Here is a 56,038-nt window from a genome sequence, read left to right on the forward strand (position 1 = left end):
CCGCCTTGAGAGGCCATGGTATTGCTCCTAGTCTTCTTTCTTGGAGGCATTAGCGAAAAAATGGCAGCTTGGTCCCCAGTGAAGTCGCCAATTTATGTTGGGGCCTTTTGTTCCAGCAGCCTGACGAATGGGCTTGGGCTGCCGTAAGAAGAGAAGTGAGCAAAATTCCCCAAGTGCCTGGGTTCGATACCAAGCGCCTGGAAGAGTGTTTTTCGCAAAGTCTGATGAAACTGTTACGAAAACACTCTCAGGCTTCCTTCACTAATAGCCCAAACAAACTTAACCAATTTTACAGAAGAGCTTGGCTTGGAGAGCATGTGGCATGGGAGCTAGGCTTTCACAGGTTTAGCAATTTTGAGAGAGAGAGAGAGATGAATTTTCCTATGGAGGATGGAGGTTTAGAGCAAGCAAAGGAAGATTTGGCTGGTTTCCTTCCTAATGGAGGAAGAAAACGAATGGAGGAGGAGATGGGGTGGCTTGAGTAGATTTTCCAGCTGCTTGACAATGCTTGGTCGAGCTCTGGAAAAAATGGGTTGGTTCTTCTGGGTAGCAGAAGTCCTCCTTTTATAGCCACTAAGGGTTCTAATTCCGTCATACTTCCCTCCCTCTTTCCATTGTTTTCCCCCACTTTGTCCTCTTTGATGAATTCCGTCCGCCCAAGACATATGGGTAAGGAACCCATTTGTGGTTTCAAGGTTTCGGTCTTGCTGGCCTCTTCTCAAAGAGGTGAAGAGCCGCCTGCTTTTCTCTCGACGTTTCCTATGCAAGCTGCCAGGACAATGGAAGGGAAAGGAGCTGTGCTTTACTCGACGGGTAAACCCCTTACTCATGTGGATTTCCTCTGGTTTTTTGAGAGGGTCGCCGTTGACTCTCCTGGATAGGGACAAACACGCTTGGCCAGATATTTTACAGGGAGTTTGGGCTGGGCTTTTCTCTCCTAAGCTTTGAATTGGTAATATGTCACTCTGGGTAAATCTGCTGGGCTTTTCGTCAAGCTGCCGGAAGCAGCCTGCCAATTGTGCCTTAACAGCATGTTTAGTCCTTCTAAATGTCCCAGCTTTTCCTAACAGGCTCTACACTTTTTTCTAAGGTATTGGGTCATGCTCTCTCTTCTCTCATGCTAACCCATGTGTTTCGGGCCGAGGAAATAGGCTTGAGTTTTGGGTCCCCCAAGTGATCCGAAACTACCATCCCCTTGGCTCGTCAATGGGTCCTGTGAAAGCCCGTTGCCATCCATACCACAACCCGTTCAAGCAAGCCCCGGGTAATTTTGGTGGCTGGGGTCCACCTAAGCTTGTAACACATCTTGGTGTTGGCATGGCGGTTCTGACACCTACGCTTGTGCTTGGATTTTTTATCCTATCATCACAGGCCATAGCCGAATTCGATAGAAGTGAGCATGTTTTTTGTAAAGTTAGCATGTTTTGGGTCTCCCCGCACGTGCTTGTTTGACGTAGCATGCGGCTCGTAGCTCGTATTAATTTGTTCCCTAAATTTCCTTGTGTTCACTTGTCCCTATTGGGCCAATAATCACCTTGGGCCTAGCCCCTTGGATTTTTGGGCCTCAACACACTTGTATTAATTCTTTTTATTGGTATTTTTTAAGGCTTAAATATCAAAATAGTCCATGTGTCAAAATAGTCCCTGTGTTTTAACCATTTGGCCAATTTAATCCCTGTATTTTTAATTTGGCCGATTTAGTCTTTGTGTTTTTCTCCGTTAGCTAATATTGTCCATTCCATTAAATTATTATTAAAAAAAGTTCATTAAAGTTCTAAAAATTAATAAAAACTGTAATTGTTTTAAATAAATAAAAAAAATTACAAGTTCACTTTAATGATTAACAAAATAAAAGCCTGCAAGCCTCAAATTCTCCGATTGATCACCACCGATTCAACCCTCTAATAAAAAGTTCTCCGATTTGCATCAACACCGCCAATCTCTTCTACATGCCCATAATACAATCCATGGGGTGGATAAAAACATTAGCAAGAGTAAAAGGGCCTCGACAGCCATGAAAAGAAGGATGAACAAGAACAAATGGATTGTTGGCTCCAGCAATCATGCTTATCCTTTATCTTATTAAGCTTACCTGCTAGCCTACTGTTGCACTGCCTTGTGCTTATTTTTGTTTCTCTTAACAAAATAAAAAAAATTTGGAAACCCAACCTCTAAACCCTCTTCTTCTCTCCCGTAGCCAAAACCAAACCACCATGAGCGATCCCACCCAGCCACTTCCCCCCTGGAATGTGGTGGCTGCTCTTTTATTTTTAAATTTTAATTTAATTTTGTATTAAATAATTAGAGATTTTTAATTAGTTTAAATAACATTTATGAATTTTTTAAACAATAATTTAACGGAATGGACAACATTGACTAACGGAGTAAAACACAATAACTAAATTGGCCAAATAAATAAAACACAAGGATCATTTTAACATTTAAGCCTTTTTTTTAATTGAATATCATCATTTAATATTACATTTCATCTTGTTCGTATCAGTTAGTTGATATAAAAAAAAAAAACTAAATGGGGATTGTAAATGACCCACTACTATAGTGGTTTGGAGTAATTACTCCCTCAGTCAAGATCCTGAATTTGAATCCTAGAATTCGTGTAGTGTGTATGAGTTTAGCATCCTATCACTCATCTCACTAAAAAAGGCCCTCAAAAGAATAAAAAGAATATTTTAAAAAAACTAAATAGAGATTTACACATGCATTTAGGTTTGTATGCAATTACCACCTAAAAAAAAAGTTTACAATTAGCCACCTTGACTTTGCTCCATGTAGCAATGTGGCTTATGTTACCTGATGATGTAAATAATGTGGGTCATGCATTTTTGTGGACGTGGAAGCCATGTAAGCAACGTGTGGACAAAACGTAGTTTTTTGTTTAAAAATGTTTAATAGTAGCAAGTGACTTGTAGCTGAAGCTGAAGGAATTAAGAGCATCTACCGCAAACACACATGCATAACTTGAAGAATAATCCCATCTGCCTTGGACTTTATAGTTTTACTTTATTTTACCATCTCTAGCATAAGCATATATCGAGTATCCTGACCCATTTCTCCGGATGGGATTATTAAAGTGCTCCTAGGATTAAGAATATATGGGTCCAGATTTTAGTTACTCTTTCTTTAACATTTTGTTTTTAATCAATGATCCAAATAGAAAATACTTGACTTGCAAACTATCTTTTCTTATAGCTTGGCAACCCTATTTTCAAAAACTCAAACTCAAGAACAACCAAAAAAACACCCCAATTATTAAAAACAAAAAATATCTATTTTTTCAGTTTTTTTTCTAACAACCCACAAGTTCTCAAAATTTTAAGATTTAAAAACAGTTTTGAAGTTGCATACCAAACAAGTTTTTGAATCTTAAGAATAGATTTAAAAACTCCTTGTTTTTAAGGAAAAAAAAAACAAAATTTTTGCGTTCCCCATTTAAATAGGATACCAAACGCCCCCTTAGTTACTTAAGCTAATCCACAAATTACAATAACAGGATTAGGCCTTCTACATGATAAAGGAGTAGTAGAACAGGGTTAGGTACCCATCAGATTTAAGAAACTCTTGGAAACGTGCTGGAAAGATTAGGAAAACTTGTCATAAAATTAAATAAAGAAATACGGGGATTATAAATAATAATAAATAAATAAAGGGGCAATTCGCTGACACAAATTGGAAATTCTGTAATTACGGCGTGTCATATACTCAAACTCAATCAGATCAGACAAACGAAGACAACATAAAATTCTAAAATCTTACTGAGGTGATAGATCATAGGTCTAATGGAAATTTATTAGAATTTAATAACAAAATAAATTTGTAATTTCATAACAATGGAATTCCATGAATGTGGAAGAGGACATGATTGACATCTCAGGTCAGCCCCATGAAATCCAGACATCTGCCATACAGCCCAAAATTGTACTACGCATCTTCTATATCAATTAGAAGTTGTTCTACTTGAAATGCAGTAAATACAAAAATAAAAACGGAGAAAAGGAACAGCAAATGACCAGATAGACCTATGTAATCGATGTGTATTCATCAGCTAAATCTACTCCATAAATCCTATATCTACCAATCCTAAAAGATGAAGAGCATATCGCTGAACAGATATAATTTCTTCCCTGTGAACTTTTGCCCAAAGTCCAACGGTAGCATTACCCCGAACACCATTCACAACAAGAATAGCTACTGATAGAATAGAATCAGCCTTTGCATTTGGAATCTTCAAATAGGAGAAAATGGAAAGTATAACCATATCTCCATCTTTTCGATGTATCGATACTGCTTACCTGTCAGACTTCAGTACTAAGTTGTATCTCAGCTTCCTCCTAAGAAATAGCGAAGATTATGCCCTTGTTCAGAGAGAACATTATGGGCCATAGAAACCTCTTTTGTATCAAAATTTCCTGATGGCACAATCTGATAAGGCACATGAGGAAATTAATAAAAAATGAGAACCCTAACAATCAAGACTGAATAATAATCACAGGATCTTATGTGGGATAAGTAAAGCAAGATCAATATGCAGAATTTATTCCAAATGTTGTTTTTTTTTCTTTCCGTTTTTGTGTTTATTGTAGACATTACTTGATCATTGCTGGAAGCATCAGCTGCTACTCTTTTAAGCCTTTTTGGTTTGGATGCATTGCTTAGCTTCCCTCCATGGTCTTCATCCACAAAGTTCTGACCAGATACTTCTGTGAGAAGACAATGATCAAAACCCCAAAAAGAAAAATGAAGCACATGAATTATTAAAGCATATGATTGAATTCTCAATACGCAGTGGCCAGTTCACACACATTAAAGTTAAACAATGATGCTATGTAATGTCAACAGAGCTCACAATCACCATCTAGCGAAAGGGTGGGTAAAGTTCAGAAAATATATTTTACATGTTCGTATTTGTGACGTGTGGACGTGTGCTGCAAATGTAAAAGTAGCTACTAATTTACTCAAGAAAAAAACCAAAATTTCAGAAAAATTTGTATATTTATAATGCAAGTATGTGTAGGCATAAATGTATATGTAAGCGCAACATCACCAGAAGCCATATACCATGAGGCTTATTAATCTGGGGAACATGGACAGATCAATTAATTTTAGTCAAACTACTACCAGTGCACAGATATAGCAATTAATTTTAGTATCCTGGAGAACAAAACACATTTATTTGCACGATTCTGTATCTTGTATTAACGTGCATTCACATTGTGTGGCCGTGCATATGGGGGGGGCGTGACAGGGAAGGAAATTTGGAAGGGAAAAAAATCTGAAAGAGCATATCAATTATTAGGAGATGAAAGGAAAGAATTTCCTAAATAAGCAAAGTGAGTCAGAGTACCTGTAATACTGCCAACCAAATCCTGATGACATACAAGGTTCTGCTCTGAACTTCTTGCTGATGCATGTAACTTTTTTAAAGTCAGCGTCTTAGAAGATGAAACGGTGCAGCTTTTGCCTGCAAGAGTAGAATGACATCTGCATGGACTTCTCACAGTAACATGAGAATTAGCTGTGCTTTCCATCAAACTTTCATTCTTTCGAAGGTTGATCTTCTGCAAGCAGCCATCTTGAACAACCATGAACTGCGAATAACCCAAGAAAATAATGAACGAGATGACCAAAATGGGCCATTACCAACATCCTCACACACAACCAAAAGAGATATAGCAGATTTGACTCTGACCTGGTCAGAAGAATTCTGAGTCTTGAATGAGACCTCTTGCAATGAATGTGTCCCTCGAGCATTCTTTTGTTGATGCCAGTCACGCAAACGCATGGAATGGTACAATTCATTAACAAATGATGTTTCCAAAGAATCAAGATACAAATTGTGCTTTTCATTTGTCCACTCTGTGGATGCACCCTGCAATGGAACATCATCGATGTCAAAGTCTAAACATATATAAAAAAAGACAGGTCTCTTAGAAGGTATAAGACTAAAACCTGCATTCGGGAATTATATATTCCAGATTATTGAGAGAAAAAGAATATTAGATATAATGGTCTCAGTAAAAAGCTACAGATTTATTGTTGTTACACTTCAACATGAAACCAAATTCCTAAACTAGAACGTGCATAAATGAGGAACTAAGATAGGGAGAATCATTACAACCCTCAAGTCCAGGGGACCAGGGACCTCTACAAAACCCTAATACGAAAGGAATTTGACTGCCAATGCTTTATAAATCAAGGAAATAGTCTACTTCCTAAACATAAAACACTCAAAGATCTCAGCCCTTAATTTGATGAGAGTAAAATCCATGACAAAATCAACTCAATCAAGTTGTGGATATAGATTATCATGAGCATGTCATCTCTCACACTAAAAATAAACTGATCATTGATTGTTCGTCTTCTAAAAAACCTTCTGCCATATACCCCTTAATTCAAATCTTTTTATCCTCTTGGAAAAATATATTAACTTACATGTAACAAAAATTAATTACTGCACTGACCTTCACCATATTCTGAGAGGTCATCTTCTTGTAATGGTCAACATCATTCTTCCGTTGAGAATGTCTAATATATATCACAATTTACTTTTCAATAGTTTTACATTGATCTCTAAAGGATTTAGACACCAGTATAAAATGTATTATGCTATCTGGTGCACAGATATCTACTAGTTAATTGGGAATCTTGTTGAGATAAAGTGGATTTCATTCTTCAGGATGCTTCAATCATCTCAGAAGGATCATCTATTCTACAGGATTATCTAAGCAGCCTTTCAGAACATCAAAAATCATAATTAAATGTCTCTGTTTCTTGATAAAGCAATAACAAGAAAATAGCACGTTCCCAATATTTATTGGCGTTCTCTAAACTATTCTCGAAAAATATTATTTGAGAACATAACCAAAGAAACAGGCACTAAAGACCTAATTGAATGGATTGAAAAATAAAATTCTCAACCTTTTGTTTCTTGTTCTCTAGACTGTTCTTCAAATACGTCACCTTTCCCTAAAGATCTAATTGAATCGATAAGGAGTATAGTTCTCAAACCTTTTGTTTTTTACAATTCATGTACCACCCAAAAAATCAAAGTTAGCCACCTCCTTATCCATTTAACCGTATTTCCCGAAACTGCACAGAGGGAGGGGTCGTGATGTTCTCTTAGGCATTATGCTGCCCTAGAAGCCGCTGCCTGGTCCCAGATTCTTGATTTCAGCTGGTCACCTTTTGCATGAATCACAATTCTTTCCAACTAGTCACATTCTGCGTTAATCTAAAGGAAAACTTTATTTTGAATACTATAAGAAGTTGTCTCCAACACCTCTGACCACCATGAAAAGAAGCACCTGTAACACATGCCATTTCATTTCTAGAAAAAGATAGGTTGAGTCCTATTATACATGACAGTGGCTTTTTATAACAAAGATTTCATAATAAGTTTGTAAAACACAAAACTCCACTGCGTCAAACCAAAAGCAAAAGTTGAAAAAGGAAAAATGACCGGAAATAACATCCATATAAATTACCTATCAAGGAAAACAGAAAGCAAAAAAATGCTTCCATATCTCCAACTCCAACAAATTTAATTTCTTTTTTATTCTGGTCCTAAATAGGCAGCTGACTGTCACAGTTAAAGGAAGCATTCAAAATGTGACATCCAATCTTGATTCAATTCTCAACTCAAATTTCCTTGTATAAAATAGAAGCCTTAACGAAAGAGTTCAGAAAATTATCTTCATCACTATGAATCTAACTGCAGCTCAAAATAACTTGACACCAGCACCATAAAGGTCAAAGACATCAAAACAAAGAATTTAAAACAAGAGGTATCACCAAAATTTCAGAAATAAAAATAAAAATGAGACCCTACATTTCTCAAATTTAATCACACAATATTGTGTCTATAGGAGAGATCTCATTCTTCTGTATATTTCATCTAAAACGCTTCTTGACAGTAAATAGACCGAAGATAAATACTTGAAAAAATACAAATTTATTCTAAAAAATGACATGCAAAACACAAAATGACAGTTCTAAATCAGAAAACAGCTCGCAAATCTCACAATCTGAATATCTACCTGAAAAAATTCATTAAAAAAAAAAACTCAACCAATCAAACTTCAATAAATACACTATATCTTCTCACCACATAGCAAAAGCAGCAATTATAACAAATAATCATACATAAATATTAACGCAAAAACAAAAAAGAAACAAATACAGGTAGTCAATCAGAAGAAATAATAGCAAGAAAGTGGAAGGAAACTGAAGAAAATGGAATCTACCAGTGTTGCATGCGAGCAACAAAGCGGGAGCTCCTCGGAAGCGTCAAGAGTAGTGAAGGAGAACGAAGAAGACGACGAGGAGTTGGAGATGGTCCGAGTCAACTCGGGCCGGCGCTCGGGATCCGAATTCGGAAGCGGAATATTCTCCCGGATATTCTCTCCCATCACTGCTCTTCACCTCTCTGGTCGGACGGAATGCGAAACGGCCTCGTTTCTGAAAGCTCTCGGAAGAGAAAAGAGAGAGCAAAAGAAAAATGTGCTCCTAAAATTTAGCAGAAAAAGAAAAACCCTCTCGCTCTCACTCCGGGGAGGTCGTGAACAATGTGAATAGAGAGAGAGAGAGAGAGAGAAGGGCTTTTTGTTGTGGTTGGGGCCTATAAAGGCTCCAGATGGCGTGCTCTTTACACGTGTTCTCTGTATTAGCAGGTGCCACGTCAGCCGGGAGATAATATCTTCAGCGAGATATTTGTTATTTTTTTGGTCAGAACAGCAACAGATATTTTTCTTTGCTCAAGAGCGTGTCCTCGTGTCGTACTCGGTACGTTCGGAACTTTGGGGCATATTCGGTTGCAAGGGACTGTAGCTCTCACGTGCGGTGATTGAGAGATTATGTGCGGATTTTTTTTTCACGGTCGCATTCGCGGCGGAACAAGGTTAAAAATGCATTGGCGGAGAAGAATTTTAGTAGGGATTTTCATTGTCGCATGACATTGACGGGATAAAGTGATAAGCATACGTCGTAAAATTTGAATTATGGATAAACATTTGTGATGTAAATAGTATGTGCCCATTTTTTGTAGTCGGAGTTGTAGCAGCAAATGGGATCATTGGATCAATATTTGAAGAAATTATAGAATGGTATAGCTTGTATACATATTTTCTCTTTTTAAGGAATATTATCAATAAATATCTACTTATATTATAAATGTGAACAAATTATACGACATAGCTATACTACACTATAATTGCTTCAAAATTTGGATAGAAACTTTCATATCATATAACTGGTATTATTTAGTTATGGTACATAACATGTTAAAAGTTAAGGTTAATAATATCATAGCCTTTGGAGTTCCATCTATTTGAGATGTAAAACAGGTCCATTTTAATGAAGTTGAGTGATTGGGTTTGATTTGTCGCATATATTGAGTGATTAAGGCTTGATTAGGGCTCAACTCACTTACTAAGGCTGCGATTTGATTCACTTCTTCAAGACCCTTGTGACATCTCAACTTCCCACAATGATAATTTTTGTTGCGACGAAGAATGACTAAAATGTTACGTGTCACAAAGTGTGAGAACTATAAAATTCAATAATTGTATTCATGGATCAAAACGCCAACTTGGGAAAAAGTTGAAGTCATGAAGTCATGTAACATGTTTTTTATTGACAATGTGACATCCTACATTACTATAATAAATTATGAAGAGAAGATTCAAATTTAATTGTAAGGGAGTGAACACGCTGCTTTGGTGAACTGACACGACCGATACATGATAACTATGAAGTAAAATGGAAATCCCAAAATATATCCAATCCAGGCAGGACATATATGAGTGCTTTCTAAAAGTTTCCTTTATGTGAATGTGTTATGATATTTTTTTGCAATTGTCGTAGGAGACAATGATAAAGTCGCCAAACTTCCAAAGGCATATGGTTAGATTCAAATCTTATAACCACAGGTAGCAACATACCCGACTTTTCCAAATTCAACAAATGGAGTGATTGACATAGAAAATAAAATAAATATGAATTAAATTTATAATTTACAATTGAGAAAATATTTTTGAGATTTAGATAGAAGAAGATGATTGCCGAACCGCGCAACCGACCAACTGGGCCCACTGCCTCAACCTCATCTTCAACATCTCCGCATCACCAACTTCTGAAACAAAATATAAAGAAAAATCAACAATTATCATCCGTCGGATCAAAAAAGTCCACGGTGAAATCAATCAATCCGACGGTGTATATCAACCAACCTGTTAACAAGCTCTTACTGCACTGCGTATTTACAGCGTGGTAAAACTCCAAGGCGGGTAAAGTATCGGACAGTTTCGGGTCGATAACGGGCGAATCGAACCCGAACCCGAGCTCAATGCACGCTTTGAGCTCCTCCAAATCGTCTTCCGAGACGCTTTTGCTGCGATTGAGGCGGCGCGCGCTGCAGCTGCTCTTCCGGCGCTGCCACGTCTCGTCGCGGAGCGTGTCGGGCGACCACGAGTTCTGCTTGTACAGAGGTCGAGGCGGTGGCGCTTGGGTATTCTCCATGGGCTCGCCGCTGGAATGTCTTATGCGTCGTCGTTTCGGTGGCTGCCGGGGCGGACGAGGGTTTGGGATTTCGTGTAGGTTAAATTGTAATATTATCCATGTGAGTTCGCCGGTTGGGCGGCGGCGGGGAAGGTTTTTATAGATAGGGTTTGATTGGTTGCCACTTCAGAGTTGAATTAAGAATGAGGTAGTGGTGGGCCATGGTTGAGGGGTCTACATAGATGACAGTAAGGTCGTAGTGGGTCATGGTTGGTGGGCCTTAATTTTTAACTTTAATATTTTTATTTTCAAAGTTTGAATTTCCAATCCTATTTTAATTATATAAAAAATATACATATATTTTTCAAATTACATCATCTATGTATCTATATCTATATCCATCTATATATATAAAACAAAAGAAAGAGAATGGTGAAACATTCAAAATACCATAAAATGCAATTGGTTAATGCAAACATTAAAAATTGAAATTATTAATTAAATGAGAATAATATGATAAATTCACACTTTTTCATATTTAAAAAATTAAAATTAAAAGAAAATTAGATAATGAATTATATTTTTATGAAACACAACTACCCATTATCTTTTTTAATTCTAAAATAAATTTAAAATTTAAAAAAAAAACCTCTCGTATCCCCGAAAGGGTGTGAGGAGAGGCTAGTATATAAAGCAAAAGACTGAGAATGATGAAACATTCAAAATACTAGAAAATGCCCTTGATAAATTCAAACATTAAAAATTAAAATTATTAATTAAATAAGAATAATAAGGTAAATTCACAATTTTTTTCATATTAAAAAAATTAAAATTAAAAACAAATCAAATATAAGTTTTATGGAACATAACTATCCAAATTATCTTTTTTTAATATTAAAAATAAAATAAAATGTGCCAAGGGGCTAGTAATTAATTTAATGTTGTTATAAGCTTATAACAATTTTGGACGGAGCATGAATATGACTGACTTCCTCTTCTTTCCAACCTTCCAACTACTAATTTGGTTCAATCCACACGTGTGGTATTTACCCTTCCAACTTCTCCTTTTTTCAAAGTTTTTAATATAAGTGATAGTTTAAATTACAAAGGGAGGAGGTTTCTCACACTACCAATGTTATGGAGGTTTGAATATGAGACCAATAGTCAAGAAACTCCCAAAGCAGGCGTTTAAAATTAAACATTGAAAAATACCCCAAAAATAGATATTTGTTTTCTAAGGAAAGAACCCATATATGCCTCTACGCCTAGGCTACATGTTAGCCCTCCCAAGAATTTTTATTTATTTTCTTTCTAGTCCATGGTGTCAAAGTGAAGCAAGGTGACTGGACCCAGGCTGGCAAATGGAATGAGTCGTAACTGATGTGGGATCAACAAATCAACAGGTTGTATTCTTTCCTGCCAAAATGATGGCTTCATATGCAAGCATCAATTAGGCAGTTGGTGCCTCTTGTACATTTGACCATGGCTTTTCTAGTTCAACTGGCACCAAGTTGGAAAAATCATTAGCAATGTTTTTGGATGAGGCACTTTGAAGTGACGGGACATTAAAGTCCAGAACAGGTGAAACAATAATACATTAATCTTCACCAATGAAACAATAGTTATAAAAAAATAAAAATAAAAATAATCAGGATCCTGACTTCTTAATCATTTTGATCAGAAAATGTCCATCCAAGCTAGCACTCAGCTGCAATCTTGCACCTAGACTGAGAAAGCAAATCATGTACAAAAATTAACTAATATGAATCATGTTCAAAAATTCAATTGAAATCATAAGCTCTAAAATTTTACAAGAACCCAGCCAATTCATTCTTTTTTCAGGTTTTGTTAGATAGGTCTCAAACAACAGAAACTGCGTCACCATTTCAAGCAAGTAAGCAACACATAAATGTATCCAATAGTTGAAATTGAACTTAAAAGACCAGAACCAAGAATCCCCCTTTGAATAAAAGGAAATACATTGCTTGAGAGCAAAACAGAACGAAAGCAATAGAGGAAAACTCCTCCTGGGAAGAATAAACAGTTGCATGATAATCAAAAAACTCTCGGCTCACAAAATAACACAAGAAGGTAATTTAAATATGTGTTCCCTTCGTAGCAAATTATGATTTGGATTATAAGTTGCATCAACTAAACCAAAGTCCAACTACTTATGAGTTACATAGCCCTCCTGGTGGTTTTCCAGAACCACACGCTCAATTGAATCACAAACTGTCAATATAAAAACAAAAAAAATCCAAAACAATTATCTCAATCATTCAGAACCATCAAGCACGCCAACCATATAGATCTCCTAATCTTACATCATTCAGAACCATCGCTCACCTTAACCAATCTTTGCTTTAAAGGGAGAAAGAAAAAGAAGAAGAAAGTACAACTCTCACTGGTCAAAGGTTTCATAAAATGCAAAGCTAAAAGGCAAGGTGAAGGAAGGAGGCCATGAGAGCAACTCTTGTAGTTAACAGTGAGAGTTGCTCTCGTGGGCAACATTGTATTCAAAGAGCCTATTGCTTCACAATTGTATTCAAAGAGCCTATTGCTTTACCATTGTATTCAAATCAGCATTTTTTTAATATCTAAAGAACATATTTATCTGCAAATTTGTATATTTAAAGAGCGTACTGCTCTGCCTTTGAAATTTGTTATGACACTTTTCAGAACAGGTCATGCACTCATCAACTCAACCTAACCAAACAAATAGAACCACATATAACCAGATTAGCAAAGCAGCATAAACATAGAAATTAACAGGACACTTTCTATAACTTAAGAGGCTACATATCACACTTCCTGTTTTACCAAATGTCTATTTGCTCATAAATTAATAATTGCGCCCCACACACCACCACCCCCCCCCCCCCCCCCCTCTCTCTCTTCTTTTTTATTTATTTTAAAAGTGTGCAAATATAACCATTTGCAATTTAAACTTAGCTGCAGCCCCTATTTCAACTCCACTTATGACATGCTTAATGTCTTTGGTCTGTACTCCGTAGTAGGTTGAAAATCAATTTTGGTCTCATAGTCACACCTAAAGGAGGGGGGGGGGCGCCTTCCCAATCACTATAAGTATGTCCAATTTCAATATAGAATCTGATTTCGTTTTTTCTTTTTGGGATGTTTCTCCTCCTTTTTTTTCCTCTCATATTGGGAATTTCACATCTTATGCTCCACTCCATTTGTTTAGATAGAAACCGTCCACTCATTTAGCAAAAGACAGTTATTGCTGTTACTGAAGTAGAAATCATGGATAAAGAGATGAAGAACAAGAATTAATACTACCCCAACTCAATTATATACCAATTTTGTTATTTTTTGTGAATATTTTGTATCTGAACCTTGCACTTCTCCACTTGCAGTCAACACTACCCAACTCTCCAAATCTGAACACACACAAAAGGCAAAGTGGATACCCTAAACCTTCATCTGAGAAACTCTAACCCAGTCAAAATTGAACCCCAAATCCATCACAAATTGAACCAAAATCAGAGAAAAGAAGTTGGAATCAAACATTGAATCCAATAATCACAGAGAGAAAAGGAAAGGGATAAGAATTTGTACCATCGTTCGTGATTCGTCGGTGTTGGTCGTGGTTCGTCAGCATTGGTTGTGGTTTGTCCCATTTGTGGTCGTTCATCTCATGAAGTTCTCTTCTTTGGGCTTCACAAATAGGGTAATTGGGCACATGGAAGCCCAAATCCCTTGTTCAAGTCCCCCATCCAAACAGACCCTAGAAGAATTAAAAAATGTACCTTCCAATCTTACATGATTGATATTTGGTTGTCACCAATAATCCCCACAAGAGCAAGCTCCATCCTTGAAATGATGAAAACGGTTAGAATCCCTTACAATGATCTCCCTCTCTGTTATTACTGATATGAACTTGGTTGCATTGTGGCAATCCCCGCATACCCGCAAGTTCTTGAAGATCCGGATGGGAGTTTTCGGAGGAGTGCTGATGAGTCCGAATGCAATTGCCAGTCTCTCGCTGTGGCTATTGAGGATGTGCTCCTTCTCATCATCCTCAACATCCTGCAACACAAAGCTGAAGTCGGGAACGTAACCAAGGCTCTTCATTTTCGCAGTCAGATCGCTCAACTTCTGGTATATCTCCTGGCATTTCGGATGAGATTGGTTTGCAGTATAAAAGACATCGACATTGTTGTTAACTTCTATTGAGCTCCACCCAGGAGTTTTTGACAGTCCCCGGTTTCTGGCCAGGGATCTCACTTTCTCCACACCTTCCCACTTCCCGGAATTTGCGTAAATATTTGACAACAAAACATAGTAGCCCACGTTCTCTGAATCAACTTCAAACAAGCGTTCTGAGGCAATCCTGCCCAAGTCAACATTTCCATGTATTCTACAAGCACCAAGTAGAGCACCCCACACAGAAGCATCAGGCCGTACAGGCATGTTATCTATAAAACTATATGCCTTGTTTAAATGCCCAGCTCTACCAAGCAAATCTACCATGCAGCCATAGTGCTTTAAATTAGGCTTGATTCTGTAGTGCTCCTGCATCATATGAAAGTACGATTGACCTTCATCGACCAAACCTGAATGGCTACAAGCTGACAGTAACGATACAAAGGTTACATGATCTGGCTTAACCTCCTCATCTAGCATATCTTTGAATAGCTTCAGAGCTTTCTCACCGTGCCCATGAACTCCATGACTAGAAATTACGGCATTCCAGGGGATTGCACTCTTCCTGGGAACTTGGGAGAATAACAACAATGCATCATCTAATCTCCCGCATTTTGCATACATGTCAATCAAGCAGGTTCCCACAAATACATCCAAGTCAAGGCAATTCTTAATCACCCGTCCATGAATTTTCATCCCTTGTTGCAAGGCTCCTACAGAGGTATATGCTGGTAGAATGCTAACCCAAGTTCCATGGTTTGGAATTATTTCTTTGTACTCTTGCATCATTCGGTACACTTCAATTGCTTCACTTGCAAGACCATTTTGAGCATAACCTGTGATCAAAGTATTCCATGATATCACATCCTTGATAGGAAGTCCTTCAAAAACGGTACGTGCAGAGTATATAGCACCCAACTTTGCATACATATCCACAACTGCATTTCCAATGACAACATCTTGCACAAAAAAATCTCTCCTCAAGATGAATCCATGAACAGACCTACTCTTTGCAGCATCACTTAACTGAGCTAAAATTGAGGCCAAACTAACTAGTGTTAAAAAATCGGGTTGAATTCCAAGTAGTTGCATCGAATAAAATAATCCAAGTGCAGTCATTGGATCATCATTCTGCTCATGTGCGGCAATTATTGAGTTCCATGAAACCAAATCTCTTATGTCCATTTGATCAAAAATCCTCCGTGCATGCCCCAAGCTACCAAATTTGGAATACATGTTAATCAAAGCATTGCAAATTAACAGATCAAAGTCTAGTCCATGCTTTATGACATACAAATGAATCAACATCCCACTTAAGATATCACCTGATTGTGCACAAGCAGTTAGTAGACTTGTGGCAGTTACACGATCCATCTTTACCCCGTCTGATCTCATTTCAATTAAGACATCCAATGCGTCTGCTGCATTCCCATTTTGACAAAATCCAGAAATCATTGCATTCCAAGAACCCACATCTCGAATTGGCATCTCATCAAACAATCTACGAGCAATGCCAACAAAACCAAACCGGGAATACAAATGGACCAAGGAAGCAGCCACAAAGACATCCCATTCAAACCCGAGCTTTAGAATCTGACAGTGTATCTTCTTCCCGTCAACTAGATTCTGACAAGCTTTCAAGACAGGAGGAAATGTGTAGAAATCAGGTCGAAGACCGGAGGTCAACAAAAACTGAGAGAAACAATCTATAGCTTCACGGAAATGCCCACTGCGAACATAAGCAGATACCATGGAATTCCAGGTATAGACATCTTTCCTCGGTATCAAATCAAAGGTGATGCGAGAGAATGACACATCACCAAGGTAGGCATAACGATTGACAAGCCTGGCGGAAAGAAAGATATTTTGAACTTTTCCTGATACCACAAGAAAAGCATGGAGTTGCTTAGCATGGTGAACGTTAGTGCAGGATTGGAATAGAAGGTCGATATCATCATTTTTGTTCTCATTTGCAAAGCCATCTGATGAAAATTGCAAAGTATTTGTAGCTGCCGAGAACAATTGGCAACAAAGTCCAAGCGAGGGCAAAAATTTGGAAACATGCCTACCTTTGCAGGTGGGCACCAAACTGGAAACAGATATAAAAAAACATCAGCAGGGCAGTGAATAAGCTTGAGTAAACAAAATGAACTGTGCCAATTGCATATTCCCTTCCTCAACACACAAATGAAACATGATCACTAAAACAGTGAAAACAATAAATATGAAAAAATATATAATATAATCCTGTATGAAAAATTGATGTTTCATTCAGTAATAATATACAAGGATGCTTATCTCTCGGGATTCCATGGTTGTTCCTTAAGTAAAGAAGCTCATCTTTAAATAGATAGACACATACTGATTGTAATTAGAAATGTTGTGAAATGATCACTCAGCTCTTCCAATCATCCAATCTCTCTCACTCATATACTACTCTAAAGTATAGATTATGAAGAAAGAAAGAAAAAAGTTATTTGCTTAATGTGACTTGAAAATTACACCAAAACATGAAATTTCTTGAAGTTAGAAGATTTAGTTCCATCTGTTTTTCAAGAATTTCTCAGCAAGAAAACAAACTGTAGGGTAAAGAACAACAGAGGGAATGGTAATGGAGGTTCCTACCTGAACATACATGAAGGTTTCAGAGAAATTCCGAACGTTTCAATGGACTTGCTTAACAGAGGATGCCTCCCACCAGTGAGGGTTTAGGGTTTTAGATTAGAGATGAAGCTCAGAGAGATGATGAGCTCGTCTCTAATGAGGGGTGGGCTTATATGCGGTGCTATTGTAGCCGTTGGATATATCTGATCTGATCAGAACCGTGGAATTTTAAAGAGGAGTTTCACGTAGAAACGGGTAAAATAAAACCCGTATTTCCAATGAAGACCCGACCCGACTAACAACACCTGAACAAAACGAAGCGATGGCTTCGCGATGGAACAGTTCGATTCGGTGTAAATGGTACACACATTCAGATGGATCAGCAATCACATCCTCTGAAAATCCCTCAATCGCAGGCCTGAAATCGTCCTTCAGTGTGTGTTCGAATATTTTAAAAGTATAGCCGTGCGGCTATACTTTTTAAATATAATTAAATATTTTAATTATATAGTCGCGCGGCTATGCTGGTTAAATATATTAGGATATTTAAATAGTATAGCCGTACGGCTATATATTTACATATTTTTAAATATTTAAACAGTATAGTCGCGCGAATATACTATACTATTACGAGTTCAACACAAATTTTTATTTACACCAAAGAAAACTTAAAAAAATCTCACAATGTACTCATGCTCCCAAGTCCCAAGTCCAACTGAGGCAGTGCCCTCAAAGTTTGGCCAACTGATCTGATCAGAGATTCCTGAACATGCTTAAGCAGGACGTACTCCTCCTGGCCGCCACCAAACTCTGTTTTCTTCTTTTTTCCTTTTTTATTTTTTTTATTTGGGCCGTAATCGCATGACGCCACCACATTCAGTCGCATCTGAAGCGGCTTTCTAGTGCGGGCCCACCATTACTCCTCCCCCATTTTTTAGTACGAAAAGGAATCACAGCGCTACACGTGGCGCCTGTCCTCCCACTAACAGTGCCACAAATTTAGTACCCATTTTATCAGATTGATGTAATTTTATTGTTGGGGAAAGGCGTGGCATCTTTTCACCGTCTTTTATTTGGATCTGAGCTCTTGATAAGGGATGGCCCACTATATTCACATGCGCGATTCCTTCACTATTCTTCAATCCCTGTATTTTTATAAATTTGATTTTGTTGGATTTTATTCTACACACTTCACACCAACCACATGAGCAAATTAAACCTCACTTTGGGACATAATGTTCTTATATTAGAAGAATAATAAGTATTTTGTCGTTAAATTCATGGTAAAACATCAGGTTATAAAGAAATGATGCACAATAGCCAGGTTGTAAAGAAATGATGCACAAAAGTTTGTATGCCTGCAATCTCAAGTTTTAATATTTGTGTTTATAAGAGGTACATAAGCAATGGCGAAATTAGAAATATTTACAAGAGTGGAGTGGGCTAACTAGCTTTCTCTTGGGACATGATGAGATGGTGGGGTGGGCAAAATATGGACTGCTGAAGAAACTCAAGGCATGACATCTACTTCTGGGGCTGGAGAAGGAAGTGCTCCTGGGGGTAATTTGCAGAGATAGTTGACAGTTGATGAGGTTTGGAAAGACTTGATTGGAGAGACAAGTGATACTAAATATAATAGTGTTGCCACGGGTTCAAATTTGCCACAGAGACAAGAAACTTGGGGAGAGATGACTTTGGAGGAGTTTTTGGTGAGATTCGCGGTTGTGAACTTGTGAGAGAAGATGTCCAACCAATTGTAGGCCTAACAATAGTGGATTCTACTGTGAATTAATGGGCAAGGACGAAACTAGAAATTTTCTCAAAAAAGGCGGTGGTGGAGTGGACAAATTTGTACTAGGTTACAGTCCACCCTAATCTAAGGGTGGTTTTGTCCTCGATTAATGAGAAAGTTATACCAATGAAATCAACCATTTTTGACTTCACACGTCCAACTCATGTGAATAAAGTTCTTACAAAACATTCTTTGACTTCTCTATTTTGAGTACGCAAGCATCAAAGGAATAGAAAACCAAAAAATTGAATTACGTTGAGGTAATGCCTGATAATGATTTATAGTGTGATACCATAGCTTACGAAACTATCGAAAAGACCGAACTATCTTACCCAAACGTTAAAACTAAAAAGAAAGATAAGACCTTTTTCTTTTGTTTGCAAGATCATCTCCCTAAGTACAACACTGAAAGCAAGGGCATGACCAAATGCATCCAAGTAGGTTTTCAACATACAAAAAGGCATTGAACCTTCCATGTATTGACTTCTGCCACTTTGAGCTCAATGCTACCATAATTGATGAACTCATCCATACTTTATCCAATCAAAACATCACCATGTTCTGCAACTAAGAGTCAAAGTTTTGTTCCTAAGCAAGTCATAAACACACACCTTCCTCATCTGTTTATCTTTAGTTGATAAGTGTGACTCTTTTTCCCAAAAGGGCTTGGGATTTTGACTTACAAAATCATCAACAAACAAACAAGAAAACGAAAGAAGGAAAAAAAAAAAAAAAAAACTAAAGAAATAAAATAAAAAGAAAAAGAAAAATCCTCATACTGCCACTGTTCTCGACCAATAAAACCAACCAAAAGATCTCTCAGTCCAATCAACCTGTCGGAGACCCCCCTTCAACGGCTCAGATCGTCCCACGTCGCCACCCCACATTGGGCAGACATCAAATCACGATCTCAGGCCCTGATTGGACCACGTTGCGAGATATGGATGGCTACCCAACCACTTTTAATATTAAAAAAATTTAAACAATTCCGAAATCTTAGCCTCCGAACCGTCTTTAAATAGCGACTCGTGTCGAGGCGGCACAAGACACTTGTCGCCTCCACACAACCCAGACACCCAAAGCTCAGAGAAACAGACACTCTCTCTCTCTTACCAGGCAGTCACTCCCAATTTTCCACAAAAAGAAAATTTAAAAAGAAAAAGAAAATAAGGTAAATAAAGTCCTTCTCTTTCAATGCTTCTTTCTCTATCTATCTAACTCTGTCTTTTTGTTTATTTTTCATTTGAGCTATTTTTTCTGTTTATTGGGTTTTGTCTTTATCTGTTTTAATACATCTTAGTAATTATCTTAGTATTTTAGCGGGTTTTTTTATATTTATTATTTTAGCTGTAATTGTTTTTTGTTGGTCAAGGAAGCAAATTTATGGATTCAGATTACAGGGTTATTTGAGCTTTGTTGTTGTATGAAGTAAGATATGGTTAGGGTTTTGATTTGGTTTTTTAATGAAAGGTTTAAGCTTTTTGATTATTGGTTGTGATGAACAAAAATTGGAGAAATGGGTTGGTCTTGGATAATGGTTATGAGAGTATAGATTTTGATGTTGTTATGATTTAATGGAGCTGGAGAACTTTGGAAGATCTTGTTAGTGGTCCAGTACTATGTTGGTTTGAGTGAGTTTGTGGATCTGAAGCTACTGGGAAAAGTATTTGTCATCACAGTTTTTATCTGAATATATTGGACAGGTGGAGATGAACAATTTGTTTGGTTCTGATCATTTTCACATTCTTGGTTCTTCAGAAAGTAATTCTAGGCAATAGAATCTTGTGTGAGATATTGACTTTAATGGTTTGAGTTGTGTTGTCAAGCCTCTGTTGGTGGGTTGAATAAAGCCGCTGTTAAGTTTGTTTTTGGACATTTGTCTGTTTTTGGAACTCTGAGGGGGTTGTTGTCTTTGTATGTCTCCAATTTTCTGAAGCTATTATTAAATTTATTCTCTTATTTCTTTGTTTATGCAGAAAGTTTTTTGTGTATGCAGTTTGGTGCTTTTGGGTTTTCTAATTCAGTTCATGCATAGAACTGTTTCACTTGGCCTATCATTTTCCTGATTTTTGTCTGAACTATGTGTGTTCTACTTGGATGGATATATAGGAAAGTTTGCACAGCTAGCTGTTACTAGTATTTCAAGGTGCCAGAAGATGGGGTCTAATTTCAACTTCAAGAACTTTGGTGATGCACCACCTGGGGAAGGCAATGGTGGGAAGGCAGCAGGAAATTTTACGTTGGCCCGGCAGCCTTCTGTATACTCTCTGACGTTCGATGAGTTCCAGAACACCATAGGTGGACTTGGAAAGGATTTTGGATCTATGAACATGGATGAACTTTTGAAAAATATATGGACTGCCGAAGAGACTCAAGGCGTGACATCTACTTCTGGGGCTGGAGAAGGAAGTGCTCCTGGGGGTAATTTGCAGAGACAAGGGTCATTAACTTTGCCACGAACACTTAGTCAGAAGACAGTTGATGAGGTTTGGAAAGACTTGATTAGAGAGACAAGTGATGCTAAATATAATACTGTTGCTATGGGTTCAAATTTGCCACAGAGACAACAAACTTTGGGAGAGATGACTTTGGAGGAGTTTTTGGTGAGAGCAGGGGTTGTGAGAGAAGATGTCCAACCAGTTGTAAGGCCTAATAATAGTGGATTCTATGGTGAATTATACCGTCCAAATAACCACAATGGTTTAGCTCCCGGATTTCAACAACCAAGTCGAACCAATGGTCTTTTAGGTAATCGAGTTGCAGATAACAATAATTCGGTTCTTAACCAGTCTCCCAATTTAGCACTTAATGTTGGTGGAGTTAGATCTTCTCAGCAACAAACACAGCAGCTGCCCCCACAACAGCAGCCACTCTTCCCCAAGCCTACAAATGTAGCGTTTGCCCCTTCTATGCATTTAACAAACAATGCTCAGTTAACAAGCCCAAGAACCAGGGGACCAATGACTGGGGTTGTGGAACCTTCTATGAACACTGTTTTCACTCAAGTTGGTGGGTTTCCAGGTGCAGGAATTGGAATGACTGGTTTAGGTACTGGGGGCGGTGCAGTTGCAGCAAGATCTCCCACAAATCAGATATCACCAGATGTGATTGCTAAGAGCAGTGGGGATACATCGTCGTTGTCACCAGTTCCTTACATGTTTAGCCGGGGAAGGAAGTCCAATGGAGCTTTGGAGAAAGTAGTTGAGAGAAGGCAAAGGAGAATGATAAAAAACAGAGAGTCTGCTGCAAGGTCCCGAGCTCGTAAACAGGTGACTACATTGGTTATGCTGCCATCATACATTATTTATCTGTTAAGTACTATCTCAATTTGTTGCTCATTGTCTTTTGAATTTGGCTTAACTTTGTTGTATTTGTTAATCAAGTGGTTTTTGGGGTTTAGTTGTAGTTTTAGACCTATATTTTGATGTCTAGTTTGGTGGCATTTTGTGCATCAACATGCATTTGCGCTGATCCTTACATATGCATAGTTTTCTGGTGAGAACCTTACAAATGCATACTTTGGGATATCTGCACACACCAGCAGAATTGTTAACGAATTAAACAAAAACTATGGTTAAACAAGCACAAAGTAGCCATGCCACGTGGGAGAAAATAGGCAGTCAACAGACAAGTTCATATGTTTATACTCATTTAGTTATGTTTTGGTGTATAGATGGACAGTCCACCACTTCAAGGTGGGTTGTCCTTTTATGTCTGCTAATGCTGATTCATATCTACCTAAAAATCCATAGAATCCTACTGATATTTGATGAACCCCAGTGAAGAGGTTTTGTCAGTTTCATTATGACGACATAAATGTGTAAAGCAGCCTTCTGCACTGCCGATGTATTTTACATCGTGTACAAAATTTAAAAGTGTTTAATCTTTTCTTTCTTAATTTTGACACAATTTCTGGAAGGCTAATCATCTTTGGGATTTTTTGAACTTAATATGTTTTCTGAGTTCTGGTCCTAGAATCGGCTCTTTGAATAGTGGCGCTTTGCTTTGTTCATACTTTTTTTGTTTAAGAAACATGATTGATACATTTTTTTAATAACCTTTTCTTCTCGATTTATTGCAGGCCTATACCTTGGAACTAGAGGCAGAAGTTGCAAAACTTAAAGAAATGAATGAAGAATTACAGAGAAAACAGGTATATAATTTATTTAAGTAAAAATTATTGGCTATTCATCTGGTTGTCCTAGTTTGGCTAACGCTGCTTGACGTTAATGTGGTTTCTGCAGACAGAAATAATGGAAATGCAGAAAGATCAGGTACATCACTGTACCTATTTCTCTAGTGCCTCACTGCCTTACATTTTATGTGATGTCTTATTGCTCCCAGTTAACATAACCAATGAGGCAAACGATAACGTTCCTTTAGGAATTTCTGGTAAATTATGACTGCCAAAGTAGGCTGACAGATTTCTTTCTTGAATACTTTGGTAGATTTTGGAGACAGTGAAGCGGCAAAGGGGAGGTAAAAGGCAATGCTTACGACGGACATTGACCGGCCCTTGGTAACTTGGATGAAGTTGGACTGCAGATGTAAGATGAGTGCTTGATTTACAAACATATAGGTAGTATGGTACAAAGATTGGAGCTTGTATCTGTTATCTGAATCCAATCTTATACTAGAAACAGTAGGTAGCTGTCTGTATAGGAGAGGAGTGGTTGAGTTGTAAATTACAAACTACGGTCTCATCTTGTAGATTAAACTTTTGTAGTGGTATGATCGCTGTTTGCTTCTCATTTTGATTGCAGAGAGAGTCTAGGATAATTGAGCAAGTCATGTGTAAACTATTTTAGTATTGTCCATCTAAATAACTAATACATTTCTGGCCTTCATAAACTTTTATTTTCATGCATAAAGGAATTGAATTCAATTAACGAATTGGCTCAGGTCTTCAGATTTGTTCACTTGGGTTTCGTATTCAAGTACTGTTCTTTTCGTATTTTTCCCAGCTCTAGTATTTTGGGAAGGTGGAGGAGGGAATGCTGGAGATGTAAAAACTGAAATCTTAACCTGTTTTGTGATGGTATTTAATTTATATGAAAATCAAATCAAATGCAAGCCTATTTACGAGTTTCTCTCTTTTAGATGGCCCAAAAAACATAAAGGTCAAAAAGCCATTTCCCTTGACACAGTTTTGATGATGTTAACTTTGTTCTCTTCTATAAACATTATGAGTCATTCAAGTTATGGAACCTCAAATTAACCTACCTCATGGTATTCTTCAAAAGGCTCCACCATCTCAGAATTTACAAATCGTAGAAAAGGCCATTTTACTCACCTCAGAACCTCATCCGCCACGTATCAGTTTTCGTGGGAACTGAAATTAAATTGCTTGGTAGGTAGATAAATGAACCATTGTTTAAATATGTTATCAAAGGTACTTTAAACAACAATCCGTTGTAGTCTAGTTGGTCAGGATACTCGGCTCTCACCCGAGAGACCCGGGTTCAAGTCCCGGCAACGGAATACTTTTTTGGTTTAAGTTTTCCTTAACAGAGAACGGTACAATTCAATCGAAGCAATTATCTTAGACACAATCCTTTTCTTTCTTTTTTTGCCATCTTAATTTATCAATATTTGCACACATTTATTTAACAGCCTTCAAATTCCTCATCAACTTCTCATGAAAATAAACAGAGTGGCTAAAAAGCCTGGAACACCTAAACTTACAACAAGTAACAAATAACAAAAATTTGCTACAAAATTTACAGGCCTTTCCATCTCAAATGCATTCTCTTTCACATAAATTACTGAAGGTTCGCTGTCTCTGCATATTAAAAAATGGTAAGTTGTTAATCGTAATGTCGAGCAGTTTGGGGAGAGAATCACTTTAGAAATGGATGGACAACGTGGACAAACTCAATACTTTCGAACATCCATTTTCCAAAACTGTTTGGTATGAAGATTCTGCTTCCATAGGCTGATGTGATCTGACAGTCTATACTCTTCATGGCTAAGGGATGAAGATTGCATTCCATCCGCAAGGACTTGGCTCTGAGTCCAGATCATCTTAACTCCTCGGGTACTCATAAACAAGGCCTTCTGCAACACTTCTTGCCCTTGCATGACCAAATAGTTTGCTCACAATAACCAATGCAAAGTCTGTGACCGTAGAAAGTCCCCTGCTTGTAATCACTTTGCCATCAATCACTACTTTGGTGCCATTTACCACTTCGTTTGTCAGCTTGCTTACAATGGAAGGGTGAGCAGTGGCTTTCTTACCCTATGTTTAGCAAAAGAAGCATAAGGAATCATATAAGCCAAAAACAAAAACAAAAATTAGAGAAATAGTTTTGTGTTACCTTCAGTAAGCCTTGTCTATGTAGGATTCCCGGTGAGGAACAGACTGCTCCGTATATTCTTCCAGCTAGTTCTTGTTCTTTGAGGAGGTTCTTTAGAATCCTAGATTTGTTTAACCGCTCAGCACCAGCAGTTCCTCCCTATTACAATGAACCAGAACTGTTGAAGGCATATGAATTAATTATGGAGTTTTGGCTTTTATTTTGATTCTGCACCACAGAAGGGACATAGCCAAATATAACTTATCACTAACTATTTCGTTTGTCTCACCGGAAGAATGATTAAATCATAAGTTAACTCTGCAGCAACACCAATCAACTTGTCAGCAATGATTTTGGTGCCTTGAGATGCCAAAATCTGCACTGATTTTTCAATTGAAGCAACTACTACATCAACCTTTGCTCGTCGTAGAATATCTACAATAGTTACTACTTCAATCTCTTCAGAACCATTTGCAACTGGAATCAGAACCTACATGAATTCGAATGACAAAAGGCTTTTTAGGCCAAAACGAAGGAAAAACAGAGAAATAACGAATACCCACATTGACAGGCAGAAGATAAAACTATAAATAAATCTGGGCAAGCATGGAAAAGAGCAAGCAAAAGGTGAACTGTGAGCAAGGGTAGGAGTCAAAGAAAAAGAATGTAAAGATGAAGTTTTATCGTCATATCTTTTGTTCATCTAAGAGAACATTCCAAACACCGGACCAAGATTGGGTACCTACCAAATATGTTCTTTCTAGTGGGTTTGTTAAAAGAAGAAAAAGAAGAAAACTTTCGGCCTTTCTTTCGGTAATGGGTCACCAAAGAATGACAGTTTCTGTTTTCCATTAGGGTATTGGTCAATAGAAAACCAAACTGCGTGTCCATAGATCGAAGTGACAAAAAATTCAGTAATGAAACAGAAACAAAAGAAACTTACGCGAGGGATGTGATCAAAAGACCACTCAACTTTGTTGAACTCTTGCTTTCTAGAGTTATCATCATCGAGGCACACCAACTAATACAAGAGAGGCAGGGTATTAGCTTTAAATTATCAGGAAAAATAATGAAAGGGAAAAACCATATGGATACAACGAATCTGACTAGATACATACATATTTACTTGACACAAAGCACAATAGTTTAGGCAGTCTGTTCCTGGAGACACAATCTGACAAAGAGTTTTTTTGGATAAAAGAACCAAAAAAAGTCATACTACTGACTTCTTAGACAGGTAATGTATGGTTCACAAATAACTTTTATATCTTTTCTATTAATTTTGTATTTTGTACGTCAAAAGCAGACCCTTAAACCAATATAAGACACATTACCAGCCTTAATAATGTAGATTTTTATTTCGAACATCTCCCTCAAATCTGAGCTACTCGTCATATTCCAATTTCACTCTGAATCTTAAAGCCCTAAATGAATGTTGGGAAACATAGGAAAAGGAACTTTCTGACTGCTTAGAAATGAGCTTTCTTGTTTAAGCATTTTTCTATTCCCTGTTACTTTCCCTTCACCTTTTCAAGATCTAAAAATGGAGTAAGTATTCTGTAAAGTCCGTTTCTTCCATTTATTCCCATCTAGTAAAAATATCTTGGTACAAGAGGATTATATGCAGATGATCCAATTGACAAAATTTAAATGAACATGATCATATTTTGGGACACAATTGTTTCTTATAAGAATAATATATACGTATTTTAGAACACAATTAATCCTGGCATCTGGAGGTACATCTAAAACCTATGTATATAATTGTTTAGTCGATCTATAATTTTAAGGTAATTATCTGAACACTCGCTCCTATGCTCGTATAATGAACATAAAACTGAGACAGGGCTCAGCACTCACCAATGATTCTCCAATTCCCTTGGCAACAGATTCCCCAAATAGCTGTTCAACTAGGCATAGGGCAAACACATAAGAAGTTCCAGGGCCACGACTTGTTGTGAGCCCTTCTGAAACTTGAATGTTTGATTTGACTGCCCAGAACGTTGGAAGCTTGTGCATGAATGCAGGGTGGCATGTAGTCTTGCATAACACACTAGACAACCATTAGCCGGAAAACTACATTGAAATGCACAAAACTATGAAAATTTAACCAACACTAAGCCGAAGTTAACCCACCTGCCTTCTCCTTAGAAGACCCCATGGTAGAAGTGTTACTGCTGGAGCAGCACATATAGCTCCATATAACCTCCTTTCCTCAGCCTGTTTGCTTGTAATTTTCTGCAGTGCTGCGCAGTCTCTTAACCTCACCGAGCCAGGCATTCCTCCCTTAAGGGTCATATACATAACAGTAATCAGCGGCTGTTATAAGTTTGTCAATTCAACATACAACTTATCACCAAACTTCCTAATATTAATATCCATTGGTTAATCAAAAGACAAAAACCAAGGGCAGTAATTGCATCACAATAATTCCAAAAATAACACCTCCAGCATGTAAACTACCTTGTGCCTACAGTATTTTTTGCTTCCAACTATAGATACCCACTTTGACTCTTCTTGTTAAACTTTCTCCAGCTCTAGGCCAAAAAGAAGAAAACTTTCTATAGCTATCGTTCTAATTTGACGAACTTCGGTTGTTTTAAAAGAATCTCAACGACAAATATTACGTGTCTTCTGCTAGTTACTTAGTAATACTAGAAATTCATGAAATTTAACAAAAATTGGTTCAAAACAACTGACCGGCAAAGCCACGAGATCAAAAATTTGATCGGAACATGAGGAAATGGAGGTATCAGCAACCAATTTGGTACCACAAGAAGCTTCAATTTGGAGCTGTGGCTCCACCGAGGCCACAGTGACATCAGCACCAGCTCGGCGCAGAACATCAACTATAATGACAGCTTCCATTTCTTCTGTCCCCAACCCAATTGGAACCAGAACCTGCGCATAGACAACAAACCCAAAAATTCAACTAACGCTCTCACTTGAGCTTCTTTGGTTGCTAAGAAAAAATATATCACAAAGCCAAGAACCCATTTTGCCAAAGTTGTCATTTCATTCATCCATTTTCTCAGCAACCACATGGAGAAGCTCATGTGGGTTTGGTGCATTTAGAGGAATGGACAAATGGGTATTGGAAAAAGACCTTCTTGGGAGGTAGCGATGTGGCTGTGCTTGTGCTGGTTGTACTAGAAACTGGGTTTGTTGCTGTTGTTGCAGAGAGGGTTTTAGTGGGTTTTGCCGAGTGTTTTGAAGTAGCTGTTCTTTGCTGTCCAGAGGCCATGGACTTCAATGAGAAAGAAGGAACAGTAGCTGCAGAGGCAGCCATTGAAGCAAGCATTGGATAAGAGAATTTCACCGCGGTCGGTGAGAGAATAGAAGACAGACACTCCATTGACGCAATTCCCAGTTTGGCGCTGGAATCATGAAGTGGACCTTTATCTGGGCTCGGTAGGATTTTCTTTCTTGGACCGAAACACAGTCCACTTCACTTGAGTCCAAAACGGCGTCGTTTCAGCGAAGGTGGTTTTCTCCTCAAGTTATATCTTAATTTTCATCATTTCTGGGTTCATTTTCGTTTTCATAAATTAAATTAGCGATGCTAGATGATGTTTTTATGAGATATATTGGACACAAATTAGCTTGTTTCTCCACTACAATGTACAAGATAAGGGAAAATTGGATCAAGGACACTTGAACTATAAGCCTTGTTGTAATTTGTAATGTGCCAAAAAGAAATTATGTTGCACCTCAATTAAAATTTTAGAAAATTTTGTTGCAATGCTCCATTTATATTCTTGTTTCATTTAATTTATTTTATTCAAGAAGATTTTTATTATTTATTTATCCGAACACTGAAATTACAAAACGAAACCCCTAAAACAAGAAAGCCCAAAGAAGTCGAAATAGAAATGAGAACATATTGACAAAGGAAGCCGAAGCTCTCCACTAACTTGTGACAAGAGCCCATAGCCCAGCTTGGCAACCGCATTTGCAGTGGAGTTTGCCTTCTTGAACATATGCTGGAAGCGAACAGAAGTTGTAGAAGAGCTAAGGTACCAGATATCTTGAATAATTTGTTGGATACTCCACTCGGAAGTAACTTTTTTGAGGACACTGTTAATAACAAGTTTAGAGTCACCTTCTACCACAATTTGACCCCAGCCTCTATCAATAGCAACATCGAGACCATCCTGAAAGCAACATTTTTAGCCACATTTATGGAATTTTCACCAATGTTATTGGCACCAACCAGTAACACATGACCATCAGTATTCCAAATGACAAAACCAGTGGTAGCTTGAGAATTAATGACAGGCCCATCAAAGTTAATTTTAATCCAACATGTGGGAAAGGAGATAGGGGGAGTGTGACATTTTATCACCACAGGGATATCATTTTTTTTTTTTTTTTTTTGGGGACCAAATGGTTATGTTGCTAATAATCCATACTAACAGTAGTTGCGGTATGAAAACAACTAGCAGGGTGAGGATGAGAATCTTGGAACAACATCTTATTTCTGGCCTCCCAAATCTGCCAGCAAATGAGAATAGCTTTGGATAAGTGATCCAGACCTGGGGGGTTGAGTAGTGCAATCCAAAGAGGATAACCAACTAATGAAATCGCCAACTTGAGAAGGAAGAGAAGGGAAAACAGAGGAACATCCACAAACATTCCTAGTAAAGTTACAATTCACAAACAAGTGTTAAATGGTCTCAAGCTGGTCATGGCAAAAAGGGCAGTCAGAACACAGCCGATGCATAAATATGTGAAGTCTAGCTCTCACTTGAACTCTTATTTTATTCAAGAAGTTGCGCACCATTGGACATAACTCTTTTGAAAATGAGTCCAATTTTCCTGTTACCCTTTTCCATGTGCCTCCTTATTACCCTTCTAATTTATTGACACGTCCTTACACTTAACTTCTAACATAACAGGCTAACAGGGTTTAGTCCAGTGGAAAATGGCCTTGACTTGTAGACTAAAGGTCTCAGGTTCAAATTTCTAATGGCATCATAGTAGTGTGTGTGTGAAAAACCCTCCTCCTCCTGTGATTTAGACTATCGCTTGTACTAAAAAAAAAAAATTACCCATCCAACTTGGTCAGCCACCCCACCCCCACCTCGCGGACGGCAACCCTACTCCTAGTCGTTGTCGGCAGCAACCCTCCTCTTTTATGTCCTCCCTCTTTATCAAGCAACATCAAACTCATAAATCTGATATATTTTTCTCCATGGCTAAAACCCATAATCCTTCTACATGTCATTTCTCTTCTCTCTCTTTAACCCAACAACACCAGAAAAAAGGGGGAGAAAACAACATGGCAACGCCAAACGTGAGATCTAGTAGATCCAAATAAAGATTCCAAGATCTCTCTCATAATTACATAGGCTTGGCTGCATCAGAGGTTTGAAGGTGAAGAATACTGAGAATATGTGTGTTCCTTGTTTTCTTGACTTGAAATGCAGTGAAGATGAAGGGGTTGTTGAGGCCACAACACAATATGGTTCATTGCACAAAACATCCTACAATTTTGAAGCCCTTTAATTTAATGTCATTCTTGTTTGTTTAATAATTAGCTTTGTTTTTGTTTTATTTTTTATTAAAAAAGTTTATACAGTTATGTTAGAAGTTAAGTGTGGGGACATGTGTCAATAAATTAGAAGAGTAATAGAGAGGAAGGGTAACAGGAAAGTTGGACCAACCATTTTTTCTCTCAGACGAATCTACCACTTACCTTTTCTTTAAAAAAAAATAATAATAATAAATAAATAATTTTTATAAAACGAATATACCATTTACCATTCATTCATACATACAATTTACAAAATGTGAACTTACACGTCAATCCACTCTCATCTCATCTGTCATATGCAAAACCTTTGCTTTGCTCCATCATCATCGTCATCTTCAAAATTGTCAGTCCCTTATCGTCAACAGATTAAAAAATTGAGAAAAATTCTATCATAAGCTACTACCCACTGCCCAGTACAGGATAGACATTCCACATAAGCAGAGTGACTGAGTTCAGCGCATCTCTGCGTGCGATAGAGGGAGAGAGAGAGAGAGAGAGAGGAAGAGCTCGAGATGATTGGGATACTGACGAGGAGAGTAGCAGCTTCAGCTTCTGCTTCATGGAAATCATCACTGAGCGCATTTCAAATTGTACAAACAAGGAGGGATTATAGCCTCGGAGTTCTTCCCGATGGAGCTGATCGGAATTCAGAGGCCTTCTCTCGCAACTCAAAGGCCATGGACCTCTTAATCTCCGACCTCCAATCCCACATCGAAAAGGTCTCTCTCTCTCTCTCTCTCTCTCTCTCTCTCTCTCTCTCTCGCTATTTCATGCGATTGTGTATGTATATATTGGGCTGAATGTGTGTGTGTGTGTGTGTGTGTGTGTGAGGAAGGTTCTTGGTGGAGGAGGACCTGTAGCTGTGAAGAGAAACAGGAGCAGAAATAAACTTCTCCCCAGAGAACGCATTGATCGTCTGCTTGACCCTGGCGCTTCTTTCCTGGAGCTTTCTCAGGTTTCCCATTTCATTTCACTATCAATTATAGCTTCCCATGAGTTGGGTTTTGATTGAAGCTCACTAAAAGTAACAACTTTGAAATAAAAATCCCATTAATCACATATCTTATCTTACCATGATGCAAGTTTTAATTTTTATTATGAATTAATTGGACCCAGTTGATTTCTTGCCTCATTATTGTATATTTTGTTAATAATAAGCTTGCAGGCCATGAACTATATGAAGAATCCTTACCATCTGCTGGGATTATTACTGGAATAGGTCCGGTCCATGGACGACTTTGTATGTTTGTGGCTAATGATCCTACTGTTAAGGGGGGGACTTATTATCCCATCACTGTTAAGAAACATCTCAGGGCACAAGAGATTGCCAATCAATGCAAATTACCGTGTGTGTATCTTGTTGATAGTGGAGGTGCTTTCCTTCCCAAGCAGGCTGAGGTCTTTCCTGACAGGGAGAATTTTGGTAGAATTTTCTACAATCAAGCTTTAATGTCTGCTGAAGGCATTCCTCAAATTGCGCTGGTATTAGGTTCCTGTACTGCTGGTGGTGCCTATATTCCTGCAATGGCTGATGAGAGTGTGATGGTCAAAGGAAATGGTACCATATTTCTAGCAGGACCCCCACTTGTGAAGGTTATTTTCTAGCCTTCTGGTAGACTTCATATGAATTGTATGCATATGAGTACATACATATCTGTAGGTGTATGTTTACAATCTATATTCATCGCAAGGAAATGTTTCCATAGGCTGCTACTGGAGAAGAAGTATCTGCAGAAGATTTGGGGGGTGTTAGCGTGCATTGCAAGACGTCAGGAGTTTCAGACTATTTTGCTCAAGGTATTTTACTTCATGCCATTTTATACTTTAAACCCCACATTCATTTCTTTGAAACTATCATCTCACTCTGCGCACTTTAGGTTCTAACCTGACATGTTAATAATTAATGGAAAGCTTTATTATTAGTTATAATGTGAAAATTTTGAATTACTAACACAATGTATATGAAAGTCTAGCCATTTGGTTTACAAGTTTGTACACGTGATTGGAGTGGTATTTGAAATGTGCAAAATTTAAACTGTTGAATTTAGATCACATGTTATTTTTCTTGACCTATTAGAATTATTATTCTATGCATAATGCATGTATGTGGAGGGAGGTGGGAGGCAGCGAGGTTATCCATTAGAGATCACATGTATAATTTCAAGTTTTCTTGTAGATGAACTTCATGGACTTGCTCTTGGGAGGAATATTATTAAAAACTTGCACATGGCAGCGAGAGGCTTGAAAAGCGGGTTGCAGAATATAAGTTCTGAATATCAGGAACCATTATATGATGTAAAGGAACTTCGTTCCATCGCACCAACTGACCATAAGCAGCAATTTGATATCCGATCAGTTATTGCTCGCATTGTCGATGGAAGCGAATTTGATGAATTCAAGAAATTGTATGGCACTGTGAGGGAATTTGCACCATTTTCAATTCTCACTTTTTAAAATTTATTCTCGTTTAATATATGAGTTTTGTAATTTCAATAGCATCCATGCAGACTCTTGTAACAGGTTTTGGCAGAATCTTTGGGCAGCCTGTGGGAATTATTGGGAACAATGGGATATTATTTAATGAGTCTGCTCTAAAAGGGGCCCATTTCATTGAATTATGTACTCAACGAAACATTCCTTTGGTCTTCCTTCAGAACATTACTGGATTTATGGTATGTAAGCTTGGTCATTTTTCTGTTACTCTCTTACTGAAAAAGCTATCAACACCACTGTGCTATTTTGAAGAGGGGCACGCTTTGAATTTGTCTAATAAGTCTCTTATTTGCTTTGCTTATGTGGTCCATTCTAGAATGAGGAAGCCATGCTTACCATAAGTTTTTTGATTGAGAATGGGAAAGTTATATAATCATTATATCCATTGAAAAGGTTGCTTGAGATTTACGTGTAAAGGTATTTAAATATCTTTGAACTTAAAAAGTTTCAACATATAAGGTAAATCAGGAGAAATGCAGTAAAACGGAAATAAAATGGATTCAGTCACTCAGGTTGTAGTTAGGTTTTTGGATTCACTTTTCACATTTAATCCTAGTAGTTTTGTTTTGGTTCAATTGCATACAATAGCAGTAACTTTTGTCATTCAAAATTTGCAATTTTGATGATTTGGCCATTTATGGAGAAGAAGAAAATGAGTTTTTATTATTTTAGTGGTTTGAATTTAACATTAGAAGTTTTTTCTTTCTATCAGTTACTTTAGAAATTAAATAAGGATAACAGTGCTCTTCTCCTTACTACATCGTTGTACGCATTATCACATAGTTGTAATATAATTATATAAAACATCAAGCTCTCACCAAACAAAGATAGAACAGCAAGCCAGGTGGTGGAGGCATGGAACAATAACAGTTATTCATTTGGTAGGTTGGCTCGAGATCAGAGGCAAATGGTATAGCAAAATCTGGAGCAAAAATGGTGATGGCGGTTTCTTGTGCCAAGGTTCGTTCTTCCTCGTTTCATTGTTAGTATATGTTCTTGTGTGATTAAGAGCATCTTTCCCGCCCTTATGTGAATATGCTTGTCTTAAGAGTGTTATTGCTACCGATCTTAAACTTGTATATTGCCTAACTGGAGCAATCTAAGCATCTTATCAGGTCATTAGCCATTGGAAGTTTTTTCCTTCCCACATACTAGGTCTACCTGAATTTGTTATTGTAGTATCAGTAATTTTTTCCCATACGCGTTCAAAAATATATAGTACAATTATCAACTTTATGATGTTAGCTCTAAAGGGCTTCCTTTTCTCTTCAAGATAGATATCAAAAATTTTCTTTAAATGACTTTTGCTCCCATTGCCTTGTTTTCTTTGAAGTTACACAAAGTTTTCTGTTAAAAAAAGTTATTGGTTCTTCTTTTATGACTGAATTAATTATGAATCTCAAATAGCAATAGGAGAGAAAGGAAGAATTAAGATTTACTTGTCTAATTTTAGTGATTAATGTTTACAGGTTCCCAAGGTTACTATCATTGTTGGTGGAAGCTTTGGTGCTGGCAATTATGCAATGTGTGGTCGTGCTTATAGTCCTGATTTCATGTACCTTTGGCCGAATGCCAGAATATCTGTGATGGGTGGTGCTCAGGTGACCTTTTCCATACAACATATGTGTGATTTGTTTTTTAGTATATTTTATGTTTATTGCATTATCTTCTCGACTTTGCATATCCCAATAGATCTGTTTTTCTATCCAATTCATAGCACGTATAGTTCATTCCCTGAGTTGCATCACTTTTCACTAACAGCTTCCTTAGGCATAGATTGACATATTTTTATTTAAATGCTCAGGCAGCTGGTGTCCTTGCTCAAATAGAAAGGGGCAACAAGAAAAAGCAAGGAATTGAGGTTATAATTACGTCTATGATAAAAGCTTGGTTTAAGAAACAATCACTGTGTTCTCTTATTTATCTGTGTCATGTGCATGTATTGCAGTGGGACAAGGAAGAAGAGGAAAAATTCAAGGCAAAGGTAGTGGAGGCATATGAGAGGGAAGGAAACTCCTATTACTCCACGGCAAGGCTGTGGGATGATGGAATTATCGATCCGGCCGACACGAGAAAAGTCATAGGCCTCTCCATCTCTGCTTCTATGAACCGTGACCCAGAAGAAACCAAGTACGGTGTATTCAGAATGTAATGTTGTAGTAATACAATGAATCTCTGTGAAAGAAATAGCAGCCAAAATGCTTGGTCCTTGTTCATTCAAATGTTGTTCTCTTGAAATGTTCCCCTCAAATTTCTCACTAAATAAAAACCATCCAACCACTTTCTTTAGTTGAAAGGATAAGAATAAAGTCTCGACATGGGTATGACCGTATGAGCCTCTACAATCCAACCACTTTTTGTTGTTTTCCTAAAACACAAAGTGCCTTGATGCATATTCATTTTATATCAAGAGCTTTTGATTCGGATGATATATCAAAAAGATGAGAACCGTTGCATTCAAAATACAATTTGAGATATGATCACAATTCCGCCAGTTGGATGTGGGTCTTTTATCTAGTTGTATTTTGATATAACAAATGTTAGAAGAGGTTCCGACTTCAATATCTTCTCATTCGGAGATCAAAAGAAATGCATATGTGAGTTAGGTCAGTTGACAAGGTAGTGAGTTTGTCCCCTTGCACACAAATTCGAGTCCCCCCTTCTCATGGATCAGAGTAGCGTAGACTATTGCTTGTACAAAGGAAACAAAAAATCCAAAGAAATAGTTTACAGCAAAATATAAAATAAAAAATTAATTGTAAAGTTAGGGTTCAAGTTGTTATTATAGTATTTGAGGTATGGGTTAGCATACAAGAGCGCCCGTGGCCTAATGGATAAGGCATTTGACTTCTAATCAAAGGATTGTGGGTTCGAATCCCACCGGGCGTGCAATTGTTTTTAACGTTTCTATATATTTTTCCCGCATAATTCAACCATCAATTTCCCAATAAAAAACAATAAGTGGGTCCCGCATTTGTCTTATTCTCCACCAATCACTGTCACTAGATCATCAGAAAAAAAAACCTGCCCAAATTGTTATTTTACTTCTTCACACGAATCCCCACCATTTTCATCAGCTCTCTCAATCTCTCACTCTCAGTCTCTCTGCATCTCGCTGCTGGTGCTGCTCAGCTACCATGGCTGCCTCCACATTCCACTGTTCAACTTCATTGCGCTCGCGTGCCCTACATAACCCAATGCTCTCGCCTTTCCTCTCCCACTCTCACCTAAACCCTTCGCGGAATCTCTCATTTCCTTTCCGGTTGCAGCCCAAAAGGGGGCTTATTGGCCTTCCAAATGCTCCTCCTCGCAGCCTCACAATCTTTTCTCTGCGCGAATCCAAAGGTAATTTCTGATCCTTCTCCTCTTTTATTTGTTAATGTTCATAGTAGATCTAATCCATTAAGCCTTCCATTTCTTGTGTGCTCTATGGTTGGTTGATTAGTTGATTGATTTATCTGTTTACGAGTTATTTTTATGGATGCAGAGTGTTTTCTATTGTGGCAATAAGTCGCTTGCTTTGTGACGGATTTTTAGTTTCCTCAAGGCATATTAGCATTTGGGTATCCAACAATTGGTCCCAAAACTTCCCTTTGATGCTTAAATTCGGTTTTGAATGGTAGGATGTAGGGTTATCTTCCTCTCTTGGTGATTGCATAAATATATGAAAATTGATTGATAGATTAGTTGATTGCATACATATGTAGTGTGAAGTGGTAAGACTAGATCCCTCTAGATTTTTTGTTTATCTTGAGATTTCCTTGAGAGATATTGGTGTGTTTGTATATTTGGGATATTAAATTATTAAATTATGAGTTTGTGTCTCTTAGAAATCATCAAGGGTTGGAAAAATTGTAGGTGTGTCTCCTGGGGCACAATATGAATATGTTATTGCTCTCCCCACCCATGTCAATTTTTTATATTAGCATATTGCTTATAATCTTTTGCTAGATATGGTCGACTATGATGGATGCCCCCTCTTAACTGTATCAAGTTGTGTGTATGCAGCTGCAGCGGTTACCGGAGACTCCTGGGAGAAATCAGTCATCAACAGTGAAATACCTGTCCTTGTTGAATTTTACGCAAGCTGGTGTGGGCCGTGTAGGATGGTGCACCGGGTGATTGATGAAATTGCGGTTGAATATGCTGGGAAGCTTAAATGCTTTGTGCTCAACACAGATGTTGATCTGCAGGTTGCTGAGGACAATGAAATTAAGGCTGTACCTGTAGTTTTGCTGTTTAAGAATGGGAAGAAATGTGACACTGTGGTTGGTACCATGCCCAAGGAGTTCTATGTTGCTGCCATTGAGAGGGTCCTGAAGTCGTAACCATTGACTGGTTCGTGCCAGAGAAGTTGACAACAATCAGCAGTAGAGTTGATTTCTCACTTCCTACTACTTGAGTATTCAAATGGGATTATACAGGTTGTACATATATCTTAGACATATGCCTAGTTCCTTACCAGTTTAGGTCTTACTTAGTTTCCATCGTTTCTTGCACCTCCTCTTTGGCATTGTTATATTTGAGGCATTGGCCGAAAATAGTGAGACATTTCTGTAACTAAAAGTTGGCTGATTGTTCACCCCCAGTTTATTGGCTTGAACAGTGTTTGGTGATAGTAGAGTTAATGATTCATTTGAAACAAAAACAAGGTTGATTGTTGATCTCCAAATTGGTTTTTTGGTCCTCCCATGTGGCAGAATTGTGTATCAATTTCTTCATGTTGGAACAAATCTAGTTGCAGATTTCGTACAGCATTCCCATTACATTGATATATGCAAGTGGCCATGTTGCTCTGCTCCATGTTGCTAATTATTGTTGCATATCGTGAGGTCTAGTGTGAGTATTATTTGCTGATCTTACTATTGCAATAACCCTATGAGGTAGGTCTAGGATTGGAACTCTTTACAACAGCCGAGTTGAGATTGAACTCTTTACAACTGCCGAGTTGAGATTGAACTCTTAACAAGTGACCTAGCAAAACTTGGGCTCTCCAGATCCAGCGCCGCATCTGCTCTTTGTGGGGGAGAAGGTCTCTACCGTTCCCCCCATCGCTCTTCCCTGGTTTTTGATTGTCTTTTGCGGTTTGTGCTTGAGCTTTCCTACTCGTTTTTGGGGCTTCTTGCCTCTTTGTTGGGGCATTATGCCTCTCTGCTGTGGCTTCATGCCTCCTATCTTTGATGTTCCCCAAAATTTCTACCATTCCATTCCTCTCAGTGTCATCCCTTGGTTGTTCTCCAATTGATTCCTGCTTCCTTTGTTGTAGCAGATAACCCGCAAAGCGATTTCTCACGATAATCTTGGAAGGTGTGTAGAGCCATGATGACACTGCTACGGCTCGGGTGCTTGCACCACCTCCTCCATGTCTTGATGGTTCTATTTGTTTTGCCTTGAGTGTTGTTGGTTTATGGTGGTTGTTTGGTGGTGCTTGTGCTTTTCTATGGTTTTTTTTGTTATGTTTAATTTTGTTAGTTTTTATCAAATTTTAATTTTGTTTATTTGTTTATATCATTATCTGGGGTAGTCTATTGCTCATGTTCATATGATATTGCAGATTAGATTTGTGCTTCCTTGCTAGGTTGCTTGTATTGTTGTATTTGTACCATTCTATTGGGTGAGTTTTTCGAAATAAAATTTCATCCTTCGACTTTAAAAAAAAAAAAAAAGCAGCTCTTTACAAGTTTGATTATTGTGCTCCCCATTTCCTAAACAGTAATAATTACTCAGAGAGTAATGAGGCATCCCTCTTGAATCTTGATAATGGCGTGACCTCTATTGAACACCCATTTATGGCATTAGATTTACTCAGGGCATTATTATTAAGCAAAGGGCACATCTCCCCTTTAAGTATCTTTTTGAAACTTCTCATTTTACTATAATCAGTCCTCTTATTTTGTAGTGGGCAACATTCTCTTACCAAACTTACGTTGCTAGAAAAAATGTTTATATTTTCAAGATGTGAATTTAAACAACACGTAACAAGAATATATAGCTAATTAAAGGTTCATATGTACAATATGATAAAGAATATTTCTCATCATCTAATTAGGTTTACACTGTCCAAGAAAAGACCAAATTGTGTGTTCTCTTCCCTTGATGATGATGTATTGTCTTCCTAATTTGATGGAATGAATTATTTGGGTATTAAAACAACCCTTAAATACTTACCAATTAACGGAGATTAAAACACCTTTAAGTTTCCTAGCTCTCTTATATAGAGTATGTCCTACACATATCTTACATAATGATTTTAAGGAGATTTTGAAAAAAGCCAAAGGAGAGATAAACTTTTTAAAAGAAGCCAAAATAGAGTCGAGCAATGTTTTTTCGAGAAATCCGCCGCACGTGATAGAGTAGAAATAAGAGTTGATGTGTGTAATATTTTCATACTATCTAATAGAAAAGGAAACCTCTTCGAAAACCCATGAAATCTATCTCATCTTAGGACCGCTTACAAAAGAAAGAGAAGTAAAGGACGGGAAAGGCAAGGAATCTGAGCCGTCCATATAATGCACGCATTTTTTCAGATGTCAATCTGAGCAAAAAAATCTTGTCCAAAATGTCGGTTTTAAAATACGCGTGAAAATCTATCAAAAATCAGAAACAAGAAACCTTTATAACCCCAAAAAAGGCAAAAGCTGTGAAGCCTCCAACTCAAAAGCCTCTCTGTATAATCTGGTATTCTCTCTCGACTTTCAGTGGCAGTAAAAACCCCCCCAAAATCACAATCAACACTCCTTCTCTGGGCTTCATCTTCAAAAGCCCAAATCTACAGTTTTATTGTTGTTGCTGAAAATCAAAAAGTAGGTATGAGTTTTAGTCAGTCCCTACTCTTAATCAAAGTGTTATATAAATTCTGAGTCTCTCACCGCTTTCCTTAGGAAAAAGAAAGAAAGAAAAAACTATAAAATCTCAGCTTCTCTGATAAATCCCCAAGACAAATACCCATTATCCAGAAGCCTTCCTTCTTCCCAAGTTTCCGATATATCTAATCAATTTCTGTTTTTGTGGTTCGAATTTTTGTGGGTTTTTGTCCGATTTCAGATTTCTCTCTGATAATTATCCAGTCGCTTTGGTCTTTGGGATCTAAGTTTTTGGGCTTTTGGGGAAGCAATCGTACTTTGAAGAGGAGCGGCAGCCAAAATATGAGGTACCCTTTTGTCTAGAATTTTGTTGTTTAAATTTTGATTTAGAATTCTATCTATGGTGTTAAATTTCCTATGATGATTTTTATCTGATTATGGAATATAGATTGATTTAGGGATTATCTGCCACTTTTGGATTTGGATAATAAGTTGGGCACACAACACATGATTAGAAAATTTTTACGGTTCTGTGAATTCTGCAAGATTCTCAGTTAGTAAACGGAGTCCTTATGTAGGCTGGAACTTGGTTGAAGTTGATGGATTGCAATTTAGAATTCAATCTGAAAGTTTGCTTATTTGTTGTACTGTTGCACAAGCTATGATTAATAGGACAGCTTCAAAGTATGGTGTATACATCTGGTATTAAAAGTTACCGATCTCAATGCTTACAAGCACATTGCACTGAAAATAATAATTTAAACTTCAATCAAATACCAGTAATAGTTTTAGTCTTTATACAGAGCTTATGAATGATATTTACCATTATTTTTAAAAAAAAAAAACCAAAGGAAAATCTAGAAAGAATAAGGAAGCTTAAGCAAATCTAACAATTGAAGGTTTCATTACCTTTGAGCTTAGAGTTGCACAGTGGATCAAGCTTGAATGGGAATCGACAATAGAGACTTAGAGACTGAAAATAATCTGATTAAGGGCTAAAGACAGAGTGATTTTTAACATAGATTCTGATTGTCAGAGAGTTTAGAGACAGATAGAAGGTGATGGGTGAGATGGAGGGGGATAAGGTGGTTGATGGCTAGTTTTCATTAACTGTCTTCTGTTTATTTTATTTCTTACTCACTCAAATTAAGATTTCAATGTTAAGTCCACTATTGGATAACTGATTAATTATTATATTCTACTAAGAAGAAAGAGTAACAAAACAAGAAAATGACAGCACTATGAGAATAGTTTCTTGGCAACATCGTACACTGCATTCGCTTTAAGTTGTCTATTCACTTTTAACGGTCTAAACCTTTAAAGTGCAAGCCTAAAGCCTACTTGGTTTTCGAATTCCAGTTCAACAAACCAGTTTGGTTTAATTTGAAACAGACCTTATGCTGCGGCATTTAGATTATAACCAACGTTTGACAAGTAGTGACTGTATAGTTTTATGCCAATTGCGACTTTGAATATTATAAAGTTCCAGCTAAGCAAACCAATTGGGTATAACTTCAATCCTAACTTTTCAAAAATAGTAGAAGAGTTATTGATGCAGGAGCATCCACATTGCTGTTTAAGAGTTCTTGCGCCTGTTAGTCAACTGGGCTAGGGTTCTAGTTATTTTAAATTATTAGGTTTTTTTCTTTCCTATTCTTACTAGGAGTTGGTTTCATTTCCTGTTTTGCTTTTAATTTCCTTTGTCAATTAGGTTTTCTTAATAAACCAGAAATAGGAATGCTAGGCTGCTTTACTCTAGTATAAATAGGCTATTGAGAGACTCTTGTATTCATTTTTTTAAAACTTTTATGAATATAATTCAAGACTTTAGTATATAGAGTTTCTATTGGGTTTTTTGCCCTAGATAGAACTCAATTATCGTTGTTCCAACTTCAATTCTATTGCTTTATCCTTCTATTCTCTGTATTTTGGGATTGTTTCGCTGGACAGCAGCTTATAGTCGCTGCCCTGCATCAGTTATGCTCAAGTATTAGGATTTTGTATACTCTGGGATGCAGTTTTTTGCTTTTGGTTCATTTTGTTGTTTATAATTCTTTCGAGGACCATTCTAATTCTGTTTTCTTTTATTTGTCTAAGCAGGACCATTTGAGTTTTGAACTGTGATGGCTTGCCCAAATACATCTACATCAATAGTGCGTTCAGAACCGTTAGAGCAAAGAGGAGCACATATATCAGATTCAAATACAAACATGCTTCAAGCTCCAACAAACCAGCCCAGCCGAAGCTTCTCTGATGGTCCTGTGGCTATCCTTTGGGATATTGAGAACTGCCCTGTTCCTAGTGATGTCCGTCCTGAAGATGTAGCTGGTAATATCAGAATGGCTTTGCAGGTGCATCCTGTAATTAAAGGAGCGGTTATGACGTTTTCTGCTTATGGGGACTTTAATGCGTTCCCCAGGCGACTTCGCGAGGGATGCCAGAGAACTGGTGTTAAACTAATTGATGTTCCAAATGGAAGAAAGGATGCTGCTGACAAGGCTATCTTGGTTGATATGTTCCTGTTTGCCCTTGACAATCCTCCACCTTCTTCCATCATGCTGATCTCTGGGGATGTTGATTTTGCTCCAGCGCTTCATATACTTGGGCAACGTGGATATATTGTGATCCTGGTAATCCCTTCTGGAGTTGGTGTTTCATCTGCTCTCAGCAATGCTGGTAAGTTTGTGTGGGACTGGCCTAGTGTGGCTCGTGGAGAAGGCTTTGTGCCTGCTACTAAGGTTTTAATGCATCCTCGCGGGGGTCACTCTGATATTTCTGGGTATTTCATGGGTTGCCACATCAATGATAATGTAGATATCCAAAATGAAGAAGAAGCTATCTTATATAGGGGAGTATCACAAAGCTATTACAACTCAAGAGATTTTTCAATAGTCTCACAATCAGTATCTGAATTCAACAGTAGTTCCTTAATGATGCCTTGCTGTCCTACTGCTTCAAGGTCACACAGTCTCCCGTCTGGTCTCAATGAAGTTTCTGCTGGACCTCTAATTTCTGGCGATCAAAATGAATCTACTTGGTGGGTTCAGCCAGGGGACCTAAATGGTCTGAAGGGACAGCTTGTAAAATTGCTTGAACTTTCAGGAGGTTGCTTGCCTCTTATCAGAGTTCCTTCTGAGTATCAGAAAGTTTTCGGAAGGCCTCTTTATGTATCAGAGTATGGCGCGTTCAAGCTTGTAAATCTGTTCAAGAAGCTGGGTGACACAATGTCTGTGGAGGGAAAAGGGAACAAGAGATTTGTCTACCTCCGAAACTGGAAAACAGGCCCAAGTGCACAGCCTTTGGTTTTGTCAAAGAAGGATAATAAGAAAGGGAAGGGGACTCAAGAAGATTGCATGGATATTACTACAGGCAATGGTTCATCAGATGAGTTCTCAGAGGAGGAAAGAGTTGTTGCAGAAGAACATGATGAGCAACGGAAGACCAATGTGGGAACAGGAGATAAATGTGAAATTGATGACCGCAGTATTGAGAATTTCAAATATGAGTTGCAAGAGATTCTTGTCAGCTACTCTTGTCGGATTTTCTTGGGCTGCTTTGAGGCGATCTACCAGCAAAGGTACAAAAAACCTCTGGATTATCGGAAGTTCAGCGTTAATCAGCTAGAGGAACTGTTTGAGAAGGTGACAGATGTGGTGGTGTTGCTTGAAGAGCCAGTTAGCAAGAGGAAGTTCCTGGCTGCAAGTGGTGGCTAAAAAACAAAAGTGGTTTGGCAGCTGGTTCTAGTAGTTTTCTGATGCTTTCAACTCTCATGTGCTGACCATAGGGTTTTTAGGTATGCTTGCCCTGGCCCAGCATCTCTCCCACTCCTTTTTGAATATTTTCTTTTTTAACAATATGAAAAAAGGGAAAAAATAGACAGATGAGGCTTGGGGACCACCTTTTTTTATCTGTTAAATGTGTCCTGCATGGATGTGAAATTTTCATGCCCGGTCATTTGTAACTGATCGACTGCTAATGGGAGATCTTCATGTAAACTTACTTGTATTTCGCTTTTGTGCTTGATTATAATAAAAATGGAATTAGATTTACCTATATATAGTGATAGTGTTCAAGATAGTATCTTCAACAAATCAACAAATGTTCTATCAACTAATTATTTGCTAGAAGTGCTTTGGTTCTGAACCCTCCTACTTTCATCAGATTGTGTTGGAGATATATAGAGGGAGATTTTCAGTAATAAGATCATTTCCTATTAATTAATTTCTGAGACATAGTTACTACATAACTTCAATGGTATGCATAAATATAAATAATTGCTAGGTTAATTAAAAAGAAAACATCGAGGAAATGAAACAGAGTCTAGGGCCAACCCAAGTACTCCCTCTTTCTAACTTTGGCCCAAAAAAAAAAAAAAAAAAACCAAGTATAGACATAATTTTAAAAGGAGAAAGCGATAAATTGGATTCGTAAACCAAAGTGATGGGTAAAGGAAAGCAGCAAAACTATAAAGCTGTAAAGAAGTTGATCAAAGGAACCCAGATAGGTGAACTGGTGAAGCAAAGCTACCAATTACCTTTATTGTGTTTCATGAACTGGTCAGCAATGCGATACTTTGCAAAGTGGCTTGAAGGATTGTCGAATGGATGATGTATTTGAAATGTGGGAAATGTAGTTCAGAAAGAAAGAAATAGAATGTATTCTTGAACCAAAGGTTACGTTAGTTAGAGGGAATCAAGTAACCCAGATAGGTGTACCGGTGAAGCAAACAAAGGAATTCATCAACCATGCATGCATAGAAAAGGTAACGAAGCTTCATATGAATTAAAACCTCTAAAACAATTCCATTCTAATACCATAACAATTTTATTGTTGGAAACAAGAGAGAGAGAAGATGGCTGAGTTTGTAGTTTCGACTGTCGTGGAAAAGCTCACAGACTGGATCACTGAAGAAGCACTTCTCTTGGAAGGTGTGGGTGACAAAGTTGAGCAACTACGAGACAAACTGCAATGGATGCAAAGTTTCCTCAAGGATGCAGATGCAGAGCAGGGGAAAAATGAAAGATTTCGCAATTGGGTGTCTCAAATAAGAGAAGTGGCTTTGGATGCCGAAGATGTTATAGAAACTTACATTGCAGAAGCAGCATCTCACAGTACATGGAACATAGCTGCAAAGTTAATCAATCTTTACTGGGCCGGAAAGAAGATTGGAAAAATCCAATCTAGGGTCCAAAACATTTCAAGCCAAAAAGAACATTTTGGGATCACTGGCACTGCTCGAGAGGTACATGAAGGGACGAGTGCTTCCCCAAATGAAAGTCTTCGATGGTGGAGACAGACATCCCCCAATATCGAAGAAGATGATTTGGTTGGTCTAATAGAAGATACCGAAGCATTGCTAAGACAACTATCTACCATGGAGCCTCGTCGCCGTGTGGTTTCTATTGTGGGCATGGGAGGTCTCGGCAAAACTACTCTTGCCAAAAAATTGTACAATCATAGTGATCTCAAGAAACAATTTGATTGTAGAGCGTTTGTTTATGTATCCCAAGATTACCGTAGAAGAGACACTCTGCAAGGGATAATTGTAGAGGTAAATCCTGATTGCAATATACAGGATTTGAAGAAACTACAAGAGGAGGAGCTGGTATTGAAGTTGCATCAGTTTCTGCAGGAGAAGAGGTATCTACTGGTTCTTGATGATATTTGGGAAACAAAGGTCTGGGATAGCTTGCAATCTGCATTTCCAAATGGGAAGATGGGAAGTAAGGTGATGCTCACCACCCGAAATAAGGAAGTTGCTTTATATGCAGATGCAATGAGCGAACCCATTGAGCCGCAATTTTTAACACAAGATGAAAGCTTGGAACTGTTCCGCAAGAAAGCATTCCCGGGAATGAATGAAATGCCTTCTGATTTGGAGAAACTCGGAAGAGAGATGATGGCAAAATGTGGTGGTCTTCCACTAGCAGTGGTGGTGCTTGGAGGATTGTTGTCCACGAAAAGGAAGACTGCAGAGGAATGGACACGCGTGCTACAAAACATCAACTGGCGCCTGATTGGTCAAGATCGCGTTTCTGCAGTTTTAGCTCTAAGCTACAATGATTTGCCTTTCCACTTAAAATCCTGTTTTCTCTATTTGGGTCTTTTCCCCGAGGATTCCTCTATATCGAAAAGAAAGTTGATACACTTGTGGGTTGCAGAAGGATTCTTACCACAACAAGGAGAAGAAGTGGCGGAAGGTGTTGCTGAAAATTGCTTAAACGAGTTGATTGATAGGTGCATGGTCCAGGTGGGAACCTCACTTGGAAGGGTTAAAACTATTCGGATGCATGATCTTCTCAGAGACTTCTCTGTCTCGAAGGGGAAGGAGGAGTGTTTTCTTGAAATTTATGGTAGGCACAAATTTGAACAACGGACCAAATCTCGGAGGCTTGCAATCCATGTTGAAGATAAACGGTATGTTTTTCTAAAGCGGTATGCCCCCTACTTACGCTCCCTTCAATTTTTCAAGATAGGACATGCAGAAATTGGCTTTATTTACAAGGATTTCAAGTTGCTTAGGGTCCTAGATGGTGTTCCCGCGCAATCCCGGGCACTAGGTGCAGTAGGAAACCTAGTTCAACTGAGGTATCTAGGATTAGTAAATAAATCTGATTTTAAGCATGCGAGATCATTAAAGAGCTGGGCTAGGTTCGCTTTCGAGCTGCCTCGATCGATTGGAAAATTGAAGAATCTACTGATACTTAAACTAGAAAATTGCATTCCTGATGTTATTTGGAAGATGAAGAATTTGAGGCATTTGTTCCTTTCTGGAACCAACCCTACGAATCTTAGACTGGATACCTTGAGCAATTTACGGACGCTAAAAAATTTAGGGAGTGGAAGATGGATAGAAGATGGTGGTTTAGTCAACTTGACTAATTTGCAACGACTGAAGATAGTAGGATTGAAAGAGGCAAATTTAAACTCTGTGTTCTCCAACATTGAGGGATTGCACTGCCTTGAATCCTTGTCGCTGGAATTCAGAGAAAACGAATCACTTCCACCACCTTTAAGACTTTCTCATTTTGAGCATCTCCGCAAGCTCCATTTGGATGGGAAAATAGTGAAGCTACCTGCTAGGCGCGAATTTCCTCCGAACCTCATCAAGCTACGTTTGTTAAATTCCTATCTCGACCAAGACTCAATACGTAAACTTGAGAGGTTGCCAAACCTACAGATGCTTCTCTTGGGAGCCTATTCATTCGACTGCAAAAAACTGGTTTGCAGGCGACGGTTTCCTCAGTTGCGCATTCTACATATAGAAGATATGCGAAATTTGGAGTTGATAGTGAAAGCTTCGGCAATGAAGAAGATCACGGATCTGAAGGTAAGCCGCTGTTCAGGAGTGTCGATTAAATTTCATGGCGATAGATACTTCAGGAACGTAGAATTGTTGGACAATTCTTCGGTGGAACTTTCCTTGCGTAATTAATTATCGCTGAGGATGTTTGTTTTGTTGTTGCACATCTGTTTTTCACTGTTGGACATTGGATTGGATTGAAGAGTTTGTGCTGAGAGCTTGTTTGCTGGTCCGTCCTCTTTGTTGTTTTGCAGGTTGTTTCTTTGGTTTTTCCTAATAGAAGTTGTTTGCGTGGGTTTAAATTCCCTATTGAAAATTCTGTTCGCAAACATTTTCTATAAAAGTTTGGTTACAGAATTGTTCAACCACTAGATACCATACCAGCAAAGATATATATTCCTTCCCAAAACTCGTAACGATCCATTTACACCAAAATTCTAATATATATCAACTTGTTAGATTGGACCGTTAGATTTGAATTATTTGATCCAATGGTCCAGAATAAATTGAGAAAAGAAAAAAAAAACCCAATAAAAGCACCTAAAAAACCTGGGAAACCGGTCGTTGTGGGTTGCTTTTCACACGTGACTACCTCAGTCATTTTCTAATTACTCCATCTCCCTCCCCATCGCCCGACGCCCCTCCCAGGCACCCATGTCCGGCGAACATAGCCACAACAGCCTACCCTTATCTCCTCTAGCCCCTGAAATCTCTCAGCCCTCCTCCCCTGAAATCTCTCTTTGGAAAAAGAAGAAGAGGGAGAAAGATGAAGAGAGAGAACTGGCAAAAAAAAAAAAAAGTGACCAAATTGACAAACATCAAACTCAGTAGCCATTATCTATTCAACAACCCGTTGGAAACTTCACAAGGGCTTGGCAATATGCTATCAAATTCGTTTGATGAGGGGAATCGCAATTTGCATGCAGATCTGAAATGGTTGAGAGAGAGAGAGAGAGCGACGAACGCAAACCCAAGAGACCAGAAACTTCTGTAAAAGAAAACGACATGTTGTTAATGTTTTTTTTTGTCTTAAAGAAACTATTTTCTAAACTTAAGAGCATTTCCAGCAAAGGGCCCAAGGGGAGGGTGGGGGGAAACCCAAAATGGTGTTTTTAGCAATAAAGATCTGCCAGGGCAAGGAGCGAGGCTTAGCAAATTGGGCTGGCCCGAGCTCCAGCCCGAGGGCAAGAACTGACGTCAGCGCTAGAGTTTAAATTTTTTTAACGTTGGCCGCTACAGTCCCCCAACGGCACTCTTCCATGTGGCTAGCTTCTGGACTCTCCGATCCACTTTTTCCAGCAATCCAACGGCAGCCATTTTTTCCCGAATAAAAAAATCGAAACTGCCTCCCCCAACGGCTCTCTTCCACGTGGCTCCTTCTAGGCTCTCCGATCCCCTTTTTCAAGCAATCCAACGGCAACCAATTTTTTTCCAAATAAAAAAATGAAAAAAAATCGAATTATTTTTTAAAAAAATACTCAAAAAATACTGAAATTTTTTTTTCTACAAATACCAACCAATACTCTTCACTTTTAACACCAACTCCTCATACATTTTATTCTCCTTCTACTATTATTCACTTTCTACTCAATATTTTTTCACTTTCAAGTTATTTTTTTCTCTATCATATTATGGATTCTTCTAATGAAACCGGAGGGGCATGGAGCATGATGGAAGATGTTAGCTTGTATGAGGCTTGGCTCCAAGTTAGTCATTGTCCCATAACGGGCAATGAGATTAAATTCTATCGTATGTGGAAAAAAATTCATCAGGAATTTTGTGATAGGGTAATTGGTTTGACCCGTACGGATCAGGCATTATCTAGTATGTAGAAAATTCTTAACAAAGGGTTAGGGAAATGGAGAGATGCCTTAACAAAAGCGATGGACAACCATAGGAGCGGGGTAGCAATGAGGTAAATTATTTGTATTTTTTGTTTTATTAATTTCTATATCATATTAAATTTTATTTAAATGTTTCTTGCATTTTATATATGTTGTTAATATTTCTTGTATTTCCAATATTAATATGAATGCTTCTTGCAATATTTATATTTTGTTTTGCATTTTCTAATAAATTGTTAAAGTTTCTTGCGTTTTCATTATTTTTTTTAATACTTGTTGCATTGCCAATATTTTTTAAAGTTTCTTGCATTTTCATTTTTTTTTAATAGATTATGCAAGCACAAATGTTTTTTGGTGCAACTGGCAAGGCAAAAAAAGTTTCAACCATACCCTATGTTGGGAGGTGGTGAAGAATTGTAAGAGATTCCAAATTATTCCAACGGGTCCGACGGTAGTCTTGAACGAGACGCCACTCCATGAGACACCGGCATCGGATTCACCTATGGATTCCCCGATGAGTCAAGACTCGCCTATTGAAAAGGAGCCTAGGCCTATTGGGAGTAAGGCGGCGAAGGCGAAGAGAGGGAGTAATTCTACCAAGAATGCATCTAAATTTTTGGAGGAACTTTCAAAGATGCAAGCCATGAGAATTGAAATGGACATGAAACAACAAGAGCACGATAGGGCAATTGATGTAGAATATGCAAAAGAAAGGGAAGGGAGTCTGTACTCCAAGAAAAGATTGAAAAAAAGGATCGGGAAACCATGGCCATGGATACAAGCCATATGTCCCCTGAAACAAAACAATTTTGGAAGCTAGAACGAAGGGATGTTATGAGACGAAGACTTTTTCGTGACGATGGACCTAGCAACACGGATTGGTTAAATGATCAAAACCATTAAGTTAGTTTGCTTGCCTTTCATTTCATTGTACCATTAAGTTAGTTTGCTTGCCTTTCATTTCATTGTATTTTTTGTTTTGTTTAAAAAATTAGTGGTAATTCATGTATTTTATTTTATGAGTTGTATTGATTTTCTTTTAGTGAATAAAGAAAATATTCAACAAAATTCCTTTTTATTCAAAACATTCCATACATAAAAAGCAAACCACAACCAAATCATAAAAAATAAACAAACCACAACTAAAGCATAAAAAAACAATAAAGCATAACTAAAAATACAACATAAACATAATACATTAAAAAAACATCTTCACTTCACTTCATTCATTTTCATTGCCTTTCACCGCCCACAAATGCTCCATCAAGTCAACTTGACGGTGTTCATGAATATACGACGATTGCATCTCCGTGTAGCGCTCAATCATACGAGGCAAGAAACTACCGTCTCTAACCAACGGATCATGCTGCACTGGTTCTCCATTTGGCCCCATGGGTTTTTCATAAATTCGTGTTAAGGGCGTGTTCATGGGATCTGGTTCATACACTTCATCAGCATCGTAATCATACTCATCTTCCACAATCATGTTGTGGAGGATGATACAAGTCATCATTATACTCCTAAGCACACCCTCGTCAAATAGACGTGCCGCATCCCTGATAATAGCCTACTGGGCTTGAAGAATACCAAAGCACCTCTCCACATCTTTTCTGCACCCCTCTTGATAGGCAGCAAAAAAATTTCCTTATGGGATCGGGAATGTGGAATTGATTTCACAAATGTTGTCCACCTCGGGTAGATATCATCAGCTAGATAATACCCGTTCTGATAGACGGTATTATTGATTTGATATATGATATTTGGGCTTTTACCTCTCAGAACATCATTGAACACCGGGGATTGACCCAGGACGTTCAAATCATTTTGAGAGCCGGCAACTCCAAAGAAGGTGTGCCAAACCCATGTATTAAAACCAGCAACTGCTTTGAGGATGATGCTTTTCTGCCCTTTCCGATTGCCATAATCCCCTTGCCAAGCAGTTGGACAATTTTTCCATTGCTAATGTATGCAGTCAATGCTACCAATTATTTCAGAAAATCCACGAGACTCAGCTTTTTTTAGAAGCCGTTGCAGGTCCCTGAGCGTAGGTCTGCGCAGGTAGTCCCTGGTGCACAGCGTTTCCACTACATCACAAAATCGCACCAAGATCTCCAAAATAGTGAATATCCCCATCCGGACAATCTCATCCACCGGATCAGCAGATGACCCACACGCCAACATTCGTATCACAGCTATGAACTTTTTGCTAGGGAAGAAGCCCCAAATTTCCAGCACAAATTTTTTTTTGAACAAAGTATTCATCATAATTACAAATATCATGCATGACTTTATTGAACAAATGAGGTTGCATTCTATATCTCGCTCGAAAATGAACATCAGAGTACAGAGAATGTGGGATAAAAAATCTTCCAGAAGATTCTTACCCCGAGAATGTCTATGTCTGTCCACATTCAGGGCACGGCCTTCTCGTGACCACGGCGGCTCTGGTTTTCTTCCTCCAGCAAAGCAAAGACCATGCCAAGTTGCTCATCTAGTTCTCTCTACGCCCTTTTGCTTGCAGCTCGTCAACGCATTCTTTCTCTCCTTTTTGGCTCTTGCCTCTCCAAAACCTTTTGCATGTCTGCCATTGAAAATGGAGAATGAAATCTAAAATCTGAGAAATGAAAATGTAGAGAAGATCTGATGTGGGAGGTATGAGCTAAGCCTTTGGTTTTATAGAAAAATTTAGACATATAGATATGATACGTGGCGTAATCTTAGAGGGTGAAAATCTTATCTGAAATTTGAAATTCAAATGAAATTTAAAATTTATCTGAAATTTGAATTTGGAAATGTATATGAAATTTGACATTTTGAATTTATCTGAAATTTGAATTTTGAAATGTATATGAAATTTGAAATTTATCTTAAATTTATCTGAAATTTGAAATCGAAAATCTTATCCGATATGAATAGTATTGACACGTAGGAACCCAAAAATATTATCCAAATTAATTGTTTAAGTTGTGAAAAAAATTTAAAAAATGAATAGTATTTGTCATGGCAAGTCTAAACTGCTGAAAACACACTTTGCTAGGGGGGGGAGGCTGCCCTAGGACTCCGCTTGCCATGGCAAGAGGCTAACTGGTGAAAATTATCTAAAAAGATCCAAATATACCGCTAAAAGTAGTTTATTTTTATTTTTATTTTTATTTTTATTTTTAGAATACTTGCTTTATTAAAAATAATAAAGCATCTTGTTCCCTCCAATTTTTCCCCCCTGCACTCTTTTTCTGACTCCATCTTGTTACTCTCGAACCATCTCCTATTTTTTTAGGTCGCAATCGATACCTTTCTCTGGAACTCCCTCTCTCTTTCTCTGCCCTCTCAGTTTCCCTCCTCTTGAACTCCATCTTTGTCTTGCCCTCTCAGTTTCTCTGCATCAATCTCCCGCTTTATTTGAGAGGGTAATGTCAGAGATCTATTTCATAGGGTAATATATTTTCAAACTTTGGTTTATGGTTTGCATTTTCTATTGCATTCCTTAATGTTTAATTTTGTTTAGGATTTTAGGGCTTTGATTTTCTGGGTTTACACATATGGCTCCTCCTCCCTCTCTGTGCAGGTAAGACTACTCTTTCTCGGTACTAGTTGTGTTTGTAAAAATATAAATTGACTTCATTTGCTTTGTGTGTTGTGTTTTCTATGTTCCTTTTTTGTTATAATTTTCATTTGTAAAGAAAATAAAAAATTCTATTGGGTTTCCTGGAGAAATGATTTTTAGTATGAGCTGAGGAAACTTGTGATTATTATTTGATTTATTATTTCCTTTAATGTTTTATTTTGCGGAATCATTGAAGAGTGACAGTATTGCTTGTTGTTTGGTCTTCGAGCTGATGAAGTGAGTGAAGAAAATTTATATTTGCCGTTTTTTTTCATTAAATCTCCAGTTTCCTTTTTTTCATTAATTTCTATCATATAGTATTAATCTATTCGGAAGAGTACTAATCGTTTATCCATAATATTATAAGACCTTTAGTGTTGGTACGAATGACTAAGTTATAATGTGTTTAGTGCTCTGTCAGATAACATCAGATTAGACTTCTTCTTTTTTTAATTATTTAATAATTTAAGTGAAAATTGAAATTCAAATGACACAAAAAATTTTTTGTAAGATTCATATGAATATTTTATTTTATTTTGCCAAATTATTGACAAATCATTTTAGCCATTAGATACATTCAACGGCTGCCTAATACTAAAAAAAAAAAAAAATATATATATATATATATATATGGAATCTGGCTGAGCTTGGAATCGAGAGCCAATTATACTGATCCACCAATTAAAAAATTAAAAATAGGATTGAGAACCAAACTTATTTGGCTGAGCTTTGAATCAAGACAACATAAATGGGAAAGACTGAATCTCAACACTAAGCAAAGCTGCAAACTTGGGGTGTTCAAAATTCAAACCAAAAAACCACCACACATAAATTATTGATTTGTGTTTTCCAAAAATAGTCACCAAATAGTTTCTGTGGTTGTATTCATACATTAAGTAGCCATAATTCCTTTTCCTTCTTTTAATCCTAGAATTGTAGGTAACAAAAAGGACCTAATAGAAATTTGCAGCAAAGAAAAAGAACCCTGACAAGATTGCGGCAAGGAAATTTACAGAGACATCGCAGATATGGTAGTGCCATTTGTGCTTAATTGCAAACATGGTTTGAGGTCTGTTATTGGCTTTGAGATAACCTTACTCTTTATGATGCTCGTATAGGTATAGGTATGTTGCTCATGTTCCCATGGTATAGTAGGTAGACCATATGTATTCAGTATTATAATGTTTTTAGCCTATGTTCTGGGTCTATTATTTTTGTTTCCCAAACATGTATTAATTCTATTTATTATTTGTGTATGCTTTAATATAATTTTTTTTTTTGGGTCGAAGTTAGGAAGGACGAAGGGACCTTAATATGATTTTATTATTTTCCTAAATATTACTTAGTTGTGAATATATTACGTAGGATCCATTATATGTTTTTTTAATTTATTTAAAAATTTTCAATTCTTAATGTTTGCATTAACTAAAGTTATTTTTTTTGGCATTTTGAATGTTTCACCATTATTTACTTTTTACTTTATATATATAATCGTATCATCGATCCTGCCACTAGATTTATCTCCTATTAATTGCATCTAATTTGAATCAAGATTCGACCCATTAACAGTCATAGTTTAGATTATCGCTTGTATTTAAAAAAATAAAATAAAAATGTCATACTTCTTTTAATGGGAAAATTTATGGGTAATAAAAATGAGATAAAAAGCTAGTGGGTCTAGATCAAAAATTGCAAAAACTTGGTTTGAACTTACTAAAAGCCAATTTTTTTTAGCTTGAATCTAAAGACATATTCTTTCTTCTTCTTCTTCTTTTTTAAATTTTTATTATATTTTAATGCTTACATTTTATTTCAGTATGCAAGGAATACTGCAATCACAAATAAAAAAATAAAAAATACAGGTATAGTTTATTTAATGATCCTCTCATTACAATATGCCAAAGTTTTTTTTTTTTTTTTTTTAAATATATATATATATATATATATATATATATACAGTCCCGATCTCTTGGACCACAGGAGTCCAAGAGATTGTGGTCACCCACCGTTGAATATTAATCCAATGATTCAAAATGATATATATAAATGCAATATGACATAAATGATTATTACCCGATTCAAGTCAACCATTGAATTTACATCCAACGGTGAGTGACCATAAATCTCTTGGACCCCTGTGGTCCAAGAGATCGGGACTGTATATATATATAGCTTCCATTGAGGGATCCCTCAAATTAGCTTATTTGAGGGATACCCTTGTAGGCAGTGGCGGATCCACAGAGGCGCAAGGAGGTGCAGCTGCACCTCCCCTTGCCGGAAAGCCATGGAAGAAGCTGAAAATTGCCCCTCTGCTGGTGTGCCCGCCATGTGCTCCCCTTGCCGGAAAGCCATGGAAGAAGCTGAAAATTGCCCCTCTGCTGGTGTGCCCGCCATGTGCTCGTCATAATGCCTCAAAGATGTTTTCTCAGTTTGCTGCGCCAACAACGCACAGCGCGATCGGATTTGCCAGATCGGAGACTGCGGTAGCACTAGCCGGGAGGATTTGCCGGATCGGATTTGCCAGATCTCGGAGTCTTGTTCGCAAATGGTGCTTCAGTTTCACAGCCAAATCCAGGTGATTTGTCATTTCTAGCTGAATTTACCTTTATGCCACTTACCGCCTTTCTCTATTTAGTCTTTTCTCGTCAATTTAATCGTTTTTCCATTCGGAATTCAAAATTTTCAACCTTATGCGACAAAGACCACGTAGTTAGGTTGCCTGCTTGGCGCTTAAGATAGGACCACGTGGACGTTGCCGTTGGAACTTATCGTACCTGCTTTGCTGTGTACGCTTTTTCTTGCTTTTGTTTTTAGTAGTACACAACTGGACATTTTAATGATGTATGCTATAGTTGTCTGCTCTTTATTTATTAATTCAAAACTAGTTCCTTTATAATTTATTTATTTATTTTTAATTCATCTCCAATAATGCACAAATTAGTTCCTTTATATTTTATTTATTTATTTTTATGCATTTTGATAAAAGTAACAATCTATGGTGATTTTGTTTTATAATAATCAAGATGAAGAAAAAAGTTGTTTTAGTTTCAGTCAGTCAGAAACCTCTCTGCACAAATATGCTGA

The 56,038-nt window shown here is 37.6% G+C and overlaps 9 protein-coding genes and 2 non-coding genes across 20 annotated transcripts; 7 read left to right on the top strand and 4 right to left on the bottom strand.

The window, feature by feature from the left end:
* Positions 1-3,789: 3,789 nt before the first annotated feature.
* On the bottom strand, positions 3,790-8,604 carry LOC117638266 (cold-regulated protein 28). Of its 5 annotated transcripts, none has more exons than XM_034373403.1 (5): positions 8,262-8,604; positions 5,708-5,887; positions 5,363-5,606; positions 4,609-4,718; positions 3,790-4,440 (listed from the first exon to the last, which is right to left on the bottom strand). In XM_034373403.1, exons 1-5 carry the CDS (start codon positions 8,424-8,426, stop codon positions 4,339-4,341), a joined length of 801 nt encoding a protein of 266 aa, XP_034229294.1. In that variant the 5' UTR covers positions 8,427-8,604; the 3' UTR covers positions 3,790-4,338. The 5 variants fall into 5 exon arrangements, with proteins under 5 accessions (XP_034229294.1, XP_034229297.1, XP_034229293.1 ...); XM_034373406.1 differs by adding an exon at positions 6,480-7,322 and having other exon boundaries at positions 3,790-4,718; positions 8,262-8,353; XM_034373402.1 differs by having other exon boundaries at positions 3,790-4,715.
* A 1,339-nt stretch (positions 8,605-9,943) lies between these two features.
* On the bottom strand, positions 9,944-10,701 carry LOC117637914. Its single transcript, XM_034372966.1, has 2 exons — positions 10,245-10,701; positions 9,944-10,147 (listed from the first exon to the last, which is right to left on the bottom strand). The coding sequence occupies exons 1-2, from the start codon at positions 10,531-10,533 to the stop codon at positions 10,056-10,058; spliced, it is 381 nt and encodes a 126-aa protein (XP_034228857.1). The 5' UTR covers positions 10,534-10,701; the 3' UTR covers positions 9,944-10,055.
* Positions 10,702-12,035: 1,334 nt separating this feature from the next.
* LOC117612197 (pentatricopeptide repeat-containing protein At4g33990) lies at positions 12,036-17,501 on the bottom strand. Of its 2 annotated transcripts, XM_034340954.1 has the most exons (4): positions 17,305-17,501; positions 14,443-16,768; positions 14,092-14,346; positions 12,036-12,239 (listed from the first exon to the last, which is right to left on the bottom strand). In XM_034340954.1, exons 1-3 carry the CDS (start codon positions 17,310-17,312, stop codon positions 14,314-14,316), a joined length of 2,367 nt encoding a protein of 788 aa, XP_034196845.1. In that variant the 5' UTR covers positions 17,313-17,501; the 3' UTR covers positions 12,036-12,239; positions 14,092-14,313. The 2 variants fall into 2 exon arrangements, with proteins under 2 accessions (XP_034196845.1, XP_034196844.1); XM_034340953.1 differs by having other exon boundaries at positions 14,092-16,768; positions 17,305-17,498.
* Positions 17,502-20,105: 2,604 nt separating this feature from the next.
* Positions 20,106-23,926, top strand: LOC117637106 (bZIP transcription factor TRAB1-like). 3 transcript variants are annotated; one of them, XM_034371899.1, is made up of 5 exons: positions 20,106-20,246; positions 21,185-22,344; positions 23,157-23,228; positions 23,320-23,349; positions 23,524-23,909. In XM_034371899.1, exons 2-5 carry the CDS (start codon positions 21,232-21,234, stop codon positions 23,596-23,598), a joined length of 1,290 nt encoding a protein of 429 aa, XP_034227790.1. In that variant the 5' UTR covers positions 20,106-20,246; positions 21,185-21,231; the 3' UTR covers positions 23,599-23,909. The 3 variants fall into 3 exon arrangements, with proteins under 3 accessions (XP_034227790.1, XP_034227791.1, XP_034227789.1); XM_034371900.1 differs by having other exon boundaries at positions 20,115-20,246; positions 21,052-22,344; positions 23,524-23,926; XM_034371898.1 differs by lacking the exon at positions 20,106-20,246 and having other exon boundaries at positions 20,320-22,344; positions 23,524-23,926.
* Positions 23,927-24,483: 557 nt separating this feature from the next.
* Positions 24,484-24,556, top strand: TRNAE-CUC. The gene has a single exon. It is a non-coding gene; the product is annotated as a tRNA-Glu (tRNA).
* A 100-nt stretch (positions 24,557-24,656) lies between these two features.
* Positions 24,657-28,804, bottom strand: LOC117636303 (protein DJ-1 homolog C). The gene is made up of 8 exons (XM_034370740.1): positions 28,478-28,804; positions 28,072-28,272; positions 27,508-27,657; positions 27,232-27,411; positions 26,315-26,392; positions 25,661-25,861; positions 25,393-25,530; positions 24,657-25,313 (listed from the first exon to the last, which is right to left on the bottom strand). Exons 1-8 carry the CDS (start codon positions 28,724-28,726, stop codon positions 25,101-25,103), a joined length of 1,410 nt encoding a protein of 469 aa, XP_034226631.1. The 5' UTR covers positions 28,727-28,804; the 3' UTR covers positions 24,657-25,100.
* A 2,360-nt stretch (positions 28,805-31,164) lies between these two features.
* Positions 31,165-35,696, top strand: LOC117637449 (methylcrotonoyl-CoA carboxylase beta chain, mitochondrial). Its single transcript, XM_034372333.1, has 10 exons — positions 31,165-31,626; positions 31,743-31,862; positions 32,066-32,500; positions 32,614-32,704; positions 33,084-33,322; positions 33,415-33,579; positions 34,286-34,360; positions 34,870-35,001; positions 35,205-35,261; positions 35,349-35,696. The coding sequence occupies exons 1-10, from the start codon at positions 31,420-31,422 to the stop codon at positions 35,550-35,552; spliced, it is 1,725 nt and encodes a 574-aa protein (XP_034228224.1). The 5' UTR covers positions 31,165-31,419; the 3' UTR covers positions 35,553-35,696.
* Positions 35,697-36,216: 520 nt separating this feature from the next.
* On the top strand, positions 36,217-36,289 carry TRNAR-UCU. The gene has a single exon. It is a non-coding gene; the product is annotated as a tRNA-Arg (tRNA).
* Positions 36,290-36,440: 151 nt separating this feature from the next.
* LOC117637493 (thioredoxin M3, chloroplastic) lies at positions 36,441-38,066 on the top strand. The gene is made up of 2 exons (XM_034372393.1): positions 36,441-36,745; positions 37,409-38,066. The coding sequence occupies exons 1-2, from the start codon at positions 36,538-36,540 to the stop codon at positions 37,726-37,728; spliced, it is 528 nt and encodes a 175-aa protein (XP_034228284.1). The 5' UTR covers positions 36,441-36,537; the 3' UTR covers positions 37,729-38,066.
* A 1,774-nt stretch (positions 38,067-39,840) lies between these two features.
* Positions 39,841-44,258, top strand: LOC117637990. 3 transcript variants are annotated; one of them, XM_034373072.1, is made up of 3 exons: positions 40,031-40,207; positions 40,445-40,550; positions 42,304-44,258. In XM_034373072.1, the coding sequence occupies exon 3, from the start codon at positions 42,327-42,329 to the stop codon at positions 43,914-43,916; it is 1,590 nt and encodes a 529-aa protein (XP_034228963.1). In that variant the 5' UTR covers positions 40,031-40,207; positions 40,445-40,550; positions 42,304-42,326; the 3' UTR covers positions 43,917-44,258. The 3 variants fall into 3 exon arrangements, with proteins under 3 accessions (XP_034228961.1, XP_034228963.1, XP_034228964.1); XM_034373073.1 differs by having other exon boundaries at positions 40,031-40,203; XM_034373070.1 differs by having other exon boundaries at positions 39,841-40,550.
* Positions 44,259-45,055: 797 nt separating this feature from the next.
* On the top strand, positions 45,056-47,877 carry LOC117637543 (putative disease resistance protein At1g50180). Its single transcript, XM_034372452.1, has one exon. The coding sequence runs from the start codon at positions 45,056-45,058 to the stop codon at positions 47,636-47,638; it is 2,583 nt and encodes an 860-aa protein (XP_034228343.1). The 3' UTR covers positions 47,639-47,877.
* The last annotated feature ends 8,161 nt before the right edge of the window (positions 47,878-56,038 follow it).

This window comes from Prunus dulcis, chromosome 8, assembly GCF_902201215.1.
Source record: "Prunus dulcis chromosome 8, ALMONDv2, whole genome shotgun sequence".
Taxonomy (NCBI): domain Eukaryota; kingdom Viridiplantae; phylum Streptophyta; class Magnoliopsida; order Rosales; family Rosaceae; genus Prunus; species Prunus dulcis.

Excerpts from the sequence above, each read along its gene's own strand:
- LOC117638266 (XM_034373401.1), bottom strand. The coding sequence starts at position 8,426 with ATGGGAGAGAATATCCGGGAGAATATTCCGCTTCCGAATTCGGATCCC. Across the intron at positions 5,888-8,261 it reads GTTGCTCGCATGCAACACTG|GGTGCATCCACAGAGTGGAC; the intron begins GTAGATTCCATT and ends GTTCCATTGCAG. Across the intron at positions 4,719-5,362 it reads TTTGGTTGGCAGTATTACAG|AAGTATCTGGTCAGAACTTT; the intron begins GTACTCTGACTC and ends GTCTTCTCACAG.
- LOC117637914 (XM_034372966.1), bottom strand. The coding sequence starts at position 10,533 with ATGGAGAATACCCAAGCGCCACCGCCTCGACCTCTGTACAAGCAGAAC. Across the intron at positions 10,148-10,244 it reads CAGTAAGAGCTTGTTAACAG|AAGTTGGTGATGCGGAGATG; the intron begins GTTGGTTGATAT and ends ATTTTGTTTCAG.
- LOC117637106 (XM_034371899.1), top strand. The coding sequence starts at position 21,232 with ATGGGGTCTAATTTCAACTTCAAGAACTTTGGTGATGCACCACCTGGG. Across the intron at positions 22,345-23,156 it reads GGTCCCGAGCTCGTAAACAG|GCCTATACCTTGGAACTAGA; the intron begins GTGACTACATTG and ends GATTTATTGCAG. Across the intron at positions 23,350-23,523 it reads TGGAAATGCAGAAAGATCAG|ATTTTGGAGACAGTGAAGCG; the intron begins GTACATCACTGT and ends ATACTTTGGTAG.
- LOC117636303 (XM_034370740.1), bottom strand. The coding sequence starts at position 28,726 with ATGGAGTGTCTGTCTTCTATTCTCTCACCGACCGCGGTGAAATTCTCT. Across the intron at positions 28,273-28,477 it reads CATCGCTACCTCCCAAGAAG|GTTCTGGTTCCAATTGGGTT; the intron begins GTCTTTTTCCAA and ends GTCTATGCGCAG. Across the intron at positions 27,412-27,507 it reads GTCTTCTAAGGAGAAGGCAG|ACTACATGCCACCCTGCATT; the intron begins GTGGGTTAACTT and ends GTGTTATGCAAG.
- LOC117637449 (XM_034372333.1), top strand. The coding sequence starts at position 31,420 with ATGATTGGGATACTGACGAGGAGAGTAGCAGCTTCAGCTTCTGCTTCA. Across the intron at positions 31,627-31,742 it reads TCCAATCCCACATCGAAAAG|GTTCTTGGTGGAGGAGGACC; the intron begins GTCTCTCTCTCT and ends TGTGTGAGGAAG. Across the intron at positions 35,262-35,348 it reads AGAAAAAGCAAGGAATTGAG|TGGGACAAGGAAGAAGAGGA; the intron begins GTTATAATTACG and ends CATGTATTGCAG.
- LOC117637493 (XM_034372393.1), top strand. The coding sequence starts at position 36,538 with ATGGCTGCCTCCACATTCCACTGTTCAACTTCATTGCGCTCGCGTGCC. Across the intron at positions 36,746-37,408 it reads TTCTCTGCGCGAATCCAAAG|CTGCAGCGGTTACCGGAGAC; the intron begins GTAATTTCTGAT and ends GTGTGTATGCAG.
- LOC117637990 (XM_034373070.1), top strand. The coding sequence starts at position 42,327 with ATGGCTTGCCCAAATACATCTACATCAATAGTGCGTTCAGAACCGTTA.
- LOC117637543 (XM_034372452.1), top strand. The coding sequence starts at position 45,056 with ATGGCTGAGTTTGTAGTTTCGACTGTCGTGGAAAAGCTCACAGACTGG.